This window comes from Silene latifolia, chromosome 10 (assembly GCF_048544455.1).
Source record: "Silene latifolia isolate original U9 population chromosome 10, ASM4854445v1, whole genome shotgun sequence".
Lineage (NCBI taxonomy): Eukaryota > Viridiplantae > Streptophyta > Magnoliopsida > Caryophyllales > Caryophyllaceae > Silene > Silene latifolia.
Window position 1 is genome coordinate 97,372,553 of NC_133535.1, and position 72,089 is coordinate 97,444,641.

A 72,089-nucleotide genomic window follows, 5' to 3' on the forward strand; every position below is an offset into this window, starting at 1 on the left:
TAAAGTTATTGAGAATAACGATACTAAACCTATCAATCCCGACCGATAAAGTTTCCATTGTCTTAATTGTTGGACGCTAGAAAGGAAACTACCCCAAATTATTGAAGGATCAACAAGTTAGTTGTGGAACATCTAATGGGACCTTCTTCTTTAAATGTTTATTTGATTGACATAAAATTTGCTAGTACTACTTCGTCAATATTAGAAACCGGTGGTGGTTTTCATCATTGTATTTGATACATAGGATGATTAGAATATGACGACTAGCAACAATGATGTCGAGAGATAGAGTCATTGTGTACTCAATCTAGTTTTGGGTTTATATTTATACCTTAATTATGACTATTAAGTGAATAAACTCTAAATAAGAATATAATTTTGTTAAGATACATAAAAGGTTCACTTTTGTGACCCTATACAACATGATTTGATGTATGGCTAGCCCATTATCAAGGTGATTATATTCTAAACCAAACTAGAATGATATATCATGAAGATGATGCAAGACTCAAGTTGGTAACCCAAGATTAAACCTTAGATTCTGGAATGATGAACGCAAAGGATTATCGAGTACTCTTGAAACCATTTAATCTTATGGTATATGCGTATCTTGTATTCAAAGCAAGATGTCTCGTGCCTTTTGGTTGAGAAGGAGATCGAGGTTGTAAATCATTGATCCAAAATAGGTTGATCATTTTCTTTTACCGACAATTTAGGTTGACACTAATGTGTTCACTTAATAAGGTAAATAGAGAAATCTTTGAAGAAGTTCAAAGAGTTCAAGGAATCACGATTTAGTCGTGATGGGATTATCAAAGTGAAGACTTTGATATAAGCCAAATGAAATGTGATATAGTATCACAACTTAATCTCTCTTAACACACATTATGAGATAATGTGTGGTTGGATAAGAAATCAAACGCTATTCGATATGGTTTGGACTTCAATCAAGTTACTTTGAGTTACTTGATCCTTTTGGGGATTTTATCATTTTGTCTAAATTATTTTTCCACTAAATCTAAAACAAATCATATGAGATATGAAATGGTAGGGTACCATGTTTGTGAGTTTTCAAAAGAAACAAATGCTCATTTTTCCCTTATTATAATCACGAGTACACCGGGTTTGTGGCTCGTGAAGCTGTCTTTCTAAAATACAAGTTTATTTCTAGAAGACAGAGTGGGAGAAATTATTCAAGAGCCACAAAGAATGTTATGTCGCAAGAAACTGGTCTTTCTTGGCGACATGAGACTTTTTGTGTAAGACGTTGCTTCGTGTAAGACGTTGTTTTTCAAAACCTAGGAGGTTAAAGTCATCACTTGTTAAAGATGATGAATTAGTGTTACTTTTAGAAAGTAAAGAGCTTGCAACTTACAAAGAAATTGTTTGATTCAAGTTGATTACTTCTGGAAAGTAATGAACATATGACTTACATGAGAGTGTTTAAGTCACAACTCAATACAAGGCTTAGAGCCATGAAAATCCGAAATAAATTCCAAGTGAATTGTTAGATATCAAAGCTTGATTGGTAGCAAACGGTTTTGCACTAGTTGAAATGCATAAATCTATTTGGATCTTCTTAGGGATTGTGTTTCATTATGAGATATATATAGCGAGTGAATCTAAAACCCACTTCTTCAATTAGAAGGAATGTATTCAATACATATCTTGAGTTTGTAGATTCTTGCCATCCTAAGATAATGTGAAACTTAAGAGAAGGTCTTAAGTACGACATCAATGAGTTGGAATCGACATTTTGATCATGTGATAAAACTTTTCTCAATAAGTTAAGAAGTTGTGTTTATACATGAAGTTTAGTGGGAGTTACGGAAATTTTAATTAGTCTTATATGTGGATGACATATTGATCATTGGGAATGATTTAAAACTTTTGGAGTATTATAATACATCTTTAATATCCGGATTTATGGAGATAAATCTACATGATATTAGCGTCAAATAAGAAGTCTTATATTGATAACATTCATGATTAGTTCAATCGAATTGAACATATTTGATTGATTCCATTTGCTTCCGCTGCTGGATCAATTAAATAAATAATGATGTATAACACTTCATATACTTTGAGTATGATGAATTGTTTCAAATCGAATTTAAGTAATAGTTACCAAATAGCCATATTGATTATTCTTAATGTGCTTGAAGAAGCATTAAAGGTGCCAAGTTAAGTGTTTTTGATGCAATTAACTAATTTGTGTAAGGGTATTACACAAATGACAAATGACAATTGAGATTGCGAAAGGTTTCAGACAAAACCATATTCAAAACACGTGAAGATTGTTAAGGAACCATTGTGGCTATGTTATTTAAGAAATAGATTTTCTAGAATCATTCTAGGCAATAAAGAACAATAAGAAATATTTACAATGGAAATTGAGTACACTTGAAATCATGGGATGTGCAAGAGGGATGAGTCCCGCACACTGTGAAAACAGTGGGAGCTATTCTAAGGTAGAGGGCCTATGTCTAGATTGGATCTAGACACGTACTAAAAAAAGTTTTGTAATGCAAATGTATACATTACAAAGGAAAACGAGTATGTAGTAAGGTTGAGTAAGGTACAAGAAGTTGATAAAACCTACTAACCAAAGCCTTCTCATAGGCTTAACGTGATGAGTCATGTCATATGTCATTTCAATTGCATTGAGATGAACAACTACATATAAGATGAAAATGGATTATAAAAATATGAAGTAGTAATCAGGTATTGACTATTCATATGTGATAATCACATTTGTCGTTCGAGTTTTTTTTTTAAAAAAAAAAAATCTGAAAACTCCTTTTATATACTTTGTTACATCCAAACGGGTTGTAGAGACAATATTGAACCCCGTTAAAGTGAACCCGGATTAACATGGTATTCGCCCATAGTCACTTGTATATGGTGACGTCTCGAAGTGACTAGAGTGTGATGCGATTGATGGCAAGTTCAAGTGCCATAGAGTCATGTAAGATGACTAGTCGATCACATAGGCAGACTGTTAGGAACACTTTGTCGGGCCTTATGACCGCTTATAGAGTTCTGGCAAATTTATATAGCCTGGTCGTGGCGAGAGCTACTATAGTATTCTAATGAGTCGATTCTTTTGACTAAAGACTGTTCGCCTAAGGTGGCACAGTTTCAGATTAACTTTGATTTGTGTTACTACGACCTTCGTAAATGGGGTCAAATGGGCATATTTTGGGTTATGATGGTTGTGGCTAGTCGAAGGGAATAAGTACGATAGGAATTTTCCACCCCCTTGTCAGGGTTAAAACAATATCTCAGGGCCACTCGAGGAGTAATGAACTAGAAATGCGTGGCCACGCTCGGAAGGTATCTATGGTAGATAATTCCGGTCAATCAGTTATTCTCCAGATCGAGGAAACCACTCTCGATATGGTCACTTGCAAGTACGACCTGAAAGACACCTTGCATTGAGTGGGAGATAGTAATAGGACAAGAGAATTGGTGACGCACACTTGTCGAGGATAAGTGGGAGATTGTTGGAATATGTGTCCTCCGACAATAATGCGATCACAACTGTTGATCATGATGATCACATGTTTAAATATCATTTTAAGAATACATGTGGGATGTAATATTATTTACAGTCAACTGGTCCATACATATCGGTAATGATTGGCTGACTAGAGTTTGACATTACTGTCGTGCGACGGTGGTGATCAGTTGATCCCCTTAGGTCATACCTAAAGGGTGACACTCTTAATTGATTATTTAATTGATCGTATGTCGATACGGGTTAATTAAATTGCTTAAAATTGACGGATGATTTTGTGAGTATTATTGACGTGTCTTATTGTAATTCAATTAAATAACATACGGTCTAAGTAATCAAATTGTTTTATTACTTAGATAAAATTATTGTTTACGAAACAATTGAAATTGAATGAATAATTTATTATAAATACAAGACGTTGTGATTTATAATTCAATAAACCATTTTGGTACAAGTAATTACGAATTACTAGTCGATTTTGTATATGACATATTTTTATTAGTATGGTGATTTTTAATGTGTTAAAAATACATAAATGTGAGATATAAACATGTAACATGTTACATGTGACATTGTGACAAAATTGACAAAGATAAAATGGAACCCATTTTATCTTATAAGTGCCGAAAATGGAGGGAGTATGAGGATTAATATTGTGTTTTTATTCTAAATAGGAACATGATTATTAATCCTAAGGACTAGCCTTGCATGCCTATCTTCTTGGGTAGAAAAACAAGCCCAGGCATAGGGCACCCTTCCCTCTCACCACCGGTTTTACCAAGGGAAAATAGAGAGTGTTTCCTCTACAATTTTCATTCACTACTTCAACTCTTTTTCTAGTGTAAGAAAAAGAAACATTCGCTCTACATCTTATGAAATATTAGTGAAATAAAATCTCCAAAATCCTACCTCTCTTGGCCGAAAAACAAGAGAACAAAATTGACATTTTGGGTCATTTTAGTAAGATTAATATTGTTCTAGATCTAATAATATTAGTCTTTAAGAGGTTACCTTGGGTATTCACTTTTGGGAGAGGTTCTAATTTGGACCTTTTGTTCATCCATTTTATGGAAAGCTCAAGAACTAACAAATAGGTGAATTTGTTGGTGCCCATTAATCCGAAATAATATAGTAAGATTGATGATTTCTTCTCTTATCTTATTTATGTTTGCATGCATAAAATCTAGTTTTAATTTTATGACTAAATTAAAATGTCACATATATGAATATGTTATATAATGAGATTAATATTTACAACAGATCTTTGGGTTCCTGAGGATCATATGCAATTTAAATATTTGGGGGTTCCAATCACTTGTGGTAGAATGACAAAGGCTGACTGTTATGTCTTGGTTGAGAAATTAATCAGCAGAATCAGAAGCTTTGGGACTAAGAGACTCTTTTATTCTGGTAGACTTGTATTGTTGAATTCTATTCTTACTGTTATGTACAGCTACTGGGTTAGTATCTTTATAATCCCAAATGGGGTACTCAATAAATTCAACTCCATTTGTAGGAACTATCTATGAGATGGGAGTTTGGATTTTATTAGGGTTCCTATGGTAAGCTGGGAGAAGATATTCTCTCAAAAAGTGAAGGGGGGTTGGGTATTAAAGATAGCCAGTCTTGGAATGTTGCTGCAATGGGTAAACTAGTGTGGTGGATCTACTGTAGTCCAGATTGACTTTGGGTTAAGTGAATTAACCAGATTTACTTGAAAGGACGAGAATGGAAGGATTATAAACCCAGTGGAGACATGAGCTGGGGTGGAAATCCATTTGTAGAGTTAATGATAAATTGGCTCCTGGATATCAAAGTGGTCAGTGGGTATTGGATACCAAAGGTTATACTATAAGTAGTGGTTATGAACTTGTGAAAAACAAATTTGAGACAATTCAGTGTCATCAATATGTCTGGAATAATTGGTGTCTTCCTAGACATCAATTTATTGGGTGGCTCATTGCTAGAGAGGCTTTGCAACTCAAAGAGAAGTTATTTGCTTTTGGAATAGCTGCTGATGAGGAGTGTCTGCCTGTGTGGTAGAGGAACTGAAACTCATATTCATCGATTTTAGGATTGTGACCACAACAGAAAGATTTTTGTAGAGATGGCCAAGCTTTGTAGTTCCAGCCCTGATCATATGAAGTGGGTTTGAGATGGACATGGCTCTCAGCTGAAGAAAGGTGTCCTAATGTGTATAGTTAGGGCCACTGATGTGACTCCTATTTACGCACATTTAGTCCCCTAACTAGCCTAGTTCCTATGCTTTATAGTATGTATTAGGATCGTTTCTTGTCTTTAGCCTCCTTCTATGCATATTCTATGAGCTTTGGTGTCCTATGTAGGAGAAGAGCACTAACTTGACTAGATGAAGTGAAGCGGAGCTAAATTGATAGCATATAACGACCAAGCATCAAAGAGGAGACTAATAATAAAGGCGTAGGCCAATAAATCAAGTAAAAAGGGCAATGATGAAGACCCCCACGACCCCTCAACGATCCGCACGGATCTTGAGGCAGTCAAAGAAGAGGAAACCATGCTAGCTCACGATTCGAGCGTCCCAAGCTCAGACCGGGCGTCTCAATGATCAACCCGAGCGTCCCGAGCATAGGACGAGCGTCTCTCCCTTCAGATTAAGCATCCAAACAAAGGCAAGATGTAGGGCTCCTCCTGTGACCTGCATAGCTCTAATTTTCATTTTAAAGGGTCTAATCGTCATCTAAGCCCTTAGTTAACCAAATCCTTGTACTACTATATATACCCCTCTTGTATTTAGAGCAAATTAAGCCCTCGTAGTGGAGGCAAAGCTTCCTTAGTTTAGATTAAGTTCTCATTAGGAGTAGATTAGAATAGATTATTCTTTAATATTTCCACAAATTACACATTAATCTTTCCTTAATTATTGTTCAAGATTTATTATTGGGTAATTGAAGACTATTGGGTTATTATTGGAGAATCGACAACTCTTCATCAATCAATCAAGTTTTCTTCTATCATACTTTGCTTTCTATTTGATCATCCTAAGTTGGTACAATTTCTCTACTCTTTACTTAATCCTTGTTAATTGTTTTACTCCTTCATCGTGTTTAGACTTGTTAATATGATTGACACCCTTGTTAGCATGTTTTCCATGATCATAAGTGAGTAGTTTCCTAACTAGGGATTAGCGGGGGATTAGGGGAGTTAATCATGGGGAAGATTTATGCTTAATGAGTTCATATGAATGCTTGCTTATTGTTTTCGAACTTATGCACATGTCATGTTTGATGAATTGCTTGATTGACAACCTAGCTTCATTCTCTTACCCTTTCAACACGACTTGTAAGACATGAACCAACTCAAGGCTTGTTAGACCAAGCATATAGTTGATTAGGAAGGATTAAGTCGATTTTAGGTGTTGTAAAGTCTTGATCGACTCGGCTCCGGGATCCAAACCTTCTTAGGACTCATTTATGTTATCTGACCTTGAATAGGGAAAACCAAGTCGACTTGTAGGTGTTGTAAAGTCTTGACCGACTCGGCTCCGAGACCTAAGTTTCCCTAGGAATTGTAAGACACTAACTTAATTCCAAAAATAATAATTGTTTGCATCTATATGATTCATTTATGTTAGTTCACCATGATTCCCCTATGATCCCATGATTCCTTAGCATTGTTTATCATTTTTTTACGCCCTTGTTTCTATTTACTTGTCTTGTTTACATTTTCTTGTTATAGCTTAGAGCACAACTCCAACCCAAACCAATTGTGACATTGGCATAAATTGAGATAGATAGACTTAGAACCCAAAGCACACCGTCCCGTGGATCGACCTGACTTAACCACTATCTAGTTGTTGGTTGAGATTATAAATATGTTTGATTGAGCGTATGACGACTACGCTACCTTAAAATGGCGTTGTTGCCGGGGACGGTGTTTTATGATTAAATTCTTGTTTGTTTGTCTATTTTAATTGTGCTTTAACCTTGAGGAATTTGTTCTTCAAGGTCGTTCTTACCGTTTTTGTGTAGTTTCCTTGGTTGTAGTTGTTTCCTTGTCTTAGCTATGATGGCTCAAGACTTGACATATGGAGTATGTGGTGGATCTTTTTAATTATGACTATTGGTATGGGGAAATTGAGGAGCAAGTCAACACAAACCTAATTTATAACTCATACAATGAAAATCCTAACTACTACCCCAAATTTTCCCACCAAAATCCCCACATCCAAAATCCACAACAATCATCCACCCAAGACCCAATTTTCAACCAATTCCAAATTCCACAATATAACCACTTTCACACCCACACACAACAAGAAGATGAGCATAACTTTGACATTCAAAATATGGTTCTCCAAATGATGGGAGACCAACAAAATTTCTTCACAAAAATGCTAGAAGAAAGCCAAAATAGAAACAATGTTCTTCAAAGTATTGTTACCCATGGTGAGGAGTTGGCAATTCAAATTTCCCAAATGAAGGCAACCCAACCAACCACTCCTCACAAATTCTTAATCATTGACCATGAATGTGAATTTGAGGTAATGACCTTTGATGTGGAAGATGTGAAGTGGGAGGAGCCAATCTCCTTGAGCTCTTCTGAGTATGAAAGTGTGGTATTTGATAAAGAAGACATGAGGTTGAGTAAGCCAAATACTCTAATCCTTTGTGAGTACGAGGGTGTGACTTTTAATGTTAACATTGAGGTGTTTGAGAAAGATTTGATGAAGAGAAATGAAGCTCCTATCTATGATTCCTATGAAGATAGCGATGATGACAAACCTATGGAAGAGGCTTGTGCGGAATATGTGTCTTACATTGACTTATGGAATGACGAAGAGGAAAGGAGTTGTGATATTGCCTTACTTGAGGAACCCATGCTTGAGAAGTTTGAGGTATGCTTCCATGGAGAAGATGAATGTCTCTTTCCTAGTGACTATGAAGACCTTTTTTCAACCACCATGGAACCTATGATTGTTGGAGATGATATGGTAGACCTTCTCCAAAAAGTCAAATTGTTATATAAAAGGTACTTGGTGGAGAAGCTCAAGGACAAAGTTATGAATGACCTTACTTGTGGGGACTTGGCACCCATAACCTCAATTCCTAAGCTACCCCGTTATCAAGGTTATGCTAATCCTCCTTCTATTCTTGAAGGATTGATAAACCCAATTGCTATCATCATATTTGAGGGAGACGAGAGAGAATGGAAAACCCCCAATGACAAGAATTTCAAGTTTGCTAGTTAAAAGAGCCGGGAAGGCTATCATGACAAAGCAAAAGAGAAGGGGAAAGAGTTCAAAGGGAGGTCCCTCATGGATTGGCCCTACTCTATTTTGCAATGGTTCAAGACTTATTCATGCTTACTTGAGAACCATTCACAAGCTTTTGACCAACTTTTGAGAGCATTAAGCTCCATGGATAATGAAATCTGCTATTTCAACTTAGTTTGGTGGAGTTCTATCTTAAGCCACCATTTGTAATGTATTCTTTCCCAACACTGCATTGTATCATAATAGTTGTATGTTACATGTATCTTTTAGTCTTTACATGAGAGTTGTGAGGGAGAGTTCTTATCTACTCTTTGAGCCATTTTTTAGGAAGGGAACACAAAAAGGTGCAAGGGAAAGGCTTGACCTAAAGCCTTCAATTTCGACAAAGAGCAGAGCAAGACGTCCGACCCCATAGCAGGCTGCTCGGCCCGTACCTGGAAGAAACAAGAAAAGCTTGTTGAACTAAAATCTGCACGACTTGAGCCAAAGACTCCCGTCTCATTGTTAGGGTCGCCCGGACAGACAGCAGGACGCTCGACCCAAGCTCGTTCTCAAAGCAAGAAAATGCACTGGCTGGGAATTTGAGCGATTTTTCTCAGGACGCTCGACTCAACATCAGGACGCCCGGGTCACAACAAGAAAAACGCAGGGCTTTATTACCGGACGCTCGAACCCAACCCACAGCCCGCTCGTCCCAGTGCCTTTTCTTCGATATAACCGTCCCCCACCATCCCTATTCCCTTATCTTATCATCATTACAACCACATCTCATCATCCTCCTTACAAACTCCATCACAAAAACCCCATCAGAGTTATCAAAATCCCTACCAACCACTTCAAGCAAGAAAGAATCTAAGGAGCAAAAGCAAGAAAGTCGTCAAGGCCGCACCCAAGCGCCGAAACGGTGCTACTTCAATCGCCTCAAGGGAGGCAAGGGGTCAAGAGAATGAGATAATATCGGAGGTTGAACAACTTGAGCATTTTCCGGAAGTACATTTCGTCAAGAATGAACACCGTCAACGATTTGAGCAATTGCTAGGTAAGGCTTATGAACCAACTCAATTCATTGATCTTGAAATACTTGGTATAAGGCATCAAATGGAGGTGTTCGTCAATGGTTTGCATCTTGAGAAGATGTTCTATGCCCATGAGGACACTTACTTGAGCCTCACACTAGAGTTTTTGTGTAGCCTCCGTGTTATCACTAATCAACGAAAAGATATCGGTATGGAGTTCCGTCTTTGCAATAGGGACCATAGGTTGACCTTAGACCAATTTTCAAGTATCTTTGGTCTTGAGGTGCCAAAGAATGACACCGATAAGCCCTCCGACCTTATTGTCAACCACCTTTGGAGGGCCATTTCCGGAAGAGAATTTAGCTCTTACAAACAATGATATACTTTGATTGCAATCCAACATCCGGTGATTAGGATTAGCGAATGGTTTGTGGCCGGGACTATCCTTGGAAGGTTAGAACAAGACAAGTGCACCCTTTTCGACTTGACTTTTCTAGAGTCTTACTTGAATGTGCAAGGGACAAAGCCCTTCAATTTCAACACACCCCTTGAGATGATTAATAGATGTAATGACTTTGCAAAGGGGAATTCTCCAATCAAAACCTTTGTGATGGGAGGCCTAATAACAATTTTGGCCAATGAGCTTTGCCTCGGGTTCAACCAATATGGGAGTTATGTCAAGCTCAAAGGGAGCACTTTGATCAATGAACATGGTATCTTTTACCACCACCGGTGGTGTCGCTACAATGATGCCGGGAGTGTAGAATGGTTCACTAGGGGATGCACATCACTTGTAATCATGGATGGAACATACCACCCACCGAGCCCCGCTTGAGCCGGTATTCCCCAAGGCCAAGGTACCACCTTCCCATCGAAATCCTTGACCAACCACCACCAAGGGAAGAAGTGCCCCATCAACCTCGTGAGTTGCCGGAATGGGGTGATACACCACCATCTTATATACCCATTCCACCCTACCCCACAACACATGTACCATTCACTCCCCATGATCCGGAAGCTCCATCCATGAGTGAATTGATGAAGCTCATGCAAAATATTAATCTTAGAGTGCACGATGGGAGGGTTGACAACTACTTGGCCCTATACCCCTCCTACTACAACATGGCTTAACAAGGATACATCAATCCTAGAGGCCCTCATCTATATTGCGCTCAACCGCATATCTTGTTCCCTAACTATGGCAACCATGGGGGAAACTTTGGCGACCAAAGTGGGGGATTTTATAACCAAGGAGGAGGCTATGACTAAGGAGGATATAGCGGACATGGAGGCCGCAATGATGATGATGATGATGATGATGAGTGAAGTGGCTAGATGTGCTTAGCCACACCACCTCCATTTGTATGATACCTCTTATCTCTCTCTCTCTCTCTCTCTCTCTCTCTCTCTCTCTCTCTCTCTCTCTCTCTCTCTCTCTCTCTCTCTCTCTCTCTCTCTCTCTCTCTCTCTTTCTTTCTCTCTCTCTCTCTCTCTCTATAGTTGCATTGCATTTTAGATTAGTTTGCATTATAATATATTTCACATGATTCATGTAGTTAGTTGCATATAGACTTGAGTTCATGCAAAGTCACTAATGACCAAACCTATTCCTTTCTACACTAGAAATAATGCTTAAATTGGTTTGGGGAGGTTTGATCATAGGTGAGAACATGTAGCATCTAGTGTAGTTTAGGTTGCATTAATTTGTTATATATGTCATATAGAATTGCATTTACTTAGAGCATGCATTCATTCATATCATATCATTTCATTTGAACTTCATTTCCATAAAACATTAAAAATCCAAAAACATGTTTTTCATTTTTCATTCCTACTCCTACATGTACATTGAGGAAAATGTCCAACATAAATTGGGGGATGGGAATTTATGTTCCAAAATACGTAAAAATTGAAAATTTTCGAAAAAAACTCAAAAATATCTTCTTTAATTTCATAAAAACAAAATCCATAAAAAATTTGAAAATTTAAGAAACCAAAAATATGTTCTTTCCTTTGTAGTGTAGAATTGTATATATTATATATATTTGTTTGTTTGTCACTCTTATCACATTTGGTCGACTACGCCACATTTGAGGCATGAAAGAAATAGAAGACCGCATGGTATGATCTTTCCAAATCTCTTTCCTCCTTTTTGTATGTTAATGACAATGTGGCTATATTTTGATTGATGCGGTTTGTACCTATGTGATATTAGGATTGCATTTTGTTTATGTGGCATAATAGTTGATAGAAACATATGCATTAGGTTGTATATATGATACTTGCATCATGGCATGTAGTTGCATGGTTAGAAAATTTTGTGAAAATGCCTATTTGGGAAGCTTGACAAGTGTAAACCTATAGATAATTTTTCTCCTTGACACTTTGTTTGCTAGAATACCCTCAAGACACCCTAGGATGTGTCATACTATTATCTTTTGACCCATGGACTAAGGCCTAGTCAAGAGTACCTTGTGGTGTGATAACTCCTTGGATACCGTTTATTCCAAGGTGACCCTTGATGCCATGAACCGTCCTTACACTTCTATCGTCATATTTTGTCAATAAAAAGGGAATGGGCACAAAAACATCAAATTGAGTCCAAGTACCAAATAGAAATCAAAAGTTTGCAATTGCATCAAATGAAATGGGGAGCAAAAATAGACTCCTATGCTTTAATAGAAGTACCCTTGCTACAAATGGGGTTACTTTGAAAAATGTTCAAAAAATGCAAAATTGAAATTGCCAAGTATCAAAATGTCAAACATCAAAAATGGCATTAAATGTTCTCCAATGTGAAATGCTTACAAAAATGGGGAAAAAAATAAACCCAAAAGCAAACAACTACCATGAATCTCATACACTTTGAAACCCTTTTATCCATTGATGATCCTTTCTATGTTGCATGGTGGAGAGGGGACGACCCTTCTTCTTGTCTAGGCAAGTGGGGGAATTTCACGATCCTACAGTGTTTTCTAACACCATAGGGACTTGGCTCTTGACAAAAGCATTTAGCAATTGTGGACGAAGGTAACCTAGTTTAACACAACTTGGAGGTGACTTGTTTGTATCCTCTTAGACTTAGTAACTTGGAGAAATAATATCTATAATTAAGTGTGTACCCTTAAATTGCTTCCCTTTTAGATGATTTCCCCCACTTAGATGAAGAAAGTGGCTATTCTTTTGTTGATGCATCCATTAATTATTTTGTATGCTTAATGCTTGGATGTATGTATCGCCATCTTGACAATCCCCCACCTTGCCTTGCAAGAAGGCGTCTTACCTCATAGATGTCTTGTTGTGACTTGAAGGGGCGGAGTGAGATCCGTTAATTTCTCACATTGGCTATAATATTATTAGGATAGTTTAAATAAAGGTCTAGTTCAAGTCACCTCTTTACTCGGGACGAGCAAATGTTCGGTTTGGGGATATTTTATGTGACTCATATTTACGCACATTTATTCCCCTAACTAGCCTAATTTTTATGCTTTTTAGTATGTATTAGAGTCGTTTCTTATCTTTACCCTCCTTCTATGCATATTCTATGAGGTTTGGAGTCCATTGTAGGAGAAGAGCACTAACTTGACTAGATGGAGTGAAGCGGAGCAAAATTGATAGCATATAACGACCAAACACCAAAGAGGAGACTAACACTAAAGGCCTAAGCCAATAAATCAAGTAAAAAGGGCAATGATGAAGACCCCCACGACCCCTCAACGATCCCCACGGATCTTGAGGCAGTCAAAGAAGAGGAAACCTTGCTGGCTCACGATCCGATCGTCCCAAGCTCAGACAGGGCGTCCCAATGATCAACCCGAGCATCCCGAGCATAGGACGAGCGTTTATCCGTGCAGATTAAGCATTCAAACAAAGGCAAGACGTGGGGATCCTCCTGGGACCTGCATGGCTCTAATCTTCATTTTAAAGGGTCAAATCGCTATTTAATCCCTTAATTAACCTAAACCTTGTACTATTATATATACCCCTCTTGCATTTAGAGGATATTAAGCCCTCTTAATGGAGGCAAAGTTTCCTTAGTTTAGATTAAGCTCTAATTAGGATTTGATTAGAATAGATTAGTCTTTAATCTTTCCATAAATTACACATTAATCTTTCCTTAATTAGTGATCAAGATTTATTATTGGGTAATTGAAGACTATTGGGTTATTATTGGACAATTGATAACTCTTCATCAATCAAACAAGTTTTCTTCTATTATTCTTTACTTTCTATTTGATTATCCTAAGTTGGTACAACTTCTCTACTCTTTACTTAATCCTTGTTCATTGTTTTACTCCTTCATCATGTTTAGACTTGTTAATATGATTGACACCCTTGTTAGCATGTTTTCCATGATCATAAGTGAGTAGTTTCCTAACTAGAGAATAGTGGGGGATTAGGGGAGTTAATCATGGGGAAGATTTATACTTAATGAGTTCATACGAATGCTTGCTTATTGTTTTCCAACTTATGCACATGTCATATTTGATGAATTGCTTGATTGACAACCTAGCTTGATCCTCTTACCCTTTCAACCAGACTTGTAAGACATAAACCAACTCAAGTCTTGTTAGACTATGCATATAGTTAATTAGGAAGGACTAAGTCAATTGTAGGTGTTGTACAGTCTTGATCGACTCGACTCCGGGACCCAAATCTTCTTAGGACTCATTTATGTTATCTCACATTGAATAGGGGAAACCAAGTTGACTTGTAGGTGTTGTAATGTCTTGACCAACTTGGCTCTGAGACCTAAGTTTCCCTAGGAATTGTAAGAGATGCACTAACTTGATTCCAACAATAATAATTGCTTGCATCTATATGATTCATTTATGATAGTTCACCATGATTCCCCTATGATCCCATGATTCCCTAGTATTGTTTATCATTTGTTTACGCCCTTGTTTCTATTTACTTGTCTTGTTTACATTTCCTTATTATAGCTTAGAACACAACTCCAACCCAAACCAATTGTGACATTGGCATAATTGAGATAGATAGACTTTACAACCCAAGGCACACCGTCCCGTTGATCGACCTCAACTTAACCACTATCTAGTTGTATGTTGAGATTATAAATATGTTTGATTGAGCGTATGACGACAACGCTACATCGGCCACATACTCTCACATTCGGATGTAGAGAAATAAAGCTCGGGGTGATGCTTGTGTCCTGATACCTGAAACAGTTCGAGATCAAATTAAGAGAGAAGTGAGCATCAAGATTTCTTCACATCTTAAACCAGGGACTGATAAAAGAGATTTAGACTGGTTGAGGAGTGTTAAGTTGTATTTGTAAGCCCATTTTTGGGTGTCTGAAATTGTTTTTGTCAAATGGTGTAATCTATATTTGGTTAGTTTGATTTAATGAAAGCTTACATTTTACCAAACGAAAAATAATTTTTATATGCACGAGACTTTTTTCAAATAATTAAATAAACAATTTAATATATATTTTCATCTAAAACCATAACACCAATCCAAATACTAGTATAAATATTTGAATAATATCAAATATTTATGAGTACTTAATTAGGTCTTATTAATAGCGATTTTACACAAGATTTATTAAAAACTAAAATAATAACTACTCCATATAAGAGTACGTACTTATTAATCATAACATATAAAATAATTTGGAATCGATGCATGCACAATCATCACTAGTTCGAGCCTCCGAAAATATTTTTCAGCACCTTAACTTGTTGAGCATCCAACAATGTAATCTTCTCAATAATTTCATTAGGAAGATCATTAGAACCCAAAGACGAAGAAGTAAACATGAAACCAAGATGAGCACTGGCCAAGCTCACAAATGCAAGTGCAGGAATTTCGCCAACATTAACTTGAAAATGAAGCAAACTTTGAGGAAATATCATCATGTCGCTCTTATTCAATTTCTTAAAATAGGCAGTGTTATCCGAGGCAATGAACCCGGCAATAATAGTGCCATCAATGGCAATGATAACCTTGGATACTCGGTGTGTGCGCAATGGGATAACACCTCCAACACCGATGTCTAAACTGGCCATCAAAATGCCTAAACCGTTTAGCCCAGCGAATTTAGTGTCAATTGCTGGTGTTACAGCAGAATTATACATGGTATTGGATGTGTTTCCGGCCACACCCAAGCCTGAGAATACAAAGTCATTGACTGTTACATTTGTCGGGTTCTTATATGGGAACCCTGCCGGTCCAACAGGAAACTGTAATCTGCTACACAGAAATCATCTACGATTGCTGATGAAAGTGATACAAAAACAGAAAGTATTGCAAAAAATATTGCCTTAGTTTTCTCCATAGTCTATTTCTGAAATAATATATTGGTAGTTAAGTATCTTGGTTGTATTTTGATGTAATTGATATATTTTCTTTGAATTTGAGATCATATTTATAATAATAATTCAAGGTGTGAATTTGATTATTTTTTATGAGATAAATTGAAGACAAGTGCGTACTGTAGGAGGAAGGAGGAAAATTATCTATCTATACAAATATATAAAACACAAACCACTAGTATTTTTTTCCCGCTCATTTAACAAAAAACCTATCAATACTGATTTAAGAAATTCACTGGATTAGACACTACTGAAAAGCCCACAACTCATTGGACCGCTAACAACTACTCTGTAAAAGTCTACATTCCCCAAAGACTTATCTCACTACTCAGAACATGTAGTTTGCCACATGTTTTGTTGCAAATATGACCATTTTACCCTCAGCTTTTCAATTACCTATGGAAATGTCTACTTCATTTTAATACGGTAAAGGATGAGGTATAATTAGGGGTGAGAAAATTTAGGTCCGGGGCCGGAAAAATGGACGGACCGAATCATTTGGTTTGAACCAAATCCGGACCGAATTATTTTAGTCCGGTCCTCGATCCCCATTTTTCAACTTTTAGTCTTCGGTCCGATCCGGTCCAAAATCGATTAATTTAGGTCCGGATTGAATGGAGTAAATTTCATTTTTAAAAACTCATTATTAAAATATTATGAATCAAATTAATATTTTATCTTCTGAAGATATTATAAATTAGTACCGTCAATTAATTTCATAAAAAGAGTCATAGAATTATTTAAATGCATTTTATTTAGCAGATTGAAAATGTGGATTCGGTTAAACTCGGCTTATTGTCGTCCAACCACGGCTTGTGTGAGAAAAGATTATGTATATGAAATAGTGAAAAAACTAATTTTAGGAACATTTCGTTCTGAAACCGAACGGATTTAGGTCTGATTTCGGTCCACTAAATTTTTATTTTCGATCTTCGGTCCGGTCTTGGACTAATGCTCAGCCCTAGGTAAATTATACGGAGTATGTGACGAATGATTAACTGGATCGAGTTAGTTTGAGCGGGGTAATATGCGGTTAGGTTTGTAATAGTTAGGGTAAGATTAGGTGGATTCAGGTTATTAGCTCATTTTCACGTATTATTAACAAGTTACTCGGGGATATTGGTCATTGTACAACAATAAACATTCGAGTAAGATCAGTTCGGTTTACAGGTCAAGCTGGGTTCTCCATCAAGTGTCTGGTCGGGCACGGGTCAAGTTATATGGGTCGGATTATTCAAATCGGGTCAAATTGGTGAAATCGATGTATAATTAATTCAAAAGATTTTATACTTGTTCTTTTGGGTTTGACTATAATATGGGTAGTTCTTAGATATTGATTTTCATGTGATTTTTTTTTTTTAACAATTTGAACGCTTATATAAAATGTTGTAAATTAAATTATAATATTGAAAAAAATCAAATTAATACGATGTGGCAATTTTTTTAAAATATTATTTATATGCCCAATTTATATGCCCGTGCAATTTTGCACGGGTTTAACCTAGTTATAGGAATAGTTATTAGAGTTGAATACAGTAACAATTACTTCGTCTGTAACCTTGATCACCAAATCTCATTGAAGACGGGCGATATCCGTCACAAGCTTGTGACGGATAACATTTCCTCTCACAAAATGCCCATTGAGAGGTGAGTGGGAAGTATATGGGGGGTGCCCCACCTTGTCCCCTCTCCCTTTTTCTGAGAGGTCACAAGCTTGTGACGGGATTAGCCTGTCGCAAGCAAGACTAGCTGAACCTTGATTTGGTCCATATTCGACGCTCCCCAAATTGTTAGATATCACAATCCTGTACATATTTCTTTCAAATTACAACAATATATTCAAACTTTCAAATTATCTAATTAGCTTGCCTTTCGGATTTTGTTAATTGATTATTATTCGCAGTTAATCTGAAAATTCATAGCAAAAAATCTAGTTTCCCTCTTCTCCCATTTTGTTATATACTTATATCGTGCAAAAGGGTCTAGGTCCCCCCAAAGGGAGGGAGAGTCCGCTTCGTAAGTCCAACGAGGTTTCACCTTAAAACCAACTGGCTATAGAGGGATTACCCTTTGCCTTATATAATGAGATCCTCTTCTATAATAACCTGACTCAATCCTAATCGAACTGAATTCAATAATAATCGAATGACACCTAAACCTGTAAATATCTTAATAGGTGAGAATTGAACAGATTTACCTGAATTAAAAATACACTAAAACTTGGGAGAAACGGTCTCTCACTAAGTTATTGAGAGACCAATCTTTAATTTTGTACCCTTTTATTTGTATTTACTACCCTTTTTATTGTTGATCGTAACATACTAATTTCGTACCTATTTACCTAATAAATGTACCCATTTTATCATTAATCATGATTTGTACCTATTTTACTCCATTTAGTACCACTTTTTCTTAAAATTGTACAATGATCTCTCAATAAAGCTTATTAAGAGACCGTCTCCCATGAGACCTACTCTTAAAAATATTTATATTCTGATAAATAGACTCGTATTTTAAGTGTTTTTCCTTTCAATCTTTGTTATTAATGGTATTATGAGTTATTACATTTAAATTAAAAGGTATAAAGTATATTTAAGCTAATGTTTTGAGCCTCAAGTCAAGAGAAATTATGATTCAAAACTCAACTAAATTTATATTGACCCGACCTCAACCGCACCAACTCGAAATAGCACAAATTGACTAATGTGGATAACCAAACTAAACCTGGTCGAAATTGAAATGAAACCGAAATTAAGGTCAACCCGTTCAAAATCGAACTGATTTAACCTGGTCCGAACTGAATCGAATAACCTGTTTACGAAGTCTAACGACATCTAACTACTTAACCAAATATGTTTTAGTTTTGTGATTAACACGGATGTATTGTGGATAATAAGTTACAGACTCAAATCCATGTCCCTCTTTTGTAATACAACTAAAAGTGCACGCTTTTTATCAAAAAAAAAAAATGACGACCTTCTTATTTAAATGTTATGACAGGGAACCAATACACCATGAATTAGATTATGTATTGTAACAGATTAAATAAAGAATGAGGTGTAACAATATACCACCGAAAAATTTGGTAAATAATTGGTTGTCGAATTGCGTAAGGTTGTCATTGTTTATTTGCCTTTGAATTGCAACATTTGATTAAAAATAACAAATTAAGTCATGATTTATGATGAAAATAGATTTTAGTTTAAGCAAGTGAGAAATACATGGATACGTGTTCTTCCCAAATTGAATGACTGAACCCATAACCCTGTCCTGACTGTTTCACAAGTCTAGCTCCAACCTATCTTATGCTCAAGCTTTAGTCAAGCTTGATCACATTCGAACCTGTCCGAAAGTGAACATGATTAAGCCGAGCATGATAAAGATGACCTCATGCCGACCAAACACAAGATAAGATCTTTTTGGTTATACCAAGTGGAAGGTATACTTTTCCAGATGTTTTGGAAGTACTTTTCTAGATAATTTTAATGTTTGAAGAATATAATAGCCAACCATAAAAGTCTCAAATCCGAACGTCATTTCACTCACTTGTACAAATGCTTCGTTTAAATTTCAGCATCATCGACTGTTCACCATCAAATTTTTATCCGCGAATCAAACTTTAGCATCATCTATTCAGAGAATTACTCCTATTGAGAACATAGATATTAGTGTAAGATAATTTTACACAAATTTACCATAAAGCTAAATGATACCAATTGACTACTACAGAGAAAATATCTTTTAATAATCACTTTTACCTACTAATATAATTGTGATTGGATTCGTTTTACTATTATATTAGTGTAAATACGTCTTAAAAAACAACTAACTCCATTCACATAAAGTGCTTCCCAAATGCCGATCATTTCTCCCTGCCGATTACCCAATAAGCATGACATACTCCTTAACAGTTTACTTTATTTTATGAGTGGCCAATAGAAAAGTAAATTATTAACGGAAACGAAAAAAGTATAAGTTACTGTTTTGGCACTTTAATTTACGAAGTAGTTGTTTAGATTTCTTTACTCCTATACTGAACTTAAGTAGTATTTCATTTTGGTCTAAAATCAAACTTTTTATTAATCACAACTTATAAAGAAAGACAATCTTACATCGTGAGATGGTCTATTTTTATAAAAGTTGTTATTCATTCATTCCTAATAAATGTGTTGACTTTTTATACTATGAGACTGTCTCGCGAAAGGTGGCAAATGGATCCATCAGATCAGTTTTGGTTTGGGTTATTTCAGATTGGGTTATTTCAATGGACCATAATTTTCGATTTCAGTTTGGTTCAATTCAGGTTGGATTCAGATTCCACTTGTAATCGATGCTAGATATTTCGAATCGATGCAGGTTCGAGTCCGGTCAACATCGGAGCAAATGTAGTTCGAGTCGGGTCAATATCATTGCAGATGCGATTCGAGATGGGGCATATTCGAATCGATGTCAAGAGTTTATGTCTTTTTTAAAAACAACGGACACAATACAATTTTTCTTTTAATAAATAGTATATAATTTTATTTATAACTAAGATATAATATTAATTTAGAGACGCTAAAGAGGTGACAGTCATGTATAAAAAGACGCTCTAGATGTGACGCACTTGTACTTTCGGGTTATTTAGAGATTCAATGTTGGATTTAGTCATCAATATACACTACGCCAAATCTGGCAATCAATAAGGAGCGTATCACAACGGTTTAATGCATTTAATAATGACACTTAGATTACCGTTTTCCAAATATTGGCGGAAACCTAGACCGCGCTAATAGGAATTACGGTTTCCCTCGAAAACCGTTGCTATTATAATTTAACAACGGTTGATTAACAAACCGTTGTCAAAAGCTTTTAACGGTTTCCAAAAACTCGTTATAGAATCACTCTTATCAACGATTGTTAGAAAACCGTTACCAGTTTAAAATATCGGCATTTCGAAAACCGTTACTAAATTAACACCATCAACGGTTTTTGTTACCCGTTGTTATGTTATTGCTACGGATCTTTTGTAACCGTTATTACTGTCTATTATGAATAACGGTGTTTCAATTCAACCGTTGTCAGTATTTGATTAGATTTTTCAATTTGATTACTGTATTCAAAACTGAACTTTAATAAATATTCAGTTTGACCAATAATATTCAATTTGACCAAAATAATTCTATAAATACGTCTTCATAATGTTTTAGGTCAAATTCTAAGTTATGAAACATTTACTCTCTAATTTATTTCTAAATATGTCTCTAAAAAAAATATGGCTGGTGAGCTACAATCACGTTCTCGTTACGCACAGCCTTTTACTTGCATTCTCCATAATCTCCCGGTTCATTATGGTGTGAATGGAAAGGGTTTAAACCCTAATTTTGGGTGGTTGACGGAAATGCTTCATAACTCCGGTTTCACCGCGGTTAAAAAAGTGTACCCTGTGTCTACAAACAAGATAATTACAACGGTTCTTATAAGAACCGTGTTAAATTATGCAATTGCTGAATTACATTATTTTAAATAACCTTCTTCCTTTCTTTATTTCTTCATTTCTCTCTCTCTCTCTCTCTCTCTCTCTCTCTCTCTCTTTCTCTCTCTCTTATTACTCAAATTATGTCAAGTAGTAGCTCTTCTTCTTCCTCTATTTCAACAGGGACATATAATTGCTCAGTTCCGGCAGCATTATGAACTTCTTGGAGTTTGCAAAATCCGGGAAGAAAGTTTCTTACTTGCAAATTCTATAATACCGAGACTAAAATGCGTGGATGCAATTACTTCAAGTGGGTTGATGAACCAATGACTGAGTGGCAGAGGATGGTTATAAACAAATTAGTGAATGAGAAAAAGAGCATGGATATCGATATTACTCAAGTGAGAACTATACTATATCAATTTGAAGAATCGAAGCGGGGAAATGACAGTGAAATATTGAAGGCAAAAGAAGAATGCAAGAAGTTAACCATAGATATCGTAGAACTCAAAAATAATGAGGCATGGCTTAAGGTAATTGTCAAATTTCTTTTTCTAGTTGTTATTTACCTAGTTTATTATGTATGGTGGTATTTTGTACTCTTTATGTGTAAACTTGTAATCCGTTAAATTAATGGAAATATAAGCAAGATTTTCTAAGAAATATATTGTAATTAGCTGGCATATACCAAATGATGCTTTATTTCTTGGCGGTAAAATCAAACACAATGAAATATAAAATAAAACGTTTATACCCAAACCGTTGATAAGGACGTATACAGTTATAACGGTTCAGGCCGTTGTTATTTATATAAAAATGATGCTTTATTTCTTGGTGGGAAAATCAAACAACATGAAAATATTACAGACAACGGTTATTTATGATCCGTTGTAAATAGTACGAATTAATTACGGTTTCAAACAAAATCGTAGTCTGTTTGGAAATAAAATATAACGGTTTTTCTTATACCGTGCTTATTACTTTCTAATAAACAAGGTCTTGCAAGAAGTGTTGTATTATTCACACATATATACTCTGAGCTTCCCCTCCCCCACATAATATTCTCAAACATTGAGCTTCCCCTCTACCACCAGCCCACCCATCGTCGTCGCAGTCATCGTCATCGTCATCGTCATCATCGCCATTGCCGCCGCCAGATCAATCCGAATTCTCCTCTTTAAAGAAGTAATAAACCCTCCTCTCGGTAGATTTGTTTGTTTATAAGTATGCATTGTTATTATTTGTTTATTAATTTATGCTTTAGATATGGTCCAAAAGCGCAAAAGAAACGATGGAAATGCGCCAGGCGACGACTCAGGTGATGAGAATAATTTGCAAGACACTTCGGGTCGAATGTGCCACATGGTTTCCCTAGAAGCAATAAATTCAAAGATACCTAATCCTTTATAATGGGATAAAGATACGGGGCTGCCATATGGTGAGTATGCCGGGTATTTTGCGAGTTTGATTGGTTGTTGTGTAAGACAATATGTGCCTCTCGGTACGCCGCGTATCTGTGAACTGAGTCAAATACGGAACACCATGCTAATAAACAGAATAAAGGTATGTATATACAATAATAAATGTTTTAGCTGAAATTAAGTTACTACTTGATATGTGTATTAGCCGAAACACTTGTACCAACTATGCTCATCATATATGCAGTTAGCTTACGTTGTCCCCGAAAAGTATGATAAATACCTAAAAACAAAGACAGGGAAAACCCTCAGTTCTTGGAAGTAAAAGATGGCTGAGAACCACTTGTTCAACAAGGAAACCAGGGAGATGAACAAGAACCCACTAGCAAAGAAGTATCCATATGTCAGTCAAGACCATTGGGATAGCTATATCGCTTATAGGCAATCTGACAAGTTTAAGGTAACTTAATAATAATAAGTAAAGAAGTATACTTAATTAGTTTAGTGTTTGGTCATGCTTACGTTTCTTGATACAATTTATTTGATGAAGGCTATGAGTGAGAGGAACAAGGCGAACATTTCAAAGAAAAAGACCGTCCTTTACGGCTCCCGAGGTGGTTATAGATTGATTAAGAAGAAACTTGTAAGTACATAATTCTTATAGTATTAGACTATTAGGTGTTTTAGTCAGATGTTATATATGTTCATCGTAATCATACATACTTTGAGAGGATATCAATGTGATGAATGAATTGTAGGCAAAGCTTGGAAAATTTAGTCGTCACGACGCTTGGGTGGAAGGTCACACTCCTAAGAATGAAAAGACGGAAACTTAATATGATAAGGACATCAAAGAGAAAATTGTAAGTTTGAATAAATATATCACTCCTACCACTGGTAGTCAGAGTTATATAATTGTGTGTTGCTTAATGGTTTTATGTGTATGTAGAGGATCTATGAGAAGGAGGTAGAGGAAAGAAAATGGAAGCCTGAAGGACGTGATGACATTCTTGCTAGGGAAATCGACAAAGCAGAGCATCCAGGTCGTGTGAGAGGGGTATCGACGCATGTTGGTATCAGTAAGTATTTTGGGAAAACTACTCGAAGTGGTGATGATTCCAAGAAGGTAATCTATAAATACTGTATTTGAACCAACATAAATTATAACTATATATGCTGACATTAATCCTACTACACAGCTACATAAAATAGTCAGGTTGATGATGAGAATGTTGGAAACTGGGGAAAAGCCATCAGAAAAAGAGTTGGATATGGTTCAAGAGGTAATAAAGGAAGCAAATGAGGAGGAGAAGAGGGGGGGGGGGGGGGGGAAGAGGAGGAGAAGGAGGAGGATGAGGAGGAGGAAAAAGAGGTAATAATATTTATGTCTTATATATATACAATGTGATATGATTTGGAAAATCAGTACGTGTTATATGCACAAGTGTTAATGTACAGAAGGAAGCCGATGAGGACATAGCAAGGGAGAAGGAAATGGCAAAGGAGACTCAAATGGGAGCCGAGGATCGATATCAGGCAGTTGAAGAGGAAGAGGAAGAGGAAGCCAGTAAGGCCGTGACACAGGAAGAGATTGAGGTAGTTGATGATCAGACGTTCTTCTCTACACCGAAAAAGGTAATAGCTGCTAGTTTAAAATTATTCATCTCAGTACACGTTTTTTACTTATGAAATTTATTAAAGGTAGTGCATGTATGTGAACTAATTGATTAAAGCTGTCGTGAAGGGCGATTGCAAGATGCCTTGTCGTCTATTCTATTTATAGGGGAAACAGAAAGTTACTGTTGCCAGAAGATACGTGTTCGCTTACGACCGGCTTCAACAAGTTAAGGTTCATGGTATAGCCCTTCATCACAATTGCAGTAAAGTGAAAGTCTCCCAATTATATAAAGACGAGTATGGGGAAGTACAAGTACCATTTCCTACTGAGGAGGTCACGTATTTGAAAGAAGCCCAGAGCTCTTATGTGCAATGGCCTAACAACCTCATCAATGTTGTCATCCCCGAGGTACCTATACGCAGACGTTAATTATTACTTGTTCTTTAGATATATTAGGGTACGAATATTAACACATCGTAAGTACTTTAATCTTTACATTTGCAGAAGTTAAGCAAAGCCATGACAGCAGCTAAAGCAATTACTACTACGTCAACGGAAGTTGTTGCAGTCAAGCCTGCTTATGATTCTTATTATGAATCGTGTGACTATAAGAAAAAAATGAAAACTGCTTTGCTGATGGCTTTGCACACCTGGCTGTAAAGAAGTCACCTAGAGGGGATGTAGTCATGATTAACATTGAACGGGAAATTATGGGCGCAGCTGATGTTGTCGTACTGGACCCGAAGCAACTGATGGAATTCGTCGACCTTGACAATTTAGATGCTGTTCACATTTTGATTTGGATGAAGTAAGTTTTATTAATAAAACTATTTAGTAATTTTCATTTACGAATAATGATGTTTGTTTAAATTATCAATTACAATAACATTCTTTGTTCCATGTGGCGTAATAGGTACCTGAATAATCAGATTGCTGAGAATATGGTCCCATTTCACGCCTACGGATTCTTGAGTCCTAAGGCGTTCTCTGTGCACAGAATTTCATACGAAGAACAAATCAATAGTATCGCTCGTCAGTTGATGTCATCCAAAAAACTATGGCTTGCCCCCTACAATGAGAATATGTATGTATAGTACGTGATTATTGTAATGAATCACGGTTCTATAAATTTATTACTAACATGCTTAAATGCGTGTAAATGAACTAACAGTTCAATGTCCCAAATTGAATAGGAAGCATTGGGTGCTACTGGCAATCCAAGTGGAAACAAAAATAGTGTACTGGATTGACTCTCGCGAAGTCAAACCCTCTGACAGTTGTGTAAGGATGATAACTGAGTAAGTTTACAACCTTCAATAATGTCATTTGTTATTGTATGACTTGAGACATATATATGCAAATAATAATGGCATGTGTGTATATTTATGATTTAGTGTTTTTGAAGCAAAAGAAAGATTATGTCCACTTGGGAAATATGAAAGCGACGTTGTTCCCAATTTTATCACGCCATTAGTAAGTGTATTCTAAATAATTACTCGTATCATTTAATTAATGTTTATGCGAGAGGTTGATTATCTAATTCAGCTGATTTGTGTGTGATTTATATAATAGTCTCCTAAAGCACCAGACGACAAACAATGCGGTTTTAACGTTTGCCAGTCCATGTGGGAGGTTATCCACAGAAAACTATCTACCATTCCGATACGGGTTAGTGTGATTTAAAAACTATTTCAGACGTAAATTGAGTTCAATTCTGTATACTTCCACCATGTATTACATCTATTTTGATTATGTATATTTTGAATTGTAGTTTCCACAAATACTCAACAAAGCCCCTAATATTCGCGAGAGACATCAACCAGATGAGAAAATATGTGGGCCAATTATGTTGTTTCATTAGCGAGGTCTCAATAGTTTTCTCATGCTTTATGTACGAGTGTGTATATATAGATCCATTGTATATTGGTTTCTTTTGTTTTCTCAATAGCAGTTGTGTTTTGGTTGTTGATCATCCTGTTTGTACTGTTTTTAAACTGGGTTTAATTGATTGCAAGGTGTAATATTTTGATATAGGATTGAACTTTTGCCTCGCATGACTCTTCGGAATGCTATTTTTCATCAAGAAATGAAAAATAGCATTTCAAAGAAATTTACTACAAACGCTGGTGAAAAATAGCATTTCAAAGAAATTTGCTAGAACAAAGCTAAAATCATTTTTTTTTAAAAAAAAAATTAAAAACGATAACGGTTAGAAACAACCCGTTGTAAACAATTATTTGACAACGGTTTTGTTTAGATAAATAACCGTTGACATATTTCCCTCCCATTCAAACCGCCAAAAATATAAGATAACGAACGATAACCGTTGTCGAGTTCAAAAATTTTACAACGGTTTATTTAAGCAGAACCGTTGACAAAATTTCATCAATATAAATAGATAACGGTTACATACCGTTGTCAAAAGATGAATATTACAACGGTTTTGCACGCAATAAAGCCGTTTTTAAATCTTGACATTCAATTAAATAAGATAACGAAACGAACCGTTATCATATATAATATTTAACAACGGTTTTGGAACGATAAGACGTTGTCAATAGTAAACTACGACAACGGATTTGATACCGTTCTTAAGATTTAACAACGGTTCTTGATGTTATATAACGGTCGCTTGTTATTTGTATAACCGTTGTATATATTTAACAACCGTCGTTGCAATAACGGTCCCGTGTTTATATTTAAAAACGGTAATTTGCATTATTTGACCGTTATTGGATGTCTTATTTGGCGTAGTGATATGAGTTAAAATCTGTTCAGGGATACTTCGGTTTGGATTGAAACAATTCAGTTTGAAACAACTCATATTATTCGAGTTTAGTCTATTTTATTAAAAATTCGGTTTACTTTAGAACAAATTCAGGTTGATTTAGTTTTCGGATGAAAAGCAAGTTATATCTTTTAGGTGTACGATCAGGTGTCGACTTTAGTGCCCTGCAATTTGGCTTATTTTTATTTTAGTGTCTTGAGGTCTAAGTCTAACACAATACCGACTTTCTTTTATTATTTTGGAATATTATCAATCTAGTGCCCTGAGATTTGCCATAATTTTATTTTAGTGTCTTGAGGTTTGCATACTTCCACTTTATGTCTTGAGGTTGTTCCTACTTTGATAACCTATGCATAACATTCTTAGTATTTTATACTAAAAAATATATGTTGAACTGATGTGACTCATATTTGAGCACATTTAGTCCCCGAATTAACCTCATTCCCATGCTTTCTAGCATATATTAGGGTCATTTCTTATCTTTAGTTTCTCATTTTGCATATTCTTTGAGGTTTTGTGTCCTTGATAGGAGAGGATTGATAGCCTTGCATTTATGGAGCAAAATGGAGCTAAATGGATCGCATTTAATGACCAAGCAAAGAAGAGGAGACCAACACTAGAAGCCTAAGCAAACAAATCAAGTGAATTGGGCAATGATGAAAGATCCGTGCGTCCCTAAGACAGTCCCCATGGATTGTTAGGATGGAAAGAACAAGAGATGAACCCTGACCTAGGATCCGAGCGTCCCGAGCTCAAGCCGCGCATCCCAGACCTAGGATCCGAGCATCCTGATGCCAGCCCGAGCGGATCGCCTTACAAGACCAAACGTGCTTTAGGCTAGGATGCGCGGATTTCATTGGGAGTTGCTACATGATCCACGCATGTCCCTCGGGAGTTACAAATTATCAAGCTTCTCTTAGAGTCTTAATCGTCATTTAAGCCCATAGTAACCATAATCCTTATACTTAATTTTAGTATAAATACCCTATTGTACTACCTAGATGAACATCATATCATAATCAATCTCTTAATTTAGTCTTAATCAAAGTTATAATACACATTTCAATATTAATCACATCTAAATCTTTCATTAATCTCTCAATTGTTCTTAGTTTTAGTTGGGTAATTAGAAGATTATTTGGTGTTTATTGGATGATTGACAACTCTCCATCAATCATCAAGTTTCGTTCTATTATTCTTTGCTTTATTATTTGGATCATCCTAAGTTGGTATAATCCCCTTTTCCTTTTCTTAATTATTTTTATTTCTTTTACTTATTCATCATGTTCTACTTTGTTAATATGATTGACAACCTTATTAGCATGCTAAACTTGATCATGAGTGAGTAATCTTTTAGCTAAGGTTAATGGGGAATTAGGGGAATCAATCATGGGATTAGATCTATGCTTAAATTAATATGCTTTCATAATTAATTGCTTGCTTGTTGTGATTTCAACCTATGCACATGTTATGTTTGATGGAATGCTAGACTATGAAACCTTGCATTTTGTACCCATCTTTTATCTTTTCAATGAGGCTTGTAAGATATAAACCAACTCAAGCCTTATTAGACCATGCATAGAGTTGAATAGGAAGAGACTAAGCCGACTAGTAGGTGTTGTAAAGTGTTGATCGACTCGGCTCCGGGACCTAAATCTTCCTAGGGATTGTAAAATATACACTAACTCGATCCCATCACAACAATAAGTTGCTTGTACTTATTTGAAAGCATGTTTCTATGATCTATTTCCATGAATCCCTTATGAACCCATGACACCCTAGTGCCCTTAATCAATTGATTACAAACCCCTTTAATTGCTTTAGTTTGTTTTCGTAAATTTACATTCATCTTGTGTGGACAATGGGCCACGGGGGGTGCTTGGGAACAAGCGTTTGCATTTGTGGAGTCGCCACCAATTTATTGTGGAAAATGGGAAACCGTTCGAATACCTCGTGTCATGTCAAGACACAAAATAGTGACATGAACACTAAGAACTCGTTACCCTTGGCATTCTATGTCTAGAATGACTCTCGTGGATGCCAATGAACACGGATCTTCACAGAGGTCTGGAGTAAGGAGTGAGGGTACGTATTAGGAAGTCCTTTTAATGAACACCTAATCCCGCCCGCCTCGATAGCGGCCTCTATTAATGATTAGGAAAATCGTTTATACTCGATATGCTGTCGATTATATGCATGCAATGCAACATCCAATGTTTTAATCCTAACATGTGAAATTAGACTATGTCGGTGAACAAAGAATTTAGTAATTAATTATGTCGAGCAAATAAATCATACAAGGATAAGAAATATTACAAAGGAATAAGAAATAACTTACAATGGATATTTGAATTTGTATCATAAGTATGCCCAAAAGAGTTTTAGAAATAAAAGAAAAGAAAAGAATAAATGAAATAAGGAAAATTAGAAAATTGGAAAAAAAATATGGAAATTGGAAAATTGATTTAAATAAGAAAAATTGGAAAATAAGGAAATTTAGAAAATAAGGAAATTTGGAAAATAAGGAAATAAAATAAATTAGAAAAATAAAAATAAAGAAATAAAATAGAGAATATGGAAAATATGTCGAATTATGGCGATAATACGAATAATAGTTAATTAAAAATCCTAATTAGAAACCCTACGTCAGAGAAGAGTTTAGAGGCAGAAGCCAACTTAGAACAGGCGCAACATCTGTTGCGTCCTCTGGAAGAGGCGCAACACTTCTGCGTCTGTTCTCCAGTTGGATTCTGACTGTGAAAGTCATACTCGTGGGTTGTTAGTGTTCGTTAGTAAATTTAAGATCGATTATTGATATTAGAACTCGAGTTGAAGTGATTAACAGATTACATACATACTAATATTGTTATAAAAGCGATGAACACGAATTAAAACGGGTTAAAACGGTTAAAGATAAATTAAAACGAGTTAAAACGAATTAGGTTTAATTACGAAGACGGAAATGAATTTGAAAGAACTTGATAAACGGTAAAAATATGTTCAAAGGACGAATTCCAGAAACTTGATATGAACGAATCGAGTCTCTAAAATCCGGGTTTGATTTAATGACGAAAACCCGCAAATATTGATTATAAGCGATCTAAGTCGGAAATAAAACATGATAATTAAAAAGAATGTATTAAAATTTATCATGTACGAAGAAAAGAGAAGAAAATAAGAAAGTAAAATAAAAGAGACGAAATCAAGAGAAAACTGAGGAAGAAGAAGAAGAGCAGAAACAGCGGCAGCCCCTGGAAGAGGCGCAGCAGATGCTGCGACTCTTCGAAGAGGCGCAGCTGTTGCTGCGTTTCTTCTTGACGTCTGGCTACTGCTAATCCGTAAAAACGGTTTAATAAAAGGGTTTTTAGAAGTCGGTTTTAAGCATACTTTTGACGTAAATCTTACAATAATTTGTACGAAAATAAAAATACAATAAAAAGATGGGATTTACACCCTCAGACTTACATGTTAGCGTCGCGAGATTTAACTAAATCGGTTTTTAATGGTAACTCGACTCGATCTATTCAAATATGAAAGTGCCCTTGAAAAAGGAATTTAAAAAGATTGATTGAATTATTAATTAATTATGGTGTAGTGGTCAAATTGGTCGGTCATGCAAACGTGACTGGTACTCAGAATGATCTGAGGTTACGTGATCGATTGATCAAGCACGGAGGCGTCGAAAGCTTAGAGCAAGGACTTAGAATGCAAAGGGAGAAGAGAAGGGCGGACACTCGCGCGAAAAATATGGAGACGAAGGTCTCTATTTATACTAATCACGGAATAAGGGTTTTAGGAACGGAAATAGGAAAGATAGACCCTTCCCCAAGCAAGCGCGTAGATGCGGAACTTGCGTCAGATAAAAGCTACCTTGGAGAAGAGGCGCAGCAAGTACTGCGGCTCTTGGAAGAGGCGCAGCACCTTCTGCGTCATATCCCCAACAGTTTCCTCCTGCGCAAGAAAGCGCGTTTGACAGCCAGTCTTATTTTAAGCATAACTTTCTCTACAAGACTCGGATTAAGGAGATTTCGGTGGAGTTGGAAAGCTAAGTGAAAAATCTAGAACTTTCTGGGAAATAGGCCTGACCCAAAAAAGTCGTTATGACCTTGTAAAATAGGCCTAAATGTCGGATTGTCATTTTTGTTAAATGAAATGCACATTTTGTAATGTAAACATTTTATGACATCCTAACCTTAAGTAGACAAGCACATTGCCTTTGACTCGGGATTTGACGGTTTTTAGGAAATGAAGACGGTTTTTGACCCGGACTCCAAATGTAGTCTAATTACTGACAAAACGACCGTAATGACACCTAGATGACAACCATGAGATAGACACAAGTGTATGAGTTACCTTTTATTAACCGATTTACGAAACGTCATAAAATCGCGACATATGCTAGAAATGCGGCCCAATCATCACTGGGTGTTTGGCGGGAGGTGCAGAAATGAGGTATCTACAGAGCCCCCACTTTGACTGAGGCTTGAACAAGGCGAAAGTCAAAGTATAGCCATCAGGTCAATCGAAGATTACAACCTGACGACTATGGCGACGCGAGGCGGCTCAAGGGGTCTGAGCCAAGGACCTGTCGTCGGGAACATTTTAGAGTCTTTCGACTTCCGGGGAGGGTCGTTTAAAGTCCATTAGACTACGTAAGGAGGCTCGCCATTCATAAGAAGAAACCATACCTGAGACTTCTTTCTCGAGATGCTTCCGGAGTTGCATAGGAGTTGAGGGTAAGACCTAAAAGATATGTAAGGATTGTGCTAGGGTGTGGGGCCCTAAAGGAAAACATCGACGGGAAGGAGGCCAAATATAAGTTCAACCTAAGGGGTAACCAAGGTTTGGGTTTATGAACCCTAAGGAAGTGTGATCATAAAGGATTGAAATGGTAGGAGTCTACGAACTCTAGGGGAGTTTGGAAACCTAAAGAGCTGGGTGCGTGAACCTGGGTATATGAACCTCAAAAGACAGGCTGGTATGGGAACTTAAAGGCTTGTGAACCTAAGAGGCATTGGGATCCTAAGGTTAAGTTTATAAACTACTGGGTTACTAACTCTTATTTTGAACGCATGCGTTTAATATTTCTAAGAAAAAAAAGGAAAAGGTATGAGAATTTCAAAAGGATTTATGAACCTAAATACGTTGGTGTGGGAGCTTAAAGGCTTATGAACCTAAAGAAGCCATTTTAGGATCTAAGAATCTGGGGGTAAGAATCCTATCTTTGGGTTTACGAACCTAAGGAAGGAGGCTCTGGTTTGGGAACTTCTGGAGAACGACACCTTTGCTGAACTACGTGAGGAAATAATAACATTAAGGGTAGCAGGACGTCGGTAGAAACTGCTGGGGAATCTGCTTGCGTCGGTCTCAAGCGAACTCTTGTTGGGGAACATATTGACGATTAGGAACATCTTGATCGTCACGGGAAAAACCTTGGGTGAGCAATACTGCAAAATACTGCTGCGCTGGAACATATATATTAACGACTAGGAACATCTTGATCGTCATAAGAGAAATATTGAGTGAGCAATACTGCAAAATACTGCTGCGCTGGATATAACGATTTGAGCAATACTGCAAAATACTGCTACACTGGGGAGAATGAAGACTTGAGCAAAGCCCTCAGTTGGAGCGAGCAATGCTTCTGATACTTACCTCCATGGTTAGTAGCCACACAAGAATGCGATCTAATAGCACATAAACACATATGCACGTAAGCAATTATCACATGGACCTCGAATGAGGAAACACATAGGTTTTGCAAAAGTTGTTTCTTTATAAAAGTTGTTTAAAACTAGCTCAAAGAAATTTGTCGTTTGTAATACGTTATGCATATTCAAATGGGCTTTAAACATGTGACTGATGAGGACGCAGACCTACTAGGACACGACACGGGGATGACTCTGACAGACTTTGCCTAAGTATGCACAACCCCTAGCCAAGTTTAGGTGACAATGCGCAATTACGAAGGTAGAATTGCAAGAATGATGGGGACATATAAAGGCAACGCATGAGCCATGGATCAGCTGTCTACTTGGACACCCTTTGCTGCTGCTTGCTGTAAAAGAGACCCCTCTTGAGGCACGATAACTTGGAGAATTGATCTAAGACCTTTGTCATTGTCCGGACCGAGCACTAGATCGACTTAAAATAAGAGAGGAAGGGTGGCATCTCGGAAGAGAAGTCCCCAGGATGAGAAGATGACTTTGGATTTTGGTAAAACAAAAAGAGACTGGGCGACAAAAGGGAGCCCCCAACAAAGAGGTAAAAATGGAAATTGTGTTTGGAAGGTTATGAAATGGAAAGGGATGGTTGTAAAATAGGTGTTGATAATTGAGGTTGAAGGTTCATGGTTGAGGTGGTAATTGAAAGTTGAAAGTTGGGATGGTTGATAATTGAAAGTTGAAAGTGGGGATGGTTGTGTCCTTGAGGGCTGCCTACGTATTCACGTGAAGAGGTGAAATCAAACCATGCTCGTAGTTCAAGTGTGTGCCTAACCTTATGTTGTTAGGGCCTTAATGTGCAGGGGTCACGAGGGTAATTTCCTTTGGTGACTCGAACAATCGATTTGAGATAACTCCCTCTGATCATAGACCAAAGAGGTATAACTAATTTTGTAAAAATTTCATTGTCGTGTGAGCGCACTCGAAAGTGGACCCTAAGGATGAATTGGGTATGTCCCGTCCTAGGTAACAAAGTATTTGAAGACTCCGTGTCTGGGTCAAGGTGAAACTGGATTGGATATTTGGAATGTGGAGCTCGGAAATAAGAGGCTTTGATGAACAAATCTCTGGAGCTTGATTTTGTGGAGTCGAGGCTTTATGGGATTATGGCTTGCAATATAGGTTGGAAATGGAGTCTCTTGGCTTGATGTAGCCTGAGCATATAAAGGTAGGTTAAAATTATATGGGTTCAAATTTCCATGTCTTGGCCCTAAAGGAATGGGTATACTTGACGAGTTTGAGAAGATTCTCAAAATTCCTAACTATCTCCCTGTAACGGTCTCGAGAAGGACTTAGGGTGTGTGATGTGTAAAAGGCTAAGTGAGGGTGCTAGCTGACCATCTTCATCGATGTCTTGATTCTATATAGACTTCAGCAGTATCCCGTATTTGGTTTTAGGCTTGTTTATGGTTCAGACTTAGATTTTTTATCTGGAATATATCTAGGATTTTACTTAGATTCTTGATTCGGGCTTTTGAGGATAACTTTGACTTTGGATATTGACATGGACTGGATTGAGCCTTCTTCTTTTGACTCTTTTGTCTTGGATTATGCATAACCGCGGCCTTGGATATTGATCTCGGTTATTTCTCTTGATTGAGCCTTTGTCTTTGATCATGGCTCGTATCACCTTGGATTTGCTTGTTATCATGGCTTCGGGTCAGACTAGCACCTTTGGTGTGAAACGGGTTGGTCTTTAGTAACACGGGTTGTTTATTGTGAGGAATGGGTTTGCCTTCCGTCATGGATCGTTAACAAGGGAGATGGTCTGGATTCGTCCTTGAATCTCTTAAGATATGCTCGTACTAAACTAGGGTTATAGTGAGGTTTCTGTTGCCAGACATGGAATAGGTAAGAAAATGGACACGGAGTTTCAGGTCCTCTACAACTCGGAATGGAACATCATCTAAGTGTACTCACATCGACCTGGCATGTGTTGTCGTTCGTTTTAAAAATGTCTCAAATCAATTCTTGTTGTCACGGGAAAAGAGAAAAGGAAGAGATAGGATGGGGAATATGTGGATTGAAAAGTCTACTTTTATTGAAATGAATAATAAATGTATAGACTCGAGAAGACATGTGACTTGTGGGACAGCCCCCAGGTTGTCACTAGAAATGGAAATGGACACAAAGAAAAATACTAGAAAATAATTATGGGATAGAAAGCCTAGGACTCGGACTCGGACTCGGACTTTGCCGCGATCTCAGATCCAGACTCGTAATCATCGGCCCACGCTTGAACATTTCCTCTTCCAACAACTGGCTTCGGTATCTGGCTTTGAGCATTCATCCATTTGAACACCACGTCCTCATCATTGGGAATACTAGAAGGATAATGGTCAAGAAGAGTTTCATAATAAGTGGCATATCCATGAGGATTGCCTAACTTGCCATGTGGGTTAAAATTTGAGAGGGACAACTTCCCGCTTTCGATCATATCCTGAACCACATGCTTGAGCTTATAGCACATCTTAGTATCGTGTCCTTTGCCCCTGTGATATTGGGAATGGGCGTTCTCATCCCAGAATTTAGATCTGCTTTCTGGATCTGGCGTAGGAGCGATAGGCTCCAACATTCGTCGTTCCATGAGTCTCTGAAGGGCATCGGTGTATGTAATACCAATGTTTGTAAATTTCCTAGGAGGTGTAGCCTTCTTGTCGGAAGCCCTTGTGAATGACCTTCTTGGAGAGTTATAAGGTTTCCTTGATGAAGGCTCCATGAGGTTGCCTTTGTTGATTTTGATACTTGGATGAGAAGAACTCGGAATAGATTGCTCACTTTTTGCTTTAGGACTATCAAGTTGAGGGTTTGTCTGGACACTTTTCATCTTGAGAGGTTGGGCCTCAAGCTTCTTACCCATTTCCGCAAATTGATTCCCAATGTTGGAAAGCCGAGAGTTTAAATTATCAATGACTCCTTCTATCTTGGAAAGCATGAACATTCCACTTTGGACATCGTCCTCCTTCAGCGCTTTGATCTCTTCGCCATCACGAGGATCGAGGAGATGAGAAAAGTCTAGGAATGATTCTTCATCGTGTTTAGTGCTGTTAGACCCAAGAGGGTCGATCCCATCAAATTGCTCAACAAATGGTGGCATTGGAAGCTTGGCATCCTCGATCATATCCTGAATAATATGCTTTAGACAAAAACATTCCTCCGTATCGTGTCCCCTACCTCGATGGTACTGACAATATGAATTGCCCTTCCATCTAGGCAATATCTTTTCAGGGTCTGGGGTTGGACCAATTGGATGAAGTTTTCCCTGGGAAACCAGTCTTTTTAGAGCTACTTCATATGTGGTTCCGAGGTCAATGAATTTCCTATGAGCTCGTCCCGGCCTTCTGGGTGGAGTTTCCAAGAGGTTTACTCCCTTCTCTTCATTGGCCTTCTTAGATGGGTGAGTTATGTTGAAGCTATGACCTGACCTTGGGGTACGAGAAGATGGTAAAGGTTTCATCATGTCTATCTTATTTTCCATATTGATGACACGAGCGCTCAAGTCTTCGACGATGGCCTGAAGCTTAGTGACTGCAGTACTTAGTTCTTTGACGTCGACAGATAAACGTTCTTGAACATTTTCATTGGAAATTGCAGAATTCCTACCGAGAAGAAAATAACGCGCGTTACAACTTGATTCGACATGAGATCACGCATACTAAGGCGACAAACAAAGGATATACGATGAGACGAGATGACTAGACTCTTGACTTGTGAATCCAGGAAATGTCGTGAGTGACTTCTCGTGTTTGGACTCACGGTGTTTGACCTTGACCTTAGACTCGAGTGTTGACTTTGACGGAGTGACATTTATACAGTTGAACTTATTGACAGGATTGAAGTTAACGTGATTCTAAGAGGTGTGTTTTGAGTCGAGGTTCGGGTATGTGTGTCCCGAACGTGTCATTCGAGAGACGGATTTTGGAATGACTCGACGTGTTACCTCGAGTGTGTGAGTCGAGGTGTGGAAATGTTTAGATCCTAACTGAATTGGGGTAGGGGGTCCAAAATGACGGGGTGACGCCTTAGGATTTGACTCGAATTTGAAAAGACAAAAAATGTAAAGGTAGATGGGTTTATAACTTGACAGAGTTCCGATAAGGACATGGTCGGTTTGGATTTTGACTTTAACTTAGCCCAATTGAATTTACATGTTTACATTTAAATGGTTTGAAAATATTTTGGTTTAAAATGTTTTTGGGTTTTTTTTGGACTATTTTTTTTATTTTATTTTTTACGTTTTTATTTTATTTTATTTTTGATTTTTTTTTCGAGAATTTACAATGGATTTTTGAAAATATTTTTTTTTTTGTTGAAAAAAAAAATAAAATTTGAAAATCGTAAAATTCGGCATTACTTAGTTTATAAATGGGACAAAAAGGTTTGAAAATGAATTTTATTGAGATTATTTAGTTTATAAATGAGGAATTTAGACACATACAAAGTACATATACAAACATGCATTATAACGGTATGCTGAGTGCATTAAAAAATGATACCTTGGGTGTTTGGTTCAAGCATTGTAGGTATGAGGTAAGGGTTTGGAATGAGCTAAACCCATACCTTGTGTTTGGTTCACTAATTTTGTAATTTGATACCCATACCTCAAACCCATGAGGTATGGGTTTCTCATACCCAAAGGGGGAGGTGGGTATGAAAATGATACCTTGGGTATCATATCAAAGAAGAGTATTTGAAAAAAATTAGCATTAAAAAAATTTATTTTTTCCTCACAAAACTAAAAATATCCATATAATTATTTTTTTTCCGAATTCTTTCTTTTCTGTGAAAAATACAAACGATGATTTTTCTTGAACATTTTTAAAATATTTAAGAATAGAAGTATTAAGATATCAAAAAAAGATGACAATATGTATAAAAAATTATATTCAAGTTTTTAACTAATTAATATATGAAAATTTAAAGGAGAAAATTAATACATAAGTAAATGGTACAATCAATAATATAGACATACAAAAAAAAAAGTTCATTCCTCATTCCGGAGTTGAACCAAACACAAGGTATCAGGAATGGAGTTCCAAACCCATACCACCCTGGTTTGATTCCTGATTCCATACTGATACCTTTATGCGAACCAAACGCCCCCTTAAAGGGTTTTGGCTTAAAAAAGGTGGGTTGCCATACCAAGCTATCAAACCCTGGTCTGTGGAGAGGTCCGTGCCAAGCATGAGTAAGGTCGGTTCCTAGTCCATTTCCTCGAGTAGTGAAAGCTCTTGATACAGACATGAGTAAGCATCACGGTATGGTTGACGTCAATCACTATTTATCTTTAGGCCCAGATAAGAATTTGGACCGTCCAGACGGGATGATTGGTCGAATGGGTTGGGTTAAGCCTAGGAAGGCCGAATAAAACGACCTAAGAAGGTCGAGTAATGAAAACCGACAACTGTCTCATATAAACTATTCCCTAACCTTGTTCAAGTTTCACCCTGGGTAACACGTAAGTGTATAATGCCCAGCGGAGTCGCCACACTGTGGACAATGAGCCACGGGGGGCGCTTGGGAATAAGCATTTGCATTTGTGTAGCCGCCACCAATTTATTGTGGAAAATTAGTTATCGTTCGAATACCTCGTGTCATGTCAAGACACATAGTGACATGAACACTAAGAACTCGTTACCCTTAGCATTCTATGTTTAGAATGACTCTCGTGGATGCCAATGAACACGGAGTTCACATAGATCTGAAGTAAGGGGTGAGGGTACGTATTAGGAAGTCCTTTTAATGAACACCTAATCCCGCCCGCCTTGATAGCGACCTCTACTAATGATTAGGAAAATCGTTTGTACTCGATATGCTGTCGATTATATGCATGCAATGCAACATCCAATGTTTTAATCCTAACATGTGAAATTAGACTATGTCGGTGAACAAAGAATTTAGTAATTAATTATGTCAGAGTTGGAAAATATTAATTATTTGGAAAATAAGGAAATAAGGAAATAAAATAAATTAGGAAAATAAAAATAAAGAAATAAAATAGAGAATATGGAAAATATTAATTATATGGAAAATATGTCGAATTATAGTGATAATAAGAATAATAGTTAATTAAAAATCCTAATTAGAAACTGTATGGGTAAAAATACCCTCTCATTCTCATCATGACGTGGCAACTCGCAATTGGATAAAATAAAGGCACACGGATCAATGACAAGGCAGCAGGCTGCTAGACGGATGAACCTAGACATTCAAGTGATACAAAGGCCACGTTTGAATTAAGTAACAAACAGCCAGCAGGAACGTTGAAATGGTCAGCAGGAACATTGCAGTAATCAGGAAAAGCTTTGACAAAGTCAGCAACCACTTCCTATTTCATAGGGAGTGGAGCGTATGGTTGAGCATAAGTAGGGAGCATGTGTGATAATTCAAAGGAGGGCTATAAAAGAGCAACAAACTTCAGATTCAAGGCATTCATCATTGACTCCACTCGAAGAAATATCATTCACCACCTGCAACATTAACACACTTAGAAATTTATACATCGTTCGTATCATTTATACTTAGTCATTTGGAGATCTCTGCTGTACCTCATGATCATTCCAGCTAGGTTCACCCTCGGATACTATTATTACTAGTGGATCATTGGTGGGATGCCATTCCTGTTGGCGTGTCCCCGACAATAATGCGATCACAATTGTCGATCATGATGATCACATGTTTAAATCTCATTTTTTAAGAATACGTAAGGGATGATTTATTATATAGTCAACTGATCAACATTAATCGGTAACGATTGGCTTGCTAGAGTTTGACGTTACTGTCGTGGGACGGTGGTGGTCAGTTGATCCCTTAAGGTCACACTTAAAGGATGATGCCCTAATCTGTAAAGTTGATTAATTGTATGACGATACAAGTTAATCAATTCCTTAAAATTGAACAATTCAATTTGAGAGAGAGAATATGGATATCTTATAATAATGGGATTAAATAAGATTTATTTTAGTAATTGAAATATTTTATTACTAAAATTGTTTATTGTTTTTGAAACAATAGAGATGATAATGAATGGTTAATTATAATTACAAGATGTTGTGAATTATAATTAAATGACCCATTTTATTTATGTGATCAAGTATCACTAGTCAATTTGTTGAATGTAATTTAATTAATTTATAAAATGATATTTATGTAATAAATGTGCATTAAAATTAATTAATAACATGTAGCATACTACATGTGACATATTGTGTGACAAATGACAAATTGACAAAATAAAATGGTAGTCCATTTTAAGTAGGTGGACCGAATTGGAGGAGTATGTAGTGGGTTGTGCTTATATTATTTTATGTGATAGAATTTAAATAATAAGCCTACACTACACTAGCCTTACATGCCTGAGGTTTTGAGAAGAACAAAAGAAAAAGTGAAGGGCCATATATTGGTCCTCCAACCCTTCAAAAACCGTGTACCCTACACACTACACACTACAAGGACAAGTTTTGTTCTTTATTCATCTCTCTATGCATGTTCATTCATTCACATGCATATTCTCTTTCACATATTCATTCCTCCTTCATCAAAACATGAGATTTTTGATTCAAATTATTCATAGAAATTACTAATATTATTAATGTAATATATGAGTATTAGTAATCAATTTTAAGGTAAACTACTAAACTAATATCTAGCTAATATTATTTAGTGGGGATAAGGGATAATCTTGGGTGCAATCAAGATGAGTGGCTTCTATACTTGAGGTCTTTGGAGGATCATCCTAACATATGAAAAGCTCAAGAACAAGTGAGGTAGGAGATTTCACTTGTGCCCAGTAATCCGAAATACTCACATGTAAGGAACCGTTTTTCTCCTTACTTTTGCATTTGTTTTGCATGCATAAGATCTTTAAGTTTTATGACTAAAACTTTAAACCAAAATATTTGATATTTAAAATATGATTTCCAACAAGTGGTATTAGAGCATTATGGTTGTTGCATGCAAGATCGGGTTAGTTTTTCCAAGTTAATTTAATTAACATATAAAACTTGTTATTTAGGATTTATGAAGATAAATCATGAAATAATTTTGCATGTTAAAAGTTTCTGGTCCTAAGTGATTTTTAGGACATTTTGGTTTATTTATGGATTTTTATTGTTCATTTTATATAATAATGGCATTAAAATGTGATTTTTATGATAAAAATGTCATTTTTGGACTTAAAATAGCTAAACTTCGATTTTTTCAGTGGTGTTTGGATATGTTTTCACATATATTATCTAATGATGGCCTGTAAATGTTCATAATAAAATGAGTTGTTATGCTCGAAATATGGATTTTTCAAGTTAAAATCGTATTTAAATGAGTAAATAGGTTAATATGAGTTATATTTCGAATCTGGTCATAGAAATTTAGTATGTTGTCACATGAAATTTCACAAGATGTGTGTAAAATATTTGACTATAATGAAGTCTTTATGCATGATTTATGAGTTTTTGATGAAAAATCACATAAATAGTGACTTTAATTAGTAAAAATGCTAAAACATATTTCATGACTAAGGAAAAAGGTCACATGTTGCATTTTATCATATATTTCAGATCTAAAAGTGAAAAGTTGATAAAAATAATTTTTCTCATATTTTTATGGTCATAATTGTTAAATCCGATAAACCGCAACATTGTTTTTCTCGATAAATTTTTGAAATTTTTAACCTAAGTTTTGAACATTATGAGTGTCATGGTATTTTTCCAGAATGTTCATGAGTTTAAATTTCAAATTTCGAATTTGTTTGAAATTTTTATCATTTAATTTGAAGTTTATAGCATAATTTTGTATTTTAGGTCCATTTATGAACAATATTAAGAAATCAAGGTTAATTATTGTCAAAATGTTAGTGGAGACTAATTTTTGAGTCCTAAGATGGTTAGGGTAATTAACTTGTACATAAATATGAATTTATGTAATTATTGTGATTTTAAAAGGTTAAATCACGCAAATCCGTAAAAACCGATTAATATACGATATTGGCTCTTTAAAGGCGATTTAGCATAAAATTTGGCATGTTCATACATATTATAATGCTGCATTTTATTTATGATTGTCATATTTTAATTTTATGTAATTTTTGAATTATGTAATTTTACTTAGTATGGCCTTAATTTTTAATTGATATTACCCGAAATGTATGGGAATATCGATTCGGTTGTAATTTATTGTGATCTCCTATCACCATTTTATAATTTAATAGATTTATTTTATTTTAATTACAAATGTATAATAGGAAATTATGTAATTTATTATGTAATTTATTTATTCTGGAGTTCCTTGAAGACGGTGGCACTCGAGAAGGCGATCCATCAAAGAATGTTGCCTTGAAATGCGTGCCAAGACCGAAGTTCAAGGGACCAAAGGAGTTGGTTTCCGAATTTGTAATAGTTTATTAGATTTACTATTTTAGGAAGGCCATACTAGGATTTTATTTTTATGCTTTGCATTTTATTTATTGTTGCATGCAGCGCTAAATCGCCATAACTAAACATGCATTTTAATCGAGTTTATCGACCGTGTCAATTACAATTATCGTAGTTCACCGCTTTAGTTCACTTAAAACGTGATAGATAATAAATTGACATGACCTCTCGCTAAAATAAACAATTGAGACTTAGCCTTACCAAAAAGTAGAAACCATGAAAACCTATTTCGTGAGGGAGTGCGCTCGGCCACACCGGGGTACAAACCTTGTTGCATAGGGGAAGTGGGTGATAAATGTCTATCCACCGAATTCATGTTGATAAGGGATGAATCGGCTACCCCGTGCCCAAGTTAATGTGAATTTGGATCATGGACACATTTATTTAAAATTTGGATTGAGCTCAACGGAAGTATTCGTAACCGTAGTCGCATGTGTTCCGGGCTATAGATAAATATTAGAGTAATTTTATCGACCGAGAGTTCTAAAAGTAGAATCGATTAAAGAGTTAATCCACCGAGTTATATTGATAAGGGATGAATCGGCTACCCCGTGCCCAAGTTAATATGAATTTTGATCTTGGAATCATTTATCATAGTTGGGTAGAGGTCACTATGTAAATGCTTTACTTGTTATTTATAAGTATTAATAAAACGATAAATGTTAAGTTTTCCACTATTCCGTTATCATATTGTTCTATTTCTTTACCACAATTCATATACGATATCATTTCGATTTTTGATTCAAATCTCCATTAAAACATCGTAACTAAAGACAAATATGAATTTGCTTCTAAAACCTCATATAAACCATTGCTAAGGATCTCTTGTAAAGAGTATAGATAAAAGTTATTCGTGATCAAAAGGGTTTTTGATTCTTGACTAACATATCTACTTACAATGAATTGTTTCTCATATGCTTAATTGAGATAAGTACTTTGAAACGTTACATCATTTTGGTAACTAGATTTGTTTGAAATCAAAATTGACCAAAATACCGCAACCACTTCAATGAAAGTTTTAAGACTAAACAAACGAATGAAGAGTAGTCTTCATGAATTTCAATTTTGCTTCTTTTAGCAAAAACTCATTGAAAGGAGTGGGAGCATTCTCTTAAACCGTTAAGAAAAAGATAAGGTTTTAAAGAAGTAAAATTAGAATGGAATTGATACAAGGTAATGTTAAAAGTAAAGTTATTGAGAATAACGATACTAAACCTATCAATCCCAACCGATAAAGTTTCCATTGTCTTAATCGTTGGACGCTAGAAAGGAAACTACCCCAAATTATTGAAGAATCAAAAAGTTAGTTGTGGGACATCTAATGGAACCTTCTTCTTTAAATGTTTATTTGATTAACATAAATTTTGCTAGTACTACTTCGTCAATATTAGAAACCAGTGGTGGTTTTCATCATTGTATTTGATATATAGGATGATTAGAATATGACGACTAGCAACAATGATGTCGAGAGATAGAGTCATTGTGTACTTAGTCTAGTTTTGGGTTTATATTTATACCATAATTATGACTATTAAGTGAATAAACTCTAAATAAGAATATAATTTTGTTAAGATACATAAGAGGTTCACTTTTGTGACCCTATACACCATGATTTGATGTATGGCTAGCCCATTATCAAAGGTGATTATATTCTAAACCAAACTAGAATTATATATCATGTAGATGATGCAAGACTCAAATTGGTAACCAAAGATTAAACCTTAAATTCTAGAATGATGAACGCAAAGAGTTATCGAGTACTCTTGGAACCATTAGATTATTAATCTTATGGTAAATGCGTATCTTGTATGCAAAGCAAGAGGTCTCGTGCTTTTGGTTGAAAAGGAGATCGAAAATGTAAATCATTGATACAGAATAGGTTGATCATTTTCTTTTACCAACGATTTAGGTTGACACTAATGTGTTCACTTAATAAGGTAAATAGATAAATATTTGAAGAAGTTCAAAGAGTTCCAGGAATCACGGTTTAGTCGTGATGGGATTATCAAAGTGAAGACTTTTATATAAGCCAAAGGAAATATGATATAGTATCACAAATTAATCTCTCTTAGCATGCATTATGGGATAATGTGTGGTTGGATAAAGAAATCAAACGCTATTCGATATGGTTTGGACTTCAATCAAGTTACTTTGAGTTACTTGATCTAATTTTGGGGATTTTATCATTTTGTCTAAGTTGTTTTTCCACTGAATCTAAACGATTCATATGAGATATGAAATGGTAGAGTACCATGTTTGTAAGTTTTCAAAAGAAACAAATGCCCATTTTTCCTTACTATAATCACGAGTACAACGGGTTTGCGGCTCGTGAAGCTGTCTTTCTAGAATACAAGTTTATTTCTAGAAGACAGAGTGGGAGAAATTATTCAAGAGCCACAAAAGAATTGTATGTCGCAAGAAACTGGTCTTTCTTGGCTACATGAGACGTTTTGTACGTTTTGTGTAAGACGTTGTTTCTTCAAAATCTAGGAGGTTAAAGTCATCACTTGTTGAAGATGATGAATTCATGTTACTTTTAAGAAAGTAAAGAGCTTACAACTTACAAAGAAATTGTTTGATTCAAGTTAATTACTTCTGGAAAGTAATGAACATATGACTTACATGAGAATGTTTAAGTCACAACTCAATACAAGGCTTAGAGCCATAAAAATCCGAAATAAAAGGCTTGATTAGTGACAAAGGGTTTTGCACTAATAAAGAGAGATTTCAAAGCTTGATTGGTAGAAAAGGGTTTTGCACTAGTTGAGAAGCTTAAGTCTAAGGATTGTATTTCATTATGATGAGATATATAGCGAGTGAATCCAAAAACCCACTTCTTCAAAGAAGAAATGTATTCGATACATGTTGCAATCCTAAGATAATGTGCAACTTAAGAGATGGTCTTGAGTAGGACATAAATGAGTTGGAATCAATGATTTGATCATGGTATAAAAATTTTCCCGATAAGTCGAGAAGTTGTGTTTATACATGAAGTTTAGTGGGAGTTACCGAAATTTTTAGTAGTCTTATATGTGGATGTCACATTGATCATTGCGAATGATTTAAGACTTGGAGAAATATAATACATCTTTAATATCCAGATTTATGGAGATAAATCCACATGATATTAGCGTCAAATAAGAAGTCTTATGTTGATAAGATTCATGACTAGTTCAATCAAGATTAAACATATTTGATTGATTCCATTTGCTTCCGCTGCCGAATCAATTAAATAGGAAATGATGTATAACACTTCATATACTTTGAGTATGATGAATTGTTTCAAATCGAATTTAAGTAATAGTTACCAAGTAAACCATAAAGATGACCCTTAAGTTCTTGTAGAAGCATTAAGGATGTAAAACAAAGTGTTTTTGATGCAATTTTGTGTAAGGGTGTTACACAAATGACAATTGACAATTGAGATTGCGCATGGTTTCCGACAAAACCAAAATCAAAACACATTAGGATGGTTAAGATACCATTGTGGCTATGTTATTTAAGAAATGGATTTGTTAGAATCGTTCTAGGCAATAAAGAACAATGAGAGATACTTACAGCGGAAATTGAATACACTTGCAATCATGAGATGTGCGAGAGGATGGATCCCGTACACTGTGAAAACAGTGGGAGCTATAATAAGGCTAGAGAGCTTATGTCTAGATTGGATCTAGACAAGTACTCAGAAAGTTTTGTAATGCAAATTTATACATTACAAAGGAAAACGAGTATATAGTAAGGTTGAGTAAGGTACAAGAAGTTGATAAAACCTACTAACCAAAGTTTTCTCATGGGCTTAACATGATGAGTCATGTCATATGTCATTTCAATTGCATTGAGATGAACAACTACATATAGGATGGAAATGGATTATAAAAATATGAAGTAGTAATCAGGTATTGACTATTCATATGTGATAATCACATTTGTCGTTCGAGTTTTTAAATCTGAAAACTACTTTTATACTTTGTTACATCCAAACGGGTTGTAGAGACAATATTGAGCCCCGTTAAAGTGAACCCGGATTAACATGGTATTCGCCCATTGTCACTTATATGAGGTGACGTCTCGAAGTGACTAGAGTGTGATGCGATTGATGGCAAGTTCAAGTGCCATAGAGTCATGTGAGATGACTAGTCGATCAAATAGGCAGACTGTTGGGAACACTCTGTCGGGCAGTGACCGCTTATAGAGTTCTAGCAAATTTATAAAGCCTGGTCGTGGTGAGAGCTACTATAGTATTCAAATGAGTCGATTCTTTTGACTAAAGACTGTTCGCCTAAGGTGGCACGGTTTCAGATTAACTTTGGTTTATGTTACTACGACCTTCGTAAATAGGGTCAAATGGGCATATTTTGGGTTATGATGGCTGTGGCTAGTCGAAGGGAATAGTGCGATAGGAATTGTCCACCCTCTTGTCAGGGTCAAAACAATATCTCAGGGCCACTGGAGGAGTAATGAACTAGAAATGTGTGGCCACGCTCGGAAGGTATCTATGGTAGATAATTCCGGTCAAATCAGTTATTATCCAGATCGAGGAAAGCACTCTTGATATGATCACTTGCAAGTACGACCTGAAAGACACCTTGCATTGAGTGGGAGATAGTAATAGGACAAGAGAATTGGTGACGCACACTTGTCGAGGACAAGTGGGAGATTGTTGGAGTGTCCCCGACAATAATGCGATCACAATGGTCGATCATGATGATCACATGTTTAAATCTCATTTTTTAAGAATACATAAGGGATGATTCATTATATAGTCAATTGATCAACATTAATCGGTAACGATTGGCTTGCTAGAGTTTGACGTTACTGTCATGGGACGGTGGTGGTTAGTTGATCCCTTAAGGTCACACCTAAAGGATGATGCCCTAATCTGTAAAGTTGATTAATTGTATGACGATACAAGTTAATCAATTCCTTAAAATTGAACAATTCAATTTGAGAGAGAGAATATTGATATTTTATAATAATGGGATTAAATAAGATTTAATTTAGTAATTGAAATATTTTATTACTAAAATTATTTATTGTTTGTGAAACAATAGAGATGATAATGAATGGTTAATTATAATTACAAGATGTTGTGAATTATAATTAAATGACCCATTTTATTTATGTGATCAAGTATCACTAGTCAATTTGTTGAATATAATTTAATTAAGTTATAAAATGATATTTATGTGATAAATGTGCATTAAAATTAATTAATAACATGTAGCATACTACATGTGACATATTGTGTGACAAATGACAAATTGACAAAATAAAATGGTAGTCCATTTTAAGTAGGTGGACCGAATTGGAGGAGTATGTAGTGGGTTGTGCTTATATTATTTTATGTGATAGAATTTAAATAATAAGCCACTACACTAGCCTTACATGCCTAAGGTTTTGAGAAGAACAAAAGAAAAAGTGAAGGACCATATATTGGTCCTCCAACCCCCCAAAAACCGTGTACCCTACACACTACACACTACAAGGACAAGTTTTGTTCTTTATTCATCTCTCTATGCATGTTCATTCATTCACATGCATATTCTCTTTCACATATTCATTCCTCCTTCATCAAAACATGAGATTTTTGATTCAAATTGTTCATAGAAATTACTAATATTATTAATGTAATATATGAGTATTAGTAATCAATTTTAAGGTAAACTACTAAACTAATATCTAGCTAATATTATTTAGTGGGGATAAGGGATAATCTTGGGTGCAATCAAGAGGAGTTGCTTCTATACTTGAGGTCTTTGGAGGATCATCCTAACATATGGAAAGCTCAAGAACAAGTGAGGTAGGAGACTTCACTTGTGCCCATTAATCCGAAATACTCACATGTAAGGAACCGTTTTTCTCCTTACTCTTGCATTTGTTTTGCATGCATAAGATCTTTAAGTTTTATGACTAAAACTTTAAACCAAAATATGTGATATTTAAAATATGATTTCCAACAATTCCCCCCGCGGTTTTTCCCACATTTTGGGTTTCTCGCGTCACCATTTTGCTTGTGTCGTTTGTCTCTCTTTCTTTTTCGTTTATCTTTCCTTCGTACTAGTTGTTTACTTTCGTTCTCGCTATGTTCTTACTACCGATCTACTTAAGTCTTTAATATCGTATTTTAATTGGAATAGCCGCATTGACTCACAAATCTTTAGTCGGTAAAATCTTACCAAAACAATTTAGCGCCCACCGTGGGGCATTGTGGTTAAATCTTGGTTAAAATACATGTTTTCGAAATATCCTAACATCTCTATAGTTGGTAATGTCAGGATCCAATCAGAATGTATTAGATCCGATGAGTACATCAACGCAAACTCCGGTAGTATGGGCGACCCCAGCAACCTCCGGTGTTCCAACAATGGGGGTCCCTACCACCAGAGAGACTGCAGGCCAGGCTCAGCCCCAAGTATCAGCAAAGCCTTCTTACTCCCCCAAAATCACAGATCTGGGAGCAGGGAAGGCTGGCAAATCACCAGTTATTAACCCTGTGCCAAAGCCTAATAAGGATGGGAGTCCGCAGCGCCCAGGATCACCAGGACACCTGATAGGAGCCCGTCTCTCAGGAACATCACAACCGGATCCGGTACAGAAGTTGCTCCAAGGGATGACATCCTTGCGACAAGCGGTGATAGGGTTAAAAAGGGACAACCAGTCCTTGCAGGAGAAGATAGATGCAGTGTCACCCCTGGAAACGCCATAGCAGATGGCAAGGTCAACACTCGATCAGGGGAATTTCAGTGAGTACTCAGGGAGGCTAATGCCACAAAATCTAGTAACCAGGCTCGATATGGATATGTTGCCGCCAGGGGTAACCACACCACCCGAGCAAGTGTATCCAGCAGGAACGGTAGCAACCCAGGGTACGATCCAACCACCAGGGGTCCCACCACCACCAAGGATGCCGCAAACGTACCCCATGGTACTCAATCCTGTGGGATTAGGAGCACTGACTCCAGAACCCATATTACGCCAGTGGCACCAGAGAGCAATCCAGGGAACAATCAGCAGGAAATGCATATCCCGGGATGTGCTCATATATGCCATATACACCAGACAGTCAGTTCAGGCCTATTGTGAACTCAACACCATTAACCGGAAGCTACATGGTACCTCTTTACATGCCAGGAGGAACACCAAATCCATATGGGATATACTTAGTACCACACAACCAGGGTATGGGGCTAGGAAGCCATGTAGAAGAACAGTTGCAGGATATCAGGTCCTTACTCAGCAAGGTTCCAGGGTTACCACGTCCCATGGAGGTAGCAACCCCGGAGTGCTATGCGGATTCCCTCTTCGTGGACAAGATTGCCCTAGTCAGCATGCAAAAGGGGTTCACTACACCAACAATGACATTGTATGATAGAACAGAGGATCCGCTGGAGCACATTAACAAGTACAAACAGAAATGATGGTGGTTGCAGCAACAGGGCATGAAAAGAAGGCATGTATGTGCAAAGGATTCGGTTCCACCTTGTCAGGAGCCGCACTCCAGTGGTTCGTTAACCTTCCCAACAAGTCTATTTCCAGCTTCGCAGGGTTAGTGAATGATTTCAATCAGCAGTTGGTAAGCAGTCGCAAGCCATAAAAATTATCCTGTAATCTATACCGGATCGTCCAAAGGTTTGAGGAGTCCACTAGGGATTATCTTGCCAGATTCAATGTGGAAAAAATATCAATCCCTAGGTGCGACCCCATAACGGCAGTCAACGCCTTCAGAAGGGGACTGCATCGCGACTCTGATTTGTACAAGGATCTCACGAAGCATCCATGTGCCACCTTTCAGGAAGTCAAGCAAATGGCAGAGGCTACATATCGCCTAGAGGAGGATGAGGATAGAAGGGACCTGTATGGAACAGAGTCGTCCAGCAGAAAAATCACAACAGAGAAAAAGATTGAAAGAGCCAAACCATACAGCAAGAACACAGTGAACAAAGTCTCAGGAGAAACAGAGAGCACCGAGGCTACACTTAAGCTCAGCGAGTATGGGTTCACCACTGGACTTGCTGGGGTATTGAAGGAAATCAGGGAGCTAGGGCAGAGGGCCAGGTGGCCCAAGAAGCCTACTCCTAGGGAGAACGGCAAAAGAGATACCAGCAAAAGGTGTCAATACCACAACGATATTGGCCACAATACAGAAGATTGTGTAGTACTACGAAAGGAAGTGAAGCACCTCTACAGTGCTGGATGCTTGGATCACCTGCTCCCCAAGGTGGCAAAATATGGAAAGGTCAATACTGCTGACCAGGCCCAACCATCCCCACCTCCACCTTGCTCAAAGGTAGTGAGCGTCATCACAGGGGGGCCAGAGATATGTGGTCTCACTTATTCTGCAGCAAAGCGCCATGCAACCGAGACTAAATGAGATAAACCAGAGTTCTCCCTCCGGGTCAGCTGACAGGATCTACCAGCAATCTCATTCGATGAGGCAGACGTACCTGATGAGGCAGAACACCACCATGACGCCTTGATCATTACCCTTTCTATAGGGAATTGCCTTATTAAAAAGATATTGGTAGATACAGGAAGCTCTGTAAATATGATAATGCTGGAAACCTTGAAGAACATGGGGTTCAGCGAAAAAGACCTGGTGCAGAAGGCAGTACCCTTGGTAGGCTTCAGCGGATAAACTAAACAATCCCTTGGAGAAATAGTGATACCAACCTTTGCAGGGGGTATAAACGAACAGGTACGGTACTTGGTCATTGATGGTTCGTCAACTTATAACATGATACTTGGAAGGCCATGGATCCATGAAATTAAACCGGTACCATCAACGTACCATCAGAGCCTGAAGTTCCCTACACCTTGGGGGGTACAGGAGATACGGGGAGATCAAAATGTAGCTCGGGATTGCTACAAGAACGCTCTGAAACCCACTGCAGCTGGTCCAACATAGCAATTACAGAAACTGTGCATCCAGAGGGAGTATATCGCACCTCCCCAAGAGGAACTCGATGAAGTAGTCCTGGACCCACAATTTCCAGCAAGAAAAGTACTGGTGGGAGCTGATTGTGCAGGTAACATCCGTGAGCAGATAATTGAATTTCTACGTACTAACATGGATTGTTTCGCCTGGTCCCATAACGACATGATTGGCATAGATCCAAGTGTAATTACACACCGATTAAACGTAGACCCCAGCTTTCCTCCAGTCCAGCAGAAAAGGCGGAAATTCGCTCCTGAAAGGAACGAGGTGATAAACTAGGAGGTAGACAACCTCCTGGCAGCAGACAAGACCAGGGAAGTTAACTACACAGAATGGCTCTCGAATGTTGTGGTTGTACCAAAAAAGAACAACAAGTGGAGAGTATGTCTCGATTTCACAGATCTTAACAAAGCTTGCCCAAAAGACCCGTTCCCTCTGCCGCACATTGATTCCATGGTAGACGCTACAGCAAGGCATAAGCTACTTACCTTCCTTGACGCTTGGAGTGGGTACAACCAGATAAAGATGGACCCTAAGGATCCGGAGAAAACAGCCTTCAGCTCTGACAGAGGCTTGTACTGCAACAATGTGATGCCCTTTAGCCTCAAGAATGCTGGTTCTACCTATCAGCGCCTGGTGAACAGAATGTTTAAGGAGGAGATAGGGAGAACAATGGAAGTCTACATTGACGATATGGTAATCAAATCCGAGAAGGCAGAACAACATATGTTCCACCTGGAGAATACCTTCTCGATCCTCAGAAAATACCATATGAAGCTGAACCCCCTGAAATGCACTTTTGGAGTCTCCTCTGGGAAATTCCTGGGGTACTTGGTGATGCAAAGAGGGATAGAGGCCAGCACGGAGCAAGTCAAAGCAGTACTTCAGTTAGAATCTCCTCAGAAGCCAAAGGACGTACAAAGGCTCACAGTTCGGGTAGCAGCCCTAAACCAGTTCATATCAAGGTCCTCAGAAAGGTGTCAATTGTTCTATGACATCCTAAGGAAGAGCCAGAAGTTTGAGTGGACGCAGGAGTATAAAAAGGTGTTTGGGGAGCTCAAGCAGTACCTAACCACCCCTCCTCTTCTCTCCAAGCCAGAACAGGGAGAACCGCTGCACTTGTATCTATCAGTAACAGAGGCGGCTGTAAGCGCTGTACTGGTATGAGAGCACGAAGGAATGCAGAAACCAGTATACTATATAAGCAAGTCTCTGTTGCCTACAAAGACCAGGTACACATCCCTAAAAAAACTCGTTTTGGCACTTGTTACTGCTTCGTACAAATTGCGTCCCTATTCTGAGTCCCATACAATTTCAGTCGTGACCAACTACCCCCTGAAAATCATAATGAGGAAACCCTAACTGTCAGGGAGAATGGTTAAGTGGTCTGTCCACCTGAGTGGGTACGACCTAAAATTTGAACCCCGAACAGCCATAAAGTCCCAAGCCCTAGCTGACTCTGCGTCAGACTTTAGTCCCACCCTTCAAGAACAAGCCGACAGTGAAATGTTGACCCTAAGTGAGGCTAAAGTGGAGCAGGTATGGGAGTTACATGTTGATGGGGCATCCAATATGAAGGGAGCAAGGGTAGGGCTGGTCCTGAAATCACCTCAGGGGGAACAAATAATACAGACAGTACGGCGTGAGTTCAAAGCAACGAATAACGAGGCTGAATACGAGGCCCTAATCTTAGGACTCCAATTAGCCTTACAATTGCAAATCAGCCGCATCGAGGTGTATAGTGGCTCCAAACTGATCGTAAACCATGTGAATAACGTATACACGGCCAGGGATCCTAAAATGATACCCTACCTGGAAGTAGCGAAGGAGCTCAAACTCCGCTTTGCCTCCTTCCACATCCATCAGATACCAAGGGCTCAGAATGTTGAAGCGGATGCTATTGCCACCCTGGGAGCAGCCTTCACTCCAGGGGCAGTGGGTACTATACCATTCATACATGTCATGAAACCTGCCATACGTCAGAATGAACAGCAGAACGCCATTAAGGCTGCAACAACCCAGTGGACATATGAAGCAGGGATACTGTGTACTGCCACACCCCAGGAAGAGATTGATGATTGGTGCAAGCCTTACATTAACTGGCTACGTGATGAGGTATTACCACCTGACCAGAAAGACACCAGGAGTTTCAAAATGAAATCCTCCAGATTCGTACTCATTGATGGTATCCTATTTAGGAAGTCCTTGGCAGGACCCTATCTGAGGTGCTTAAGCATACAGGAGGCACAGGCAGTAATGTGTGATATCCACAGTGGTGATTGTGGAAATCACACATGGGGTATGAGCCTGTCCAATAAGACACTAAGGCAGGGTTACTTCTGGCCTACCATGAGGAAAGACGCCATAGATTACGTCAATAAATGCGAAGAATGCCAAAGGCACGCTCCTGTCAGCCACCAGCCAGCAGAACATATGCATCCGATCATCTCGCCATGGCCTTTTATGAAATGGGAAATGGACATTGTAAGACCATTACCCCGTGCTTCTGGAAACAGGACGTACATGCTGGCAATGACGGACTACTTCTCTAAATGGATAGAGGCAGAAGTTTTCCCTCAGATCCTGGAGAAGCATGTGATATCTTTCATCAAGAAGAACAACTAAGTCACCAGGCAAGGTCTTTTGTTCATTACGCACGTGCTAAGTCTCCTGGATTCAGCAGGTGTCACAAGGAGCAAAATGTGGAAGCAGCGTACTTAGTATTTCAAAAGGCCAAAATGAAACCCTATTTCTTTTAAGTTGTTGTAAAACTCTGGGGGAACACACTTTGTGCTCCCTAAACTATTTTGGATTTATGAAATCGCTTCCATTTTTAGGTTTATCATTGTTTTTTGATTGAATATGGATATGGTAAGTTGAATATTAAGGCAATGTCCTAGTAGGCTAACTGATGAACAGGAACAAGCAAATTGTTCCTCCTGCAGGAAGTACCCAATGTGCGCGTGGTCGAAACAGAGGGATTCGAGCATCCTGATGGAAAGAAAGCTCCCTGAACCACCATAGGCACCTCAACAAGTACGAAGCCGGCACACGAACAGAAAGAACAAAAGAATTGCTAGCAAAACAACAGAAGGAACAAAACGAAAATTCATAAACACCCCTCAGCAGGGGGAACTTGAAAAGCAAAGCATTTTTGCCCCTCCTACGAGGCAAAAACAAAAGTACTAAAAGGTGCCCAAAACTACCAGGCACCAAGAGTTGGATTACAATGGGCCACCACACAGGGTGCCCAACAAAACATCATGATAAAAAATTAAAATTTAAATGCCTAAACTAGGCAGCAGCAGCAGAATCCGGGGCGGCACCAGCAGGAACATCTACAGGGATGTTGGGATCCACAATAGCCTATCCTCCAGATGGACCTTCCTCTCCGTGGGCAACAAGGGCTTCCTCCCTGACCTCCTCGACCGACGCGACAGCTAGTTGTTCAGTTCTAGCACTAGTCTCTCCATCATCACCACCCAGCAAGTCGTTGATGAGGCTGAAGTCCGGCTTGACTGGATATGCAGCATGAAATAGCCGTTCCTCCTCAGCAAGGTCCTAGTTGGAGTGTTCACCCGCCTCGAACTCCTTAATGAATTTGATCTTTGTTTCCCAGGCGGAAACCAATGTAGAGTCCAAGAGCAGATGCTTCAACAACTCCACCTCCTTGTGAGCCTCTTCCATACGCCCTTCTGCTGCCCTCCTCTCAGCATCCAGCTGCTTCTGGGCAGCCGCTTTCTCCTCAGCCACCTTCTTTTGGGTCGCCACCTTCTCCCTCCTAGCCAGCGCCAGATCTGCCTCCACCTTCCCCGGGTTGACATTGAGGTTGTTCACCTCCCCCATTAATATGGCAACCTTCCTGCGCAAGAACAGGCCGTCCTGCAAGACTTGCAAGAAGAACAGCCAGCAGCACGAACAAAATAGCCAAATGAAGCATAAAGGGAATTAAAAGGTACCTGCAGGGCGCGTCCAAGAGCTTCATCTAGTAATGCAGGAAGATGGGTATTTCCCAGAGAATGGACAGCAGCAGGCAGCAGGAGTTGTTCCATGTGAGGCCAGAGAGGCACCCTACTGGAGCCATACCCCTTGGGAAGGCGGATTACAGTGGAAGTATTGGGCAGAGGTGGCCTAGGAGCCACTGCAGCCAGAGGAGCAACCTCAATAAGGTCAGGCGTGTTAACCGGCTCTTTTTCAGCAGGGAGCGATGGCCTCTTCCTGGGAGAATGACCGGAGGAGGCAGAAGCAACTTGCTTCCTCTTTCTATCCAGCAGTGAGAGAGAGGAAATAGGAGTATTCCCTAGTAGAGGAACACAGTTAGAATATAAACGCAAATGACCATATAGCAAGAGCGAAAACCTATAAAAAAAATCCTTACCAGACGACATCTGGAATTCGGCAACTGGGGGTTCTTGCTGACTGGTGGAGGTACCAACTTCTTCTTCTTCTCCCTCTTCCTCTTCTTCCTTCTGTTCTTCTCTCTCTTCTTCCTCCTCTTGCTCTCCATCACTAATGTCAAGAGGCTCGGAGGCAGATGCACCAACAGGGGAAGAAAGTACACCAGGGTAAGAACGAGTTACAACAGGGAGAGCAAATAAACGGCTAATCACGCTGTCATCTCTTGAGGGAATTGGCTGCTTCAAACCTGCAGCAGTACACCAGTAAGAACATTAAAATAAAAGAAAAACAACAGACACCCAAAAACTAAAAATACCTCTAGAGGCCCCCCACTTGTCAAATAAGTACTCGGGGGTAGGGGTAAGAGAGTCAATCTTAACGAAGATGCAGTTCGTATTCCAGCCTTCATCCCTCACTTTAGAAGGAAGGATCACGCCAGGGTTATTGCGGTCACAGGACCTCAAGGTGATAAGCCCGGCAACAAAGGGCATGAAAGCATAGAGCAGGGCAGGGTCGCCCACACCAATTCCCAGATCATGATCTTCAGCGAGGATGTAGAGCAAAACCAGAATGCGCCATGCATGAGGTGCAAGCTGGCAGATCGCCAACCTATAGTGACACAAGATCCTTTGCACCAAAGGAGGGAAGGGAAAAGACAAACCCTGGGTAAAAGGGTACTCGTACAGGTATGCCCAACCGGGATCGTGGGCATTCGGCGCCTCCCCAGGAAGAGGAATGTGAATCTTGACCTTCTGCCCAAGGCCAAACCTCTCTCTCACCTCCTCGATGGGGGTGTCAGCAAAGCTGGAATCGCACAGATAGTGATCAGCGAGGATCCCAGAGGATCGAAAGGGAGAGAGAGCAGCAGCAGATAGACCCCCACGGGGAGAAGGAGGAAGAGCAGTGTGGCGGACAACCTTTTTGACCATGATTGTGAAGTTTAGAGGCGAGAAAATTAAGAGAGAGGGAAGAAAGTAAGGAGTTTACCTGGTTGATAGGGAGATCTTATAAGAGGGGAGGGAGAGTAAAGGGTTTTTAGGGAAAGGGGTTAATAAGGACGGGAATAAAGGGAGTGGGAGGGGAGGGGTATATTTATAACCGAAGGGAGTTAAGAGAGGGAGTTAAGAGAAATGAGTTAAGGGAGGAAGTTAGGTTGGGGGGGGGGGTCGAGGGAAAGGAGACGTGGGGAAGGTGGGGAGTTATTGAGAGGAGTGCCTGATTAGACCTCTAACGGTCAGACTCAGTGGATAAGAATGCAAGTGTGCTGATGTCACGCTATGACATCACCACTACATGCAGCGTCAGGAGGGAAACAACTCCCAGCATCCATCGAGCAAGAACAGAACCTGGCAGCTGCTTGGGGGTAATTGTATGGGTAAAAATACCCTCTTATTCTCATCATGACGTGGCAACTCGCAATTGGATAAAATAAAGGCACACGGATCAATGACAAGGTAGCAGGCTGCTAGACGCAAGGAAGAACAAGGGGGGGATGAACCTAGACATTCAAGTGATACATAGGCCACGTTTGAATTAAGTAACAAACAGCCAGCAGGAACGTTGAAATGGTCAGCAGGAGCATTGCAGTAATAAACAAAAGCTTTGACAAAGTCAGCAACCACTTCCTATTTCATAGGGAGTGGAGCGTATGGGTGAGAATAAGTAGGGAGCATGTGCGATAATTCAAAGGAGAGCTATAAAAGAGCAACAAATATAAGATTCAAGGCATTCATCATTGACTCCACTCGAAGAAATATCATTCACCACCTGCAACAATTAATATCATTAACACACTTAGAAATTTATACATCGTTCGTATCATTTGTACTTAGTCATTTGGAGATCTCTGCTGTATCTCCTGATCGTTCCAGCTAGGTTCACCCTCGGATACTATTATTACTAGTGGATCATTAGTGGGATGCCATTCCCCCCGCGGTTTTTCCCGCATTTTGGGTTTCCCGCGTCACCATTTTGCTTGTGTCGTTTGTCTCTCTTTCTTTTTCGTTTATCTTTTCTTGTACTAGTTGTTTACTTTTGTTCTCGCTATGTTCTTACTACCGATCTACTTAATTCTTTAATATCGTATTTTAATTGGAATAGCCGCATTGACTAACAAATCTTTAGTCGGTAAAATCTTACCAAAACAGAAACCCTACGTCAAAACGAGAAGAGTTCAGAGGCAGAAGCCAACTTAGAACAGGCGCAGCATCTGCTTCGTCTCCTGGAAGAGGCGCAGCACTTCTGCGTCTGTTTTCCAGTTGGATTCTGACCGTGAAAGTCATACTCGTGGGTTGTTAATGTTCGTTAGTAAATTTAAGACCGATTAATGATATTAGAACTTGAGTTGAAGTGATTAACATATTACATACATACTAATATTGTTATAAAAGCGATGAACACGAATTAAAATGGGTTAAAACGGTTAAAGATGAATTAAAACGAGTTAAAACGAATTAGGTTTAATTATGAAGACGGAAATGAATTTGAAAGAACTTGATAAACGGTAAAAATATGTTCAAAGGACGAATTCTAGAAACTTGATATGAACGAATTGAGTCTCTAAAATCCGAGTTTGATTTAATGACGAAAACCCGCAAATATTGATTATAAGGGATCTAAGTCGGAAATAAAATATGATAATTAAGAAGAATGTATTAAAATTTATCATGTACGAAGAAAAGAGAAGAAAATAAGAAAGTAAAATAAAGGAGACGAAATCAACAGAAAACCGAGGAAGAAGAAGAAGAAGAGTAGAAACAGCGGCATCCCCTGGAAGAGGCGCAGCTGTTGCTGCGTTTCTTCTCGACTTCTAGCTACTGCTAATCCGTAAAAACGGTTTAATAAAAGGGTTTTTAGAAATCGATTTTAAGCATACTTTTGACGTAAATCTTACAATAATTTGTACGAAAAAACATACAATAAAAAGATGGGATTTACACCCTCAGACTTACATGTTAGCGTCGCGAGATTTAACTAAATCGGTTTTTAGTGGTAACTCGACTTGATCTATGAAAATATGAAAGTGCCCTTGAAAAAGAAATTTAAAAAGATTGATTGAATTATTAATTAATTATGGTGTAGTGGTCAAATTGGTCGGTCATGCAAACGTGACTAGTACTCAAAATGATCTGAGCTTACGTGGTCGATTGATCAAGCACGTAGGCGTCGAAAGCTTAGAGCAAGGACTTAGAATGCAAAGGGAGAAGAGAAGGGCGGACACTCGCGTGAAAAATATGGAGACCGAAGGTCTCTATTTATACTAATCACGGAATAAGGGTTTTAGGAAAGGAAATAGGAAAGATAGACCCTTCCCCAAGCAAGCGCGTAGATGTGGAGCTTGTGTCAGATAAAAGCTACCCTGGAGAAGAGGCGCAGCAAGTACTGCGGCTCTTGGAAGAGGCGCAGCAAGTACTGTGGCTCTTGGAAGAGGCGCAGCACCTCCTGCGTCATTTCCCCAGCGGTTTCCTCCTGCGCAAGAAAGCGCGTTTGACAGCCTATCATATTTTAGGCATAACTTTCTCTACAAGACTCAGATTAAGGTGATTTCGGTGGCGTTGGAAAGTAAGAGAAAGATCTAGAACTTTATGTGAAATAGGCCTGACCCAAAAAAGTCGTTATGACCTTGTAAAATAGGCCTAAATGTCGGGTTGTCATTTTAGTCAAATGAAATGCACATTTTGTATTGTAAACTTTAAGTTTAGCCTAAAGAAGTGACATGGGACTCAAAATGAGATATACCCATAATATTTTATGACATCCTAACCTTAGGTAGACAAGCACATTGCCTTTGACTCGGGATTTAACGGCTTTTAGGAAATGAAGACAGTTTTTGACCCGGACTCCAAATGTACTCTAATTACTGCCAAAATGACCGTAATGACACCTAGATGACAACCATGAGGTAGACACAAGTGTATGAGTTACATTTTATTAACCGATTTATGAAACGTCATAAAATCGTGACATATGCATCCCGAACTTGGTGGTTAAACTCTACTGCGGTGACGATACTGTAGGGGAGGTCCTGCGGAAAAATAGCTTGACGCCGTCCCTAAGACATAACTCTGGAAATTGAAACCCTAAATCAATACCGTCCCTTGGGATCTGACCTTTACTTACCACTCTACTAAGAGTAGTTTGTGAAGATATAAATATTGTTTTGGTTGGTAGCGATAACGACTAAGCGTTACTACACCAAAAATGGTGTCGTTGCCAGGGACAGTGTTCAATTGATTTGATTTTCGTTAATTGTTTTTAGTTGTGTCTTTCTTTACCTTGGGGAAGTCAATCTCCTCAAGGTTGTTCTAATTGTTTTCTAGTTGTTTGATATTTTGCATGACTAGGAGATCACAAGGTAATTTATTACCTACTGATTTCGAGATTGAAAGGACCTTAACCAACAATAGAAGAGTTGCCAGAGGTACTTCAAGAGTTGTAGTTATTGGAGAGATTATGGGCATCCAACCAAATAACATTGAGTTCGTCAACCCTTTTGCAAGAGAAGGAGAGGATAACCCAATTCCAAACCAACCAAAAAATCAACCTACAATGCCTAAATTTTCATCTCATTCCGTACCAACCGAGGAGAACCTACCAAACGGTACTCCTACACCACCACATTTAACCGGTAATTTCATTGCCAGATCCGCATTCATACAATTAGTCGAGAGAAATCAATTTGGAGGGATGCCTAGTGATGATCCTCATTTACATATGGAGACTTTTTGTGATTATTGTGATGCAATTTCTCAAACCGGAGTTACTCAGGACCAAATCCGATGGGTATTGTTTCCTTTTTCCTTGATCGGTACCGCAAAGCAATGGTTGAAGAGCCTAGACAAGGCTACTCTTGGTATTGATTCATGGAAGAAGTTAGCACTTGCCTTCTACAAGAAATTCTATCCCCCGGAGAAGCAAATATGTTGAGAGCCCAAATCACCGGGTTCAAGCAAAGGGATGAGGAATCGATATATGAAGCATGGGAGAGATTTAAGGACACTTGTCGTTCTTGTCCACACCATGGACTTAGTGAGTGGTTCCTTGTTCAACAATTTTGGAACGGCTTAGATGAAGACTCACGCAATGTGCATAACATGGGATCCAATGGGAGGTTTACCGAAGTTGATGACAACCAAACATGAGCCAAAAGCGAAGAGATGACGGTTCATAATTCCCAATATAGTAGGCCTCGAAAGGCCACTAGAGGAGGAAAGCATGAGGTAGGTTCCATCACACAATTGGGTGCTCAACTAAGTGCTCATATCGACACCATCAGTTTAAAGTTTGAGAAAGCTATGACTAAGCTTGATGATGCTTCCAAATCACCCAAACAATATGTCAATGATATGGTGGCATCACCTTCAATCCCAAATGGAGTATGTGAAAGTTGTGGAACCTTGAGACATGACCAAAATGACTGTAGGGGAATAAATGAACAAGTGAATGCTTTCCAAGCATCTAAGAATGGCGCCCCTTATTCCAACTACTATAATGAGAATACCAAATTCCATCCAAATCTTTCATACAAGAGCCAAAATATCCAAAATCCTCAACCAACATACACCCCACCTCCAATGAGAAATCAAGCTCAAAGACCCTTTTTCAACCAAAGCCAACGATATCAAAATCAACCTTCCTACAACAAACCCAATGACCAAAGCTTTGATGTTTAAAAAGCGGTCCTCCAAATGCAAAAGAACCAACAAGAATTCTTCACCCAAATGCAAAAAGATAGCCAAGCTAAAGAAATCACCAGCAACAACATACTTGCCCACACTAAAATACTAGAAACTCAAATGACCCAATTAGCATCTTCCAGCTCTCAAAGACAAAAGGGGCAATTACCGCCTCAAGGTAACCCCCCAAGACATGAAACGGTTAGTGCCATCCATTTGAGGAGTGGTACAGGATATGAGGGGCCGAAGAGACCGATTGATGAAGATATTGTGGATGCTAGTAGCAAGCAAGGAGTTGTGGAGAACTATAAGGAAGTAGATCCTACTACTAATGAACTTTCTAAGAAGAGAAATGAAGAGAAGGCTAAGGAAATTTAGAAAGAGCCTATTGTGATTAGACTTCCATTCCCAAGTCACCAAGCTAAGCCTAAGTTTGATGAGCAACTTGAAAAGTTCATGGAAATTGTGAAGAACTTAGAAGTCTCAATCCCATTTACGGAATTGATCAATTATGTTCCGGCTTATGCAAAGTACATGAAGGATATTCTTACCAAGAAGAAATCCATCCGAAAGTTGGAGACTATTGCCTTTACCAAAGTGAGTAGAGTTATTCTTCAAGGGAGTTCCCCTCCAAAGCTCAAAGACCCGGGAAGTTTTTCTATTCCATGTACCATTGGCGACACTATAATCAACAAGGCATTATGTGATCTTGGAACAAGTGTAAGTGTCATGCCATACTCGGTATGTAAGAGGCTAGGAATGGGAGAGCTCAAATGCACCAACATTACTCTTCAAATGGCGGATCGATCAACAAAGATACCTCTAGGGGTATGGGAGGACGTGCCCGTAAGAATTGGAAAATTCTTCATCCCGGTAGACTTTATCATTGTAGACATAAAGGAATATTCTAACATTCATATCACCTTAGGAAGACCTTTCTTGCATACCGCCGGAGCGGTAATCGATGTGAAACATGGAGAGCTCACACTTGAAGTAGGGGATGAGACAATTACTTTCAATCTTGACAAAACAACGAGAGCTCCCCGACTACATGAGCCATGCTTCATGGTCGATCACTATTGCCGAGAAAGTGATAGAAAGAAGTTAGAATCTCTATGCAAAGATCAAGCCATGGGTAACGAAACATCACCCACATGGAAGAAGAAAGTCGATGACATTCAAGTAGCTCTATTTGGAGAGCATGGGATTTTGAACAACAACGAGAGCTTGAATAGCTCGCCCATCATGATAAGTAATAAAGAAGGCCTCATTGTCCATGATAACAAGGAAGGAGAGTTGCTCTTGTCAACTCACGACATCATTGGGGAACAAGCAAGCGAAGTTTGTGGTCTATGGGACGATGAATTTGAAGGATTGGTCAATCCTTATATTAGAAATGATATGACCTTTGACCAAGGCTTTGTTGATCCTTGTCATCACTTTGACTCGGACTGCAACAATGAAGAAAACAATGCACAAAGGTCTATGCAAGATCTTTATCATGAAAATGAGCAAGCCTTCGACTACTTCTACAAGGTGTTGAGCAACATCAACAACACCTTGGCTTTGCCCCCTTGATACCTCTCACAAGAAGGATAATTTGGTGGAGTCCTCCCTAAACCACCATTTGTAAATATTCTAACCCCTTAACTAGCATTTCTTTTCCTTTATTGCATCTTTGTCATTTTTGGATTTGCATTTTTGTGCTTTGATACAAGATTTTTGACATGAGAGCAAGTGAGGGAGATACTTTGACGTGTTTTAATGTGTAGTGTTTGATCAAGTGTGGGGATGGCAAATGCCTGGGCTAACCAAGCCTTTGTAGTGCAACCCACAACATTTAACAAGGAAAGGAAGAAGGAATGACACGGGAAGAGGAATCCCCACGAGCAAACCTGAGCTCGTGGGAGCTGAGTGCAATCCGAGCGTCTCCGGGCTCAATCCGCGCGTCCTACTGTCGGGAAGTGGGAGCTAGAAAGCTTCAAATTATGGGATAAAGTCCTGTAAGAAAATCTGCACGAGCCAAGATCAGGACGCTCCTCCTACATCATCAGGACGCCCGTCCTACTCTCGAGCCGCGTGTCCTGGGAAGCTTCAAACTTATGAAATTTTGCTAAAGTAAAATCTGCACGTCCCGAACTCAATCCGAGCGTCTCAGCAAAAATCCACTCGAGTTGAGCTAAAGTCGTGCGTCCCAGGACTGCTTTGCTATTTCAGAAAAATCTTGTAAGAAGATCTGCGGGTCCTGACCCCGAGCCCAGCGTCCCAGACATGATACACCAACAAAACACGGGACTTATCCTTCTTCCCAATTCATTTCCATCTTTTAAAACACAAACACATACATTTTCCCTCACTTTAACCTTCAATCCCCTCATCCAAAAACATCAATTTCTCAACAAAATTCACCACAATCCAAACAAAAATTGCTCAAAACAAGATTAAATCACCCCTTCATCAACAAAAGACCATTTAAACATCAATTTCCTCACAAATTGAATCAATTTTCTAGGGTTTGGGCAAAATTTCGAAAATCCCCAATTGATTGAGGAATTGATTGAAGTTTGAAGAAGCAAGGAACATTCAAGCAACATCTTGGTTTGTTGATACAAAATTGATAAGGAGCATACAATGGCAAGGACTAAAGGCGGAACCAAGGCACTCAAAACTCCAAATTTGTCAAAGAGGCAACAAGCCCTTCTAGCATCTAAAGTTTTGGTAGTAGCTCAACCAAGGGAGAAAGTCCAAGAAAACGTCAATCCTATCGAGGAAGCTACCCCTTCTACTCCGGTTATAAAACAATTGCCAAACATTCCGGAGGTAACTTTATTATCCGATAACCATAGGATTGCATTTCTATCCCTTGCCAAAAAGACTATTATAGCTACCAAGTTTTTTTGCCAAGACATTTTGAAAAAATTGGGTGTACTTGAGCAAACTAGAGTATTTTTCGAGTCCATTGGGTTGAAAAACCTCTTTGATATGGATGAATTGACTTACCCCTCATTGACCATGGAGTTCATAAGCTCCTTGAGGGTGTATAAGATAGAGACTCAAAGTTATGTTGAGTTCCGACTTGAGAACAAGAGTAGAAGAATGTTTAAGGCTGAGTTTGGTAAAGTGTTTGGTCTTGTGAATATGATCATTTTGAAAAGAAGCCTTTGAAGTATGATGCCGCACCCCTATGGAAAGCTATAATCGGTCGTAAATTTGATTCCTTCCTGGAGTGCCATGCTTTATATGTTCACCATCCGGGCATAAGAACTTGGCATAAGTTTGTGGCCAATACCTTAATTGCTAGGAAAGGCACCAACCACTTCACCGAACTCGACTTTGTCTACCTTGAGTCCTTCTTTAATATCAATGGGAAGTCCACCAAAAAGTACAACATTCTTCAATTATTGCTTGATCGGTGGTTAGAGATTGATAATCGGAAAGAGGGAGTGGCCTTTATTGTAAACGGGGGCTTGGTAACAAGGTTAGCTAAACACTTTAACCCGGAGTTCAACAAGGATAACACCTACAAACCGGTTAAGGGGAGCAACCTTCTTGACATGAGTACTTTGATCAACAAGTTTCATTGGGTCAAGAATGACAAACTTGACCATAAATTTGAATGGCTCATCAAGGAAGCCAAGTCCATTGTCTCGCCCACCAAAATTTGCCGTATCTCCGTCCGTAGACCAAACTACCTCATTCCCGTCTCCAAAGAAGCCGAATTCATAATCAAGCAACAAAGGGATCCTATTGCAAAGCCCTCCTCCTCTACCATTGTGACTCCACCATATCCTTTTGCCTACCAAGAGTTTAAACCAAGTGGCTCTAATATCGTGGTAGGCAATGATTACATGACCCAATTGATGCAACACATGCATAGAGAAGCTTATGATGACCAAATGAATGCTTATTGTGCCCAATATCCACCCCTACTACATCTACCTAGGCAAGGACTTCTTGATCCTTCATGTCCTTTGCCTAGTTGGGCGGATAAGGAGGTATTCTTCCCTAATACTTCTCAAGATGCCGATAAGGATAGCCCGGTGGCTAATGGAAAGGAGGTTGTTGTTATTGAAGACGGGAAAGGTATTGGTTCATGCCAAGAAGAAGAGCAAGGTTCGAGTTCCGATAATGATGATGAAAGTGGTGAATCCTCCAGACCAATGGAGGTGGATGATGAAGAAGATGATGAAGAAGTTGATAATGATGATGATAGTTCCGATGATGATAATTCCGGTGATAAGGCCATCGATGATGATGTCGCAATGAGCGACAATTGAAGGTCAACAAAGCTTATGGAGGATACCACAAGTGCGGGGTTGATTGCCTAGCTTCAACCTATTCCATTGTGATTTTCCTACACCTCCTTTAGCTTTGTTTTTAACTCTTTAATTTCAATCTTGATCATTTGTAGAGTCATTCTTGGCTCTTGGTAGTTTGGAGTCCTAGCACCATTTAAAGGACTCCTACCTCGGTCCCATTGAGGTGTTTAAACATTTTGTTCCCATTTCCAAAATCCAAAATGACAATTTAGAAATCATGCATTGCATCCTTGCCTTGTGCATGAACTTCCCTATTTTGACACTAGAAATAGTGTTTTGTTCGGTTTGGGGAAGTTCACACACAAAGAATGCTAGTCAAATTGGCTCTCCAACTAATCGAAAGCATGCATCATATAGGATAGATTAGATTGCATCACTAGTTATATATGTCATATAGTTTGCATACTAGTTTAGAAATCATGAATTTTCATATAGATTTCATTGCATAATTTCCTATCATATTGGCCATTGAGGACAATGCCCATACTAGTTTGGGGATGGGAATTTCTAACCATTCAAAAATCGAAAATACAAAAAATTTGAAAAATTTCGAAAAAACCCAAAAATATGTTCGTTTATTTCATAACAACAAAAACCATAAAAATTTAAAAATTTAAAAATCCAAAAACAAGTTTATTTCTTTGTAGTGTAGAATCGTACATATTGTATATACTTGTGTTTGTTTGTCACTCTTATCACATTGGACCGACTACGCCACATTCGAGGCATGAAGGAAATAGAAGACCGCATGGTATGATCTTTCCAAATTCCTTCCTCCTTTTATATGTTAATGACAATGTGGCTTTATTTTGGTTGATGCGGTATAAACCAATGTGTTGTTAAGAGCTTTCATTTAGTTTATATGGCATATTAGTTGATAGAAGCATTTGCATTAGGTTGTATATATGTTAGTTGCATCATGGCATGTAGTTGCATTCCAGGAAAATTTTGTGAAAACATCTATTTCGGAAGCTTCACAAGTGTATATAAGGCCCTTGTAGATACCTTTTCTTCTTGAGACTTTGCTCATTAGAATACCTCCAAAACACCCTAGGAGGTGTCATACTAGTATCCTTTGAACCATGGAATAAGGCTTAGTCAAGAGTACCTTGTGGTGTGATAACTCCTTGGCTACCGTTTATTCCAAGATGACCCTTGAAATTAAACCATGCAACCAACTTCCACTTCTATCATATTTTGCCAACAAAAAGGGAATGGGCACAAAAGTTCTCAATTTGAGTTCAAGCATCAAAATAAAAATCAAGAAGTTTGCACAAATTGCATCAAAGAAAAGAGGAGTACAAAAAAAAAACTCATATGCTTCAATAAAAGCACCCTCGTTACAAATTAGGGTGACTTTGAAAATGTTCAAAAAATGCAAAAATTGAAAATTGCCAAGTATCAAAATGCCAAACATCAAATAAATGGCAAAGAAATTGTTCTCAAAATGTCAAATGCCACAAGAAAATTTTGGGGAATAACAAAATCAAGTGCAAACTCCCATTATGAAACTCAAAATCATATTGATCCCTTTTTCCATTGATCCCACTTTTGTGCATGGTAGAAAGGGGACGACCCTTCTTCTTGTCTAGGCAAGAAGGGGAATTCCGCGATGCTATAGTGATTCTAACACCATAGGGAGTCTACTCTTGACAAAAGCATTTAGCGATTGAGGACAAAGGTACCCTAGCTTGACACAACTTGAAGGTGATTTGTTGGTATCCTCCTAGGCTTAGTAACTTGAAGAAACCATGTCTATAATGGAGTGTGTACTCTTAGATTGCTTCCCTTTTAGATAATTTTCGCCACTTAGATGAGAAAAGTGGGTATTACTTTTTGTAGATGCATCCATTATTTGTTTTATGTGCTTAATGCTTGGATGCATCACCATTTTGGCAAGCCCCACCTTGCCTTGCAAGAAGACATCTTACCTCATGGATGTCTTGCTGTGAGTTGCAGGGGCGGAGTGAGACCCGCAAATTGTCTCATATCGGCTATATTAGTAGGATAGTTTAAATAAAGGTCATAGTTTTAGTCACCCCTTTACTCGGGACGAGAAAAGGTTCGGTTTGGGGATGTTTGATGTGACTCATATTTGAGCACATTTAGTCCCCGAATTAACCTTGTTCCCATGCTTTCTAGCATATATTAGGATCATTTCTTATCTTTAGTTTCCCATTTTGCATATTCTTTGAGGTTTTGTGTCCTTGGCAGGAGAGGATTGCTATCCTTCCATTTATAGAGCAAAATGGAGCTAAATGGATCGCGTCTAATGATCAAGCATCGAAGAGGAGACCAACACTAGAAGCCTAAGGAAATAAATCAAGTGAATTGGGCAATGATGAAAGATTCGTGCGTCCCTAAGACAGTCCCCACGGATTGTTAGGAAGGCAAGAACAAGAGAAGAAACCTGACCCAGGATCCGAGCGTCCCGAGCTCAAGCCGCGCATCCCAGACCCAGGATCCGAGTGTCCTGATGCCAGCCCGAGCGGATCGCCTTACAGGACCAAACGTGCTTCAGGCTAGGATGCGCGAATTTTCTTGGGAGTTGCTATATGATCCGCGCATGTCCCTCGGGAGTTGCAAATTATCAAGATTCTTTTAGGGTCTTAATCGTTATTTAAGCCCTTAGTAACCCTAATCCTTGTGCACAAATAATAGTTCTCATAAAGGGGGGAGAGTTTGGCATTTGTGGGATCCTAACTTGTATCAGGTGGATATCTTGAGTGTTACTGCTCAATGTATACACTCAAATTTTTTTGATAAATCTAGGAAGATTGCTTTCTGGCACACCATGGTTTATGGGTTTAATAAAAGTCAGGAGAGAGAACCTTTATGTCAAGCTTTGAAGGATTTTTCTTATTTGATCTCTGGCCCATGGTTAGTGTGTGGAGACTTTAACAGTATCACTGAAATAAAAGATAGAATTGGAGGTGCTGATGTGTCTTGGACCGAGATGGCTCCCATGACAAGTATGTTGGAAGACTGTCAGTTATATGATATGAAGATTTCAGGTTCTTATTATACCTGGAATAACAAACATGAGGATGCCACTAGGGTTTATAGCAGGATTGACAGGGTCTTAATGAATGAGCAATGGTTCCAACTTTTCCCTGAGGCTGCTGCTACATTTCTCCCTGAAGGTTTATATGACCACTGTCCTTGTCTGATCAATACTGATGCCATTATTGTGAAGAGGAAAGCTCCCTTTAAATACTTTAATATGTGGGCTTTGTCTGATGATTTTGCTTCTACAGTGGATAACAGTTGGAAAGAGGAGATCAGTGGTACCCCAATGTTCAGAGTAGTGAAAAAATTAAAGAAACTGAAAATTGTGCTTCATATGTTGAACAAAGTCCAATTCAGTGATATAGAGAACCTCACTCATGTTACTGAGCTGGCTTTAAAGCATTTTCAGCATCAACTTATCCGGGATCCTTTGAATGATATAGTTTTCCATGCTAAAAGAGAGTGTGCCAAGGAACTGAAGGAGTTGATTAAGGCAAGGAATAGTTATCTAGCTCAGAAAGTAAAAGAGAGTTGGATAAGAGATGGGTATCCTAATACCTCGTTTTTTCATTCTAGCATAAAGAGAAGAAGAATGATGAATAGGGTATAAAATGTTAAGGATATGGATGGGATATTATGCTCAAAACCTCAGGAAATTAAATCAGCTTTTGAGAGTTATTATAGGAAGTTACTGGGCACCTCCACCCAGTACAGCCTGTTTCACAGAAAGTTGTAAAGACTGGTAAGGTATTGACTGGGGCTCATCAGGATATTCTCCTTAAACCTGTGACTGATGAAGAGATCAAAGGAGCTATATTTTCCATTCCTGGTGGCAAGGCACCAGGACCTGATGGATTCAATAGTCAGTTCTTTAAAGACTCTTGGGCATATAGAGGGGAAGGATGTGTGTACAAATGTTAGGAATGCTTTCATGATTGGGAAGATTTTGAAGGAGCTTAATGCTACTATCCTAACACTTGTCCCTAAAACTGATATCCCTGATAGTGTGTTACAGTTTAGGCCTATTGCCTGCTGTAACACAGTATACAAATGCCTGACAAAAGTGATGTTCACCAGGCTCAGCTTAATCCTTCCTGACATCATTATTCTTCTCAGGGGGCTTTTATCAAAAACAGTGATATTGTAGGTAATATTCTCATTTGCCAAGACCTCATCAAGCTGTATAGGAGGAAGGTTTGTTCACCGAGGATTATGCTGAAAATTAATTTGCAGAAGGCTTATGACTCCATTGAATGGAACTTCCTCAAGGATATGCTGATTGCATTAAACTTGCCTTCTCGTAGCATTGAGCTAATAATGAATTGTGTGTCCACTCCCTCCTTCTCTTTAGCTCTGAATGGAGAAGTTTTTGGATTCTTCAAAGGCCAAAGAGGTTTAAGACAGGGGGATCGCCTCTCCCCCCGCTCTTTACCATCTGTCTAGAATACCTTAGCAGATTGTTGGGGGTGTTTAATAGGTGTAAAGGATTCAAATATCATCATTTATGTTCCAAAATAAAGCTTACTCATTTGTGTTTCGCTGACGACCTTCTAATGTTTAGCAGAGGTGATCTTCACTCAGTTACACTCCTGTTGAGAGCTTTTGAGACTTTCTCAATCTCCTCTGGACTCAAGATGAATAATGGCAAGTCTAATTTCTATAGCAATGGGATTAGTGAGAATATGGTAAGGAGTATTGAAGAGGCTTCTGGTATGAAAAGAAGAGGCATTCCATTCAGGTATTTAGGGGTTAAGATTGCACCTAAAAGGTTGGGTGTCCTTGACTGCCAGTGCCTGGTGGATAAAGTTACTGATAGGATTCCCAGTCTGGGTGCAAAATATCTTTCTTATGCTGGGCGAGTTACTTTGATCAAATCTGTGTTGAGTACTTTACACAACTACTGGGCACGGATTTTCATACTCCCAAAAATGGTTCTCAATAAAATTGATGCTATATGCAGAGCTTTTCTGTGGCATGGCCAGGAATCTAAGGAGTCCCCTGCTCTGGTGTTATGGAAACAAGTTTGCAAACCCAGGAGGAAGGGTGGGTTGGGATTGAAGAACCTGCATTAGTGGAATGTTGCCTTGCTTGGTAAATATGTTTGGTGGATTGATGAAGGCTGATAATTTATGGGTGAAGTGGGTACACTCCATTTATATAAAGCAAACTAACTGGGCTGATTATGAACCTACTTTCAGTGCTAGTTGGGCTTGGAGGAGGATATGTGCAGTTAAAGACCAACTAAAACCTTGGATGTTTGATGATCAGTGGCGACAAACAAATAATGACTACACTGTTAAACTGGGTTATCTTTGGCTTGTTGATGATGGCATTGATGTTACTTGGTATCCGTGGGTCAAGAACAGACTGATTTTGCCCAAGCACAATTTCTTTATCTGGTTGGTGGCTCAAAACCACCTGCTCACATATGACAGATTATTACGAATGAATATAGCTCATTGTAATAGATGCTTGCTCTGTGATGATGGTGAAGAAAACATTGATCACCTGTTTTTCCAGTGCTCCTTTAGCAAGCAGTGTGTAAGGTTGCTAGAAGACTGGTTACAGGTATGTTTGCCTATGCACGGGGTCATTGATTGGTGGGTGCACCTCATGGAACGCTCACTTATGATGAAACAGGTGGTGGCAGCAGCATTGGCACATATGATGTACTTAATATGGCATGCTAGGAATCGATGTAGGCTTGAATATGTTCTCCCTTCCCCTGTTGTATTGTTCAAATAGGTGAAGGTGTCTTTGGTACTTAATTTGAGAGGTAGACATATTGTAATAGGATCCAGTAAAACTAAGGAGTGGTTGGTTAGAGTGTGTCCAAATTGTATCTAACTAGAGCTATGAATGACTCTAGTTATATTATTGTATGATGGGCTTTTATTTATATATACACTTACCTTTCCCCCCAAAAAAAAAACCCTAATCCATGTACTTAATTTTAGTATAAATACCCTATTATACTACCTAGATTAACATCATATCATAATAAATCTCTTAATTTAGTCTTAATCAAAGTTGTAATACACATTTAAATATTAATGATATCTTAATCTTTCATTAATCTCTCAATTATTTTTAGTTTTAGTTGGGTAATTAGAAGATTATTTGGGGTATATTGGATGATTGACAACTCTCCATCAATCATTAAGTTTCCTTCTTTTATTCTTTGCTTTATTATTT

The 72,089-nt window shown here is 38.2% G+C and overlaps 5 protein-coding genes and 1 non-coding gene across 6 annotated transcripts; 4 read left to right on the plus strand and 2 right to left on the minus strand.

Moving 5' to 3' along the window:
* Nucleotides 1-15,453: 15,453 nt before the first annotated feature.
* Nucleotides 15,454-39,633, minus strand: LOC141607937 (auxin-binding protein ABP20-like). The gene is made up of 3 exons (XM_074427286.1): nucleotides 39,547-39,633; nucleotides 39,380-39,458; nucleotides 15,454-15,977 (listed from the first exon to the last, which is right to left on the minus strand). Exons 1-3 carry the CDS (start codon nucleotides 39,631-39,633, stop codon nucleotides 15,454-15,456), a joined length of 690 nt encoding a protein of 229 aa, XP_074283387.1.
* Nucleotides 39,634-49,975: 10,342 nt separating this feature from the next.
* Nucleotides 49,976-50,929, plus strand: LOC141607939 (uncharacterized). Its single transcript, XM_074427287.1, has 2 exons — nucleotides 49,976-50,103; nucleotides 50,188-50,929. The coding sequence occupies exons 1-2, from the start codon at nucleotides 49,976-49,978 to the stop codon at nucleotides 50,927-50,929; spliced, it is 870 nt and encodes a 289-aa protein (XP_074283388.1).
* Nucleotides 50,930-52,867: 1,938 nt separating this feature from the next.
* LOC141607940 (uncharacterized) lies at nucleotides 52,868-54,118 on the plus strand. Its single transcript, XM_074427288.1, has one exon. The coding sequence runs from the start codon at nucleotides 52,868-52,870 to the stop codon at nucleotides 54,116-54,118; it is 1,251 nt and encodes a 416-aa protein (XP_074283389.1).
* Nucleotides 54,119-60,810: 6,692 nt separating this feature from the next.
* On the minus strand, nucleotides 60,811-60,917 carry LOC141609717 (small nucleolar RNA R71). The gene has a single exon (XR_012527634.1). It is a non-coding gene; the product is annotated as a small nucleolar RNA R71 (small nucleolar RNA).
* An 8,908-nt stretch (nucleotides 60,918-69,825) lies between these two features.
* On the plus strand, nucleotides 69,826-70,337 carry LOC141607941 (uncharacterized). Its single transcript, XM_074427290.1, has 2 exons — nucleotides 69,826-69,936; nucleotides 70,011-70,337. The coding sequence occupies exons 1-2, from the start codon at nucleotides 69,826-69,828 to the stop codon at nucleotides 70,335-70,337; spliced, it is 438 nt and encodes a 145-aa protein (XP_074283391.1).
* Nucleotides 70,338-70,991: 654 nt separating this feature from the next.
* On the plus strand, nucleotides 70,992-71,639 carry LOC141607942 (uncharacterized). The gene has a single exon (XM_074427291.1). It carries the CDS (start codon nucleotides 70,992-70,994, stop codon nucleotides 71,637-71,639), a length of 648 nt encoding a protein of 215 aa, XP_074283392.1.
* The last annotated feature ends 450 nt before the right edge of the window (nucleotides 71,640-72,089 follow it).

What these genes read in the sequence shown, in the direction of transcription:
- LOC141607937 (XM_074427286.1), bottom strand. Translation starts at nt 39,633, where the DNA reads ATGTATAAATTTCTAAGTGTGTTAATGTTGCAGGTGGTGAATGATATT. An exon ending in ATGAATGCCTTGAATCTGAA is followed by an intron (nt 39,459 to 39,546) that starts GTTTGTTGCTCT and finishes CCTATGAAATAG; the next exon opens with GAAGTGGTTGCTGACTTTGT. An exon ending in TTTCAACGTTCCTGCTGGCT is followed by an intron (nt 15,978 to 39,379) that starts GTTTGTTACTTA and finishes TTGGACCGGCAG; the next exon opens with GGTTCCCATATAAGAACCCG.
- LOC141607939 (XM_074427287.1), top strand. Translation starts at nt 49,976, where the DNA reads ATGGTGGTTGCAGCAACAGGGCATGAAAAGAAGGCATGTATGTGCAAA. An exon ending in TCTATTTCCAGCTTCGCAGG is followed by an intron (nt 50,104 to 50,187) that starts GTTAGTGAATGA and finishes GATCGTCCAAAG; the next exon opens with GTTTGAGGAGTCCACTAGGG.
- LOC141607940 (XM_074427288.1), top strand. Translation starts at nt 52,868, where the DNA reads ATGGTTAAGTGGTCTGTCCACCTGAGTGGGTACGACCTAAAATTTGAA.
- LOC141607941 (XM_074427290.1), top strand. Translation starts at nt 69,826, where the DNA reads ATGATTGGGAAGATTTTGAAGGAGCTTAATGCTACTATCCTAACACTT. An exon ending in CTATTGCCTGCTGTAACACA is followed by an intron (nt 69,937 to 70,010) that starts GTATACAAATGC and finishes TATTCTTCTCAG; the next exon opens with GGGGCTTTTATCAAAAACAG.
- LOC141607942 (XM_074427291.1), top strand. Translation starts at nt 70,992, where the DNA reads ATGTTTGGTGGATTGATGAAGGCTGATAATTTATGGGTGAAGTGGGTA.